This window comes from Platalea leucorodia (assembly GCF_965183815.1).
Source record: "Platalea leucorodia genome assembly, chromosome: 6".
Classification (NCBI taxonomy): Eukaryota; Metazoa; Chordata; class Aves; order Pelecaniformes; family Threskiornithidae; genus Platalea; species Platalea leucorodia.
Window position 1 is genome coordinate 31935112 of NC_138828.1, and position 70926 is coordinate 32006037.

Below are 70926 nucleotides of genomic sequence, written 5' to 3' on the forward strand. Positions count from 1 at the left end.
CAGCCCCTCAAGCGGCGCCTCTTCGACCCCGAGACCGGGCAGTACGTGGAGGTGCCGGTGCCCCAGCAGCCGGCCGTCGCCCCCGTCCCGCTGCCCCTCTCGCCTCTGGCCCTCAACGCCGGGGCCTATGGCACCACGTACATGCTCTACCCCGGCCTCCTGCCCGCCGCCGCCATGCTGCCTGCCGGCGCCCTGCCGCGCCCGCTGTCCCACCCGGGCAGCGATGCCAGCGCCCCGGCCGAGCCCGGCAGCCCGGCGGCGGCAGAGGCGGCTTTCACCGAGAGCCCCTACTACGTGGCTACCGGCAAGGGCCTGCCACCGCCGCGGCGCGGGGCAGCCGAGGCGAAGCCGGTCATCAGCATCACAGCGCCAGCCACCGGCCCGCGGATCGTCGCGCCGCCTTCCTTCGATGGCACCACCATGCGCTTCGTGGTGGAGCACCGGTGAAGAGCGCGGGTGAGTGGGTGCAGGCCGTTAGGCATGGCGGTCCCCAGTGATGGTTAAGGGCTGACCGGGTTACCTGCCAAATGAGAGCTGTGCCACAGCTTCTCCTCGAGGCAGGTAATGGGCCTGGGGTCTGCAGGTGGGCCCTCACCAGGGCTTAAAATACAGGCATAAGATAGAAGCGCAAAGGTTACGTATGCCCGTCAGTGCAGTTCGGTATCCCTCGGAGCAGGTCAATACCCCCTTTTTTTTGGCCCGGAGGCAGTTTCTGTAGAAGCACACCATAGCTGCTCGTCACGCTGCCCGTATTTGCGCAGCCCCGTGCCTGGGGGGCCCCGTCTCAGTGGGGTCCCCTTGCTCCCGGTGAGGGGAGTGCTGCTGGGCACCTCCTCTGGACCCACCTTGCAAGCCATGAAACGACCCCTCTGCCTCGGCAGCGCATCCCCAATTCCTCACCTCTCGCCTCTTCCTCCCAAGCGGAGGAGAGCGCCCGTCTCTCTGCCCTGCCCCCCTGCTTCTCCCCATCCTCGGGAAGAGCAGGAGAGGGGTCTGATGGAGGCAAACCCTTATTTCGGGTCCTTCTTGTTAGCGTGACGAGGGAGCGGGATACGTGGGGTAGACCATGCTGTGCTCCCCCGGTGCCATGGGGCTGCCGGCAGGGGCAGGCGCGCCCGCAGCTGCCTGCGCTGCAGGAGGGCTCCGGCGGAGCCCGCGGGCACCGCTACAAATCACGATTTCACACGGCTACTCCAAGCTTGGCCCACCACAGTCCCACCAGTGTCTGGTTACCTAGGGCTGTAACCCAGGGCCGGCCTCCAAATTCGGGGATGCGCATGTGGGAGCGCTGAGTGTCTGGTCTGGAGCAAGGAGGAGGGCACGGGACTGCGCGTACAGCATGCGTCGAAACCAGGGTGCAGGATGTCTTGCGCAAAATAACCAAGGAACGATGCCGTTTCCTTTTAAAATACCTGAAACGTTAAGAAAGTGCCTTCAGGATGGGTGTCGCTCTTCCTTTTGCCTCTTGCATTAAAACACACGGCTCATCTTTATCAAGCGCAGCATTGGGCAGAGCTACCAAAGTTTTTTCATGGCTTACCGAAGACTCACAGAGTTTGTTCTTGGTGTATATCAGGAGGCGAAGAGAAACGGCGGCGGCAGTTGGAGGTTTGGGTTTTTCATCAGTTTGCACTGAGTTTTGTTTGGCCACGTGCTAGAGGGTAAATTTTTTCTTCCAGTGTTTGCGTTATCTTTTTTTGCTTCCGTAGTTCTTTTAATTTGCATAATCTACTACAATATAGTAGATTATTTGTTGAATGAAAGCTGACTGAAATGCTTTATACGTTTACTTCTTATCTGCTTGTAAATATTTTGTCTCTGAAATACCATTCTTTTATCCTGGATATAAATTAAGTTGTTTTCGTTGCCTTTTTGGGGTCACTCAGGACAGGCAAAGTACCAATTTAAGTTGAGCTCTGCCATGCTACTTGAGTTGATCTTGTCAGTAAAGTCTTGATAGAGTATCTAGATAAAATGGCAAAAGCTATTTCATTTTCCCATTTGGTCTATAGGCCAGATTCAGCCTGCTAGCACAAGGAATCAGTTATTTGTGAGACTTCAGTTTAGACACTCGCTGTTTTTTGAAAGGGTATTTCTATCTTAGAGCAACTATTTACGTGAAAAGCCCCAGCTTCTCGATCTTATTTCACTCTTTAAAAGTGAAACCCATCGTAAGTCCTGGTGTGATTCGCCCCTCGTTTTGCGGGGGGTTATCCTGCCAGGTCACGCAGCTAGCTTGCCTACAGTGCCTGGCGTGTCACTGCCGTGGATGACGCTCTCGGCAAATTGCTCTTTCTTACTGGTGACATTAATAACTGCATCGATGGTCTGCTTTTTTGCATTATGTTGGAGCTCTACTGTTGCGAGGCAGGTGTGCAAGCTGCCGCAAAAGGCTGGTGATGCAGCAACTTTTGTACTCATTACAGGAGGTCATTCAGCAGTTTGAAGACCTCATTTCATCGTTTACCATTGACGATACCAAGATGCGTGTTGCCTAATACAGACAGGGGTGCCTCGTCCCTGCCCTCTCAGACCTGCTGCGATGTCCTGCTGGCGTGTAATGGATGCAGCGTGGTTTTTTTTTTTCTTTACCTGTTCTGAAAGTCAGTAAAACAAATCATTTTGACTGTATGCTGCGGGATGCGTTTAGCTCGTCATCAGACTTTGGTTATTCATATAGCTCTCAGTGGAATATAAGGTATATGCTAGAGGGGAATTGCACCTATAGTCCTCTTCTTCTTTCCTGTTATTCTGTTCTGTCCTTGTACCTACTCAGCATTTTCATTTACCTACATAACTTTAACGTCCCTGTGGATAATCTTTTCTCCTCTTCTCTCTTTTATTATCTGCTTTTTTTTGTTTTCCCTCTTTTCCTCTATCTCTTTTGTCTTTCTCTTCCTAATTAAATTCATTCATTTGCTTGGGGTAGTTTTTTCCCTTTAACAAGAACAGGAGTGTAATTTCATATGAATCAGAGGGTGGACTGTTGATCATTTTTTCATTCCAATTGCTTTCATATCAGATCAGGGTTTTTTCATTGCAGCAATGCTGTGTAGATCCTAAAATGGATTTTAAACCAGCCAGATTTCATCACGTGAGCATGGGGTTTGAATAAAATACTGTCCCTTCAGGTCCTTTTTCACTAAGCAAAATCAGCTGAATGAATGCTCTTTCTTTCCACTCCTGTATTTCTGCACTGCACGTAGCATCTTCCTCCCTTCTTTACTCTCTTTTTTTCACATCTTCATTCACAAACTGTGTCACCGTGTCAGCCTGTTGGAGATCAGCGTGATGGAGCTGACTTGAAGCTTTGGTGGTGGTGCGATGCCTGTGTTGCTGCTGGCACCAGATCCTCCGCACATCTGCTGCTTTTCCAGCACTTCTTTCTGTGGCTGGTCCTCTTTTCTGCATAATCAGTGCAATAAAGTGGATGCTATCGATTTGGATTCTGGCAAAATCCAAGATGAAATTCTGAACAATTCTTAAATTTTTCATATACAGCAAATATTAGAGAATACGTACATGTTTCTGAGAGGTACCACAAGGTCATTTTTCTCCCTCCTCTTCTTCGTTCACAGTAGTTGGTGAGCTTTTAGCAACGGAATTCTTGCCTGCTGCACTTCTTCCTTCAAACAGAAAAAAAATGATGCTAATTTTCAGTTCTAGTAAACTCGCCGTATCTGCCTGCATCCGAACCTAGACAGTGCTGACCTGTAGTGAGCGCACTGCCTGAAGGGAGCTCATTCCCAGCCTGAATGACTGAAAATGTGTTTTTAACTTTTGTATCTATTCCCACATTATGCTCTGGCGAGTTTCTGCCTTGTGTTAGGTAAATAAAAGAAAATAACATGTAGCCAAGTAGAAAGTAACTGTAGTAAATTGTACTGCTAATATCAGAGGATGAATATCAGCTCTGCTCAAACATGTGCCTAAACTGAAGCTGCCTCATAGTTACAGGAATACATGGGACATTTATTTTTGTGGTAAAAGTAGGCTAAGTCAAATGTGAGCAGTTCTGTCAGCAAAGTATGCAAATATACTTACCAGTCGTGTTTTTTCCTACCTCCCATCAGACAATCTATGTCTGCCTTTAAAAAGTATTTTTGTGTGGATAGCATATACGAATTATTTTTTAAAGGCTCATAAACTGATATTTGTAAACTCTCTTTTAGTTGTGCCCTATTCAGCAAAATGTATACTCTACACGATTAAGTCAAAAAGTCAGCTTACAGTGAAATACACAGCACGTAGGATTTACTTATGCTGATGCCTTCGCTGAGAATTTAGTAAAGCACCAGTCCAATTTTAGTGGGAAATACAGGAATATTCCAAGAACTAAAAGGGCTTCAGCATTTGATCTAGTAAATCAGTCTACAAATGGAAATAAGCGTGAGCTTGTGTTCAAATCCGCAGCTACCGAGGAAACATTTAAATAGTGCTTAACTTTGATACCAATGACAGGTAAGCGTGAGCTTAATGACTCTTCTTGCCCGGGATGCTTTCCCGGGCCAGTATGTAAGTCTTACCTCCACAAATCTTGGAGCACATGATTACAGGTTGTTTCCCTTTTGCTTACGTATGCCATGCTGGATGCTGTGTTTGTAACTAAAGTGCTCAGGTCTTTAACGTAGCGGATGGATCGCTTAAATCCCGGATGGATCACTTTGCCCTCTTTCTACCTGTGTGCATGGGGTTCCCCAGGACCAGTCTGCGGGGAACCATGGGGTTGTAAGGCAGCGCACGTTTCACACCTCGAGCAGCAAGGGTCGGTTCTGCTCAAAAAATAAGGCTGCCCGACCACTGACTTGGTTTAAAAAGTCGGGTGCTATTGTCTGATTCTTGGCGGTAGCTTACGAAATTAGTAGCAAGAATAGTGTGACAATGAAGGAGATACTATGCACTTCCCTGGAGTAGTAAAGATTGCTCTCTAAGAATTGGTTGTGGCAGGTCTCTAAGAATCTACTTTTTATTAATGATGCTTTTATGTTTGGTTTTTTTTTACAGGGATAAGGAAGAAGAATCACGTTCCTTTAATCTGAAATACACTTGGTAACTCTAAACATACATCCTAAAAACTGCTTCTACAGTTTTCTCATTTTTTTGCTTCATCATACAAAACAAGTATGTAAGTTTCTTGTTTTCTCCTCAATACCCCCCAGTTTTGGAGTATGCGTACATCTAATTATGCGAGTAACACTAAATTACTGCATTATTTTCTGCAAAGTTGTTTTTATATTGAAGCCACTGTGCAGGCTTTAGGCGTTGCCTCTGTGCTGGTGGCTAGCGGTAGTAGTGCCACTACAGCTGTTTGTAAAACGCAGGGTATAAATGCAGCAGTGTTCCAGTGTGGATCAATGCACAGCTTCGTCCAGGTCCCTGGAAGGTGGTGTGATGATCCAGTGCAGCCCTGCAACTCTGCAAAAAAATGAAAGCCCTCAGCTCTCTCCCATTGCAGTAAATGAGGGTCTTCCCCATAGGTTTTGGTGACGATTTGTGATCAGATGTCTATTTCGTACTCTTTACTTCTGCACTCGGAATTGCAAATGGAGAGATCTGTAGTATTTAGATTCTCTTTAGTGGTTTTTTTTTGGCATGGTTCAAAATGGATTGTGTAAATTTCAGAAAACACATTTGATTGCTTTCGTTTTTCATTTGCTCCTCTGTACTGAGTTACACATCACAAGTTGCCTTAAACATCACAAGTTGCCTTAATTATGACAGTGTTTAAATACTGGAATGCCAGAAACTGAATGTAATATTTTTAGACCCCAGTTCTAAAGGAGAGGACAGCATTTATTTTTCTTTAAGACTGCAGTCTTTTCTTCCTTAAATTGCAACATTACTGAAAACACAGTCCTAGTGATTCCCCTGTGAGAGGAGTTTTTTAACGTTACAGTCCCAATAATATGTAGTCATTTCCTTAGTTTGACAGGTTTATCCGAGGGCTGCATCCACGCTATCTGTATTTGCTAAAAAAAAAAAAATATTTCTCCTTTGAACAAGAAAATATAAAATAAGATCACTCAAAATACAGTGATACGTATGTCAAACTTTGCTTAAACTGATGATTTTGTTGCCAGCAACCAGTTTGTCTCAGTAAAAGAGAATTGTTATCGTGACAGTAAAACTAAACTACAATAGTGTGTTCCCTGCCCAAAATTTCACTTCAGTGAAGACCTTTGGGAAGCCAATAAATGTAAGATCAAGCCTAAATTATTTAGCACAAAGCTTTCTCAAGGTAAAAGGTTGGAAATCTAAAATCTAAACGCAAAACCCAGAAGTCTGTACTTAAGCACTTACCCACAGGCAGGATTTTCCTGCACCTGTTCTCAAGGTTTCCTGCTGCTAAGGAAGTTTCAGGGTTGCCCATTCTTAAAGAAAGCCCCAGGTTTTCATTTCCATGAGTAACTCTCAAGATAGGGAAAAGTCAGCTACAACTGTCTTTAACCATACATGTGAGATTGTATTTCAATGCAATTTATTTGTTTACAGGCACAAATTGAAATTGCCCTCAGGATGAAATGCACTGCAAGTATACACATAGTGAGTGATTTAACATATATCTCCTCATTTATCTTCATCGTTGTGGAAATCCAATGAAAATATACTATTCTAACCCTTTTTAAAGAGCTTGGCATGCCCAGCTAAGGCATATAGCGTGTAAGCTTAATCCCTGTGCTCTTCGGTTGTACAGTCTACAGTTACAAGCTTTAACTTCCTACTGGGATTCGGGCTGAATGCCTCTTAAAGAAAATGAATGCTTCTTCACCGTTTTCAGGACTGGTAAGTCCGTAGACATTACGACTAGAGTATCGGTGTTAAATGAAACAGTACTTCGGACTGCAGGACAGTGCAGGTACCAGAGTAGATCGTCCACTGTGACATACACGCGTATGGTACGTACATTATAATACTAGCATCCGTGTTTAAAAATGTTTTGTCCTATCTTTTCCTATATCGGTGCTCAGAGCGAAGTTTCACGTTGCAGTTTACAAGATACAGGTTTGCACACACAAACTCAGGGTTTACAGTTTCACCCGGTGTACTTGAAAGGAAAAAAATGAAAAGAAAACAAAGTGCCCAGGGTTTCAACATGTATTTGTTGGAGAAAAATTTTGCAATTTTTTTTTTTTTAACTGCCTGTGGAGACGAAAGCAATGAAATGAGGCAAAACCAACAGCTATTTATTTTCTCAGGGGAGATTTCTTCAGTGGAACGTGTCAATTCCAATGTCAAACAGTGTTTGCTTAATTTTGTCTACTACTAAAGAGACTCCATGTTTGCATCAAGGGGTCACTTTTGCAAGGAGCTGAGCTTCACAGACCCAGTCCAGCAAAGCCTTCACATGCATCTCTAACTTTAAATATCTAAGCAGATTCCTGGGGACTTCAGTGGAAGTGCAGTCTCTTTTTTTTTTTTTTTTTTTGCCCATCAACACAGCGCTTTGCTTAACTTGGCCCAGAGCGCTGAGTGCCTTGCAGACCCGAGTCTCAGGTTTTTCACTTTATACGTATAAAACCGGAGCTCTGGGCTTGAGTATAGCCGGACCCAGCAGATAGTGCCATGAGAGGCTGCCAGAAAAAAAATCCGGTAATATGGTGCTCCTCCATGTATACCCAGTGGTGGATTTCTCCAGCTGATGGGGTGATGTGTAACCACATATCTTGGATTAGAGTCAAGCCCTCTGTGTCAGGGTTCACAAGCTGCTAGTATTATATGTTTCACAGTGCAGTCATAGTACATTACAGCTGAAATTCACCCCGTCTGCAAAGCAGGGCAAAATCCTGTGCACCACTCGAGTTGCCCCCCAGCCCTGCCCTCGGGGTTCGGGCTCTGCAACAGCCGGCCAGCCGCTTCTGCGCGTTTTAGGTCAGGGTCCGATTAAAAGTTTGAGCGGGCCTGGAGTGATGCACGAATGTCGTTCTGGTCTTTTGCAGCAGGGTCAGTTTCCCTCGGTTAAATTCAATCCTTGATGAATCACTTGATGAATGATTTAAAATGTATTTATGGGTTGTGTGGTTGTTTGTTTTTTTTTTTTTTTTTTTTTCTTGTCTGCATTCAAAGCTGCCTTTACTCTGTAGTGTTGATGGCCAAAGTGTCATTCCTTCTGCTTATAAATTACCATTAACTTGTGGCTACCTGAGAACACATACACTACTTTAAAAATGCTTGTGTTTTTTTCCCCTTTTTCTGTTTTTTTTTTCCTTCTTTTTTTCCCTCTTTTCTTTCCCCCCCCCCTCTTTTAAGGGGGTGGGTTATCAGTGTAAAGATATTTAAAAGTGCAAATGTGAAGTAAGGATAATGATTGTTAAGAGGATGTGGGTGACATGTCTGATGAGAGAGCGGTGGGCTATAAGGCAAAGGGGAAAATGCCGTGAACACATTGTGTTGATGATTGTTGCCTATGGGGGAGAAAAATAAATAAAAGAAGATATATTACTGGAGAAAAATGGACTCTTTGAGCTGCTCTCAACATAGATGACACTGTGGCAAGTGCGTAGCCGAAGCCTGAAGTGATCCCGCTGCAGGATGCCGTGAGCCTGGGATTGAAGGACAGCGGAGTCGCTCTGAGAATTGCACTAGCAGCGTGTTGCACATCAGGAACGCTTCGGTACGTCACGTCCATGTGAGAACGGACTGTCTGAAACGGCCGAGTACCAAAGTTTGTAACTGAATGAGTTAGCATTTGTATTATGTTGGGGTTTTTTTGGATGTTACGATAAATAAAATGTATTTTTCAGTAAAAGACACACTGCAAGTAAGCCTGCAGTTCCCTGCTTGGTCGTATTTTTGTGAGGCTACCTTTGCTGTTGTGCAGAACAAGTCATAACAGAGGCATTACTTGGTTCAACGTGTAAACAGTAACAGAAGAAAAGATATCACCGAGAGCAGATCCAAAACCCTGCACTCAGAGTCTCCCCAAGTTTGTCCCAGCGTTGTAAGTCTCTTTCTGACCTGATCTCACTGTTCATTCTGCCCTCTTAGGACAAAGGGAAGTTGGGGGCATTGCTTCGTTTGACTCTCTTTGATTATTTTTTTTCCCCAGATACAACTTAAATGAAAAAAGAACTCCCCAGTTTCCATGGACCAACTTTGACTGGTATATGGGTTTGGGTATCTAAAGAACTGCATTTTTGTCTGTTGTAATGTGTTCAGAGAGAGCAATTGGTGGGGGGAATAACTTTTTTCTGCTCATTCCCTATGTTATTTTCATTGTCTGATATTGTGATATGATAAAAAAATGGGATCACTTTATTAGTGGATAGCAGTATTGCTTGAATTATTGCTAGGAAAAACCTTTCGCCGCTTTCATGCGTTCCTTCTACCCTAATGGAGATTGAGTAGCTTTCTGATGTTAAGTCCAAATGTTTAAAAAAGCACAAGTCAAATACTGAAAAAATCACAAAATGGACTTGAAAACTAAAAGCTTAGTTCTACGGTTTAGAAGAACACTTTCACTTCTCAGTTTTCAGTATGTAAGGGGCACATTATAATGATCTTCCTTTTAATCACGCGCCCTAGATGCTTAAAGGAAAAGAGATTCCCACCTCATTATTTATTTGCAAGTAATATCGTATGAAGATACCTACTGTGAATTTGCCTTATCATTCCAAGGCATGGCTACATGGTCTTCCTACCTTGCGGGAAGCACAGGTTTACTGGTAAAACAGTGGTTTGGTGTTTGTCTCATTCTCTCTCTCTCTCTTTCTGGATTCTTTCAAATTTGTACGTTAGCGTTGCATTTAGGGTAGATGTCATCAGTGATTTCACTGCTAATGTATAGTTAGTGATTCCTATACAGAGATACAGCTGGATTAATTGGCAGACCCACAAGACTTGAGAGGAATGAGAATAGATGTTGAAAAGAAGAATTGGGAAGAGGGGGGAATGAACTGGGGAGAGCGCAGCCACGCAGGCTTAGCTCAACAGCAGCAAGCTGGGTGACTGCAGGAGATTGAAGGATGACCAAAACAGAACCAAATTAATAGTGGGTGTGTGGAGTGGAGAGAAAGGCCTTAGATCACTTTGTTCAAACTAGAGGAGTCTGAAATTGCAAAGGGACCTGGGGTCGTCAACAGGAAAATTTGGGAACTGCCCCTTTACTTTTCTCCGAGAAGAGCTGCTGGGGTCTGATTTCAGCGGGCCTCTGTAACGAGCTCTTCACAGCACTGCTGGCTTCTCACGATAGATGGGCATTTTAAGTCGAAACCTCTAAAAAAGAGAGGTCAAAAGTAGATATGCTGAGAGACATGAACTCTAACCTTTCCCTCAGGGGCCCAGTCTTGCAGCTAGCGTTTGTCCAACAGCAATGTGCCTTACGCTATAAAACTCCACTGAAACTAAAGTGAGAGAGTTTCTTATGATACCTTAAAGTAATCTGAAAAGTCAAGTGAACTATTTCTGGGATTCTCAAGGATTGGTGGATAAAATTGTAAGAGTTTCTAAATAGTCTTTAAAACATCACTGGTAGGAATGATGAGACCAAAAGGTAGAAACGCAACACTTTTTGCCAGGAGGAGCAAGAACGAGGCAAAATGAGCAGCAGATAATTCCCTGATGTCAGATCTAAGCAATCTATCCAGGATAAAACAAGGCACTTAATTCTTATTATTACTATAATTAATAATATATATTCTTAATCACAATATAATTAATAATATAGATAAATTATTTATTATTATTATTATTATTATTATTATTATTATTATTATTATTATTATTATTATTAAAGTATTTTTATTTTTAAAGCACCTATTTTACAATTGCTATCATCTTGGATTGTCAGTATTGAGAACAAGTAATTTGCTTGCCAAACCCAATCTGTGTCCGTTGTCTATCCAGCTGTTTTGTTTTTGAGGTACCTGTTATCTAGTTACCAAATTCGAACCTGATGCTGCAGAATAGTGCCTGCCAGCCCAGCTCTGCCACTGCCCTGCTTTCCATTGACCTCTGCTGGACAAGGCACACAGTTCAAGTTGAAAATGTGGTTAAAAACCTTGCTCAACCAGGACTTCTGTTTATTTTGCTATTTTTAACAAATCCTCCTGTGTTCTAAGGTACAATTGCAGCATGCATTATATGGGCTGGTAACTCCTAAAACATATCCGTACTTAAGGACTGCAGTTTCTTCTGTGCTATGTAACCAGACAAATTCTCTACCAGATGCTCTCTGTAAGTTAGAGTTGACTTTTTAAGTAATGCGTATTCATTGGAAATCTGGGATAAGTATTTTACAAGTTGTTGCACGTGTGTTAACCCTAGCACCTTTCACCAAGTATCAATTAATTTCACTAAAAGTAAAATAATTAAAATTATGATCTTGTTCCCACTAGCAAAAGGAAAGGAAGATGCTGTCAGCATGATTGCAGGCTGTTCTGAGATCATGCTGGTTCACACCCATGCAGCTCTGGTTGGTATCCATTATTGGTAGGAAAGAATGTATTTTACCAGTAGTTATCTGTGGTCAGGTGTTACAAAAATAATGATGTTTAGTCCCCATATTTGTTAACCTGTACCGCACTGATGGCTTAATTCATAACCTCATGAGGAGGTCTGCCTTCCAAACCATTGATCTTTATATTCCCTGTGCTTTCTGCACCAGAATATGCTTAGGAGTCGAGTGAGAAACTGAATCCTGGAATTTGAAGAGTATATGAAAAATACTCTTTAAAAATTAGCACTCCTTGGAAGTTTAAGGGGAAGGTTTCAAAATCTCTTTTGCAAGTGGGTTGCTTTTTGGACTTAGCTGGATTATCGTTGCACTGTTCTTTCTGTGGCTTCCGGTTAGAAAGGACCGAGTATTTGTTTGCTTCTCTAAACTTCTCATATGAAATATCATTTAGTTGCTACCATTGCTGATTATTTTAAGGACGTGTAATAGCCGTTATTAAAGAAGTGTGTTGTGTTTTTGTGATTAACCCTCACTGATTTGATAAACGCTCATAGTGTTTGCTTTGGTTGTAACCTGAAGTGTGTTTTCACTTCAAATGCAGGCTTAAGCAATGTATTAATTTCACCTTATTTTTAGAAGATTGTCAGTTTTGTTGTTTCCGTAGCTATGGAGCCCACGTAGGGAAGCCGTGGCCTTCCCTTACCCAGCTGTTGGACTAAACCCCTTCTGGAATCCCCATTATGTCCAGCTGTTAGGGTCAGATAGCTTCAAAAGCAGGTGTATCGCTGCGATACCAGGGGGTGTCCATGAGGACACATATCACTTCTGAAGGAGCAACGTGGGCCTCAGAGGCTCTGATTTAGTTTCAAGGGATGTTGTCAAAGCTGTGGAAGCCCCAGAATTGCCCTTAGAGGCTGGTTGTCCCATTCTGAAAGACCGGTTTTCAGTAGAGCAGATGGGCAGATGATTTTCTTCAACAAGCTGTGCCAGGGCTTGATGAGTAAATAAAAAAGCCCACAGGTCAGTATCTCTGGGAGACTTGATGTATTTATGTTAAACAGGCCTGTGCATTTCATGTCAAAGAGAAGCAAACCTGGTGTCGTTGGCCAGATACTTGGCAATAGCAGGATTATCTTTCATAATTGGAAAATACTTTATGTTACGCTATTTTAGAAGTGAGTACTGATGTTACATTATTTTTACGTGCCAAAGGGCCCCGTTTTACAGGCACGCATTCAGAAGGTTCTTAGATTTGATAAATTTGAGAGGGGGTAAGCCTTCCAGTGGGATTGCTGATATCAGACACAGATCATACAGATATGAATTGCGTTATCTAGAACCTTTTTATTCTGATTTTGGGCTGTGATGTCATGGGCGAGCCTGGCAGACTGTTGATGCAAATTAGGATGTGGGGTTGAGGTCGTCATCTGTTGATATCTCAATTCTCTAAAAGTGAAATAGTGACGATAGCTATTTCTTTGTGCCACTCTTTGTCCACCTTCTATATTTAGGGTGTCAGATCACTGCAGGAGGAGACTGCCTCTTTCTAGGTGTGTGAATACTTAGCTCTGATCTTATTTTTGTTTTATATGACACAAATAGCAAGTAGTAACAACAAATGTGAAAGCTTGCCTTCAGTTTCAGTTCCTAAAACAGCAGTGGAGGTATCAAACAGTGTCTACAAAATCGAGGATGCAGACTTTGAGCGTGGATATTGAGGGGAGGAGACAGCTTTGTGGGAGCCTTGCTGAAAGAAGGAGGACTGTGTTTGGGGAGAAGGAGGGGAGGTTTCAAAGGGAGGAAGGAGGAACTGCCCCTTGTTGACGAGGGAGGAATGCCTGGGGATGGGGTGTTGCAGAAAATCTTCCGCAGAGGAGTGAAGGAGGGCGTTTAAGGCTGAGGAGCAGGAGCAGGTTTGCTGGCAGTGCTGGCCATGTTACTTTACAGGGTGGTGTCACTGCCAGCAGTGGTGGTGTTGCTTTGGCCTTAACTCATTTCTGGTAAGCGTCGGCAGCGAAGAGGAGCACCTAGGTCTTAGCTCTCCCCTGGGCAGAGGATTTGGGCAGGCACCTCCAGCACCTGGCGCATCTTGCCTGGGGCCTACACCACCCCCTGACTAGAGGGGGAGCCCAGGACAAGTGGGTGTCCAACTTACTTTATTGGTTCCTATGTGGTGGTGAATTAAATGATTCCTCTTGCCCCTGTCAACATCGTTCCTTCCCCAGTAAGAGGCTTTCCCAGCCCAGGAGGTAACGGACAAAAACCAAGACTCAAAACAAAACAATTTTTTCACACTGTATTTTTACCTGTTTTATTTGTGCTTTGACTAGAAGTGTGTCAGCATTTTCAGGAAAGACAACAAGCAGACTGTTTCATCCCATTGACAGTTTGATTTTTGCAGATTTCTGCACTCTTGGTTTTTTACAACACAAAAGAATTTGGAAATTTTTTTTATTCTTGTAATATATTTTTTTACATTATAATCTATGAGGTTTTCCTGCCTGGTTTTGGTTTTTTTGAAAAACAATTGTTCCTGGCTTTTTATTTTACTTTTTTGTGACCAGCACTCACCCACCTTGTCCTATAAAAATTAAATCAGATGGATCATGTCAGAGATCAGCTGAGCTGGGATGAGGTATATTCTTTCTTAATCTGCAATGCTGGTATAAATGTAAAATTTTTTTTTTTTTTTTTTTTACACAGTTCCTATGAAGACACTGCTTGAAAGAGCAAAAAGGTGTAAGTCATTTTAGTCTGAGGACTTGTATGAGTAGTGATTACTTTTTTGCATTGAAATATGAGCCTAACTTACCTAGAAGAAAATGCTCTGGCTCTGCACAGGCTTTGCTAGACTGTGCATTCAAAATGGATTTCTTTCAGGACCTTTTCCTTCATCATAGTTCAGAATTGCCTTAGTGGGTGCTCATTTTTTGAAACACACCTGCCTTAATTACACACAGGGACGCAAATTTTCAGGAGGCAACCTTGAAGAGCAACCAGCGTTGGCTTAACTCTGCTCCTGGTGATAACTACAGAAATTATACCATTGATTTCAATGGGAACAGAATTAAGGCAACGGTAAGTAATTCTGGAAATGTTACCTCACATTTTTAATCAGCTGTATTTAACTATAGCAGTTAATAAAAAACCAAAAAGATAAATAATAATAATAATCAAACTCTGACTGCTTAAAAAAAGGGAAAATCCTTTAAAATCATGTAAAATAAAACCTGCTTTTTTGTAAACAGGCAATACTGAGTAAGCAGGAATTCATGGTCCCATTTAGATGTTAATCGTACTTGAATATTTGAATGAGGATTGGTCATAGGCCTAAAACACCTAAATACTTTAAGATACATTCATAAATAATCATTCTTTATACATCATAATTGTTCTTACTGCATATCAAAAACATGGACTTCTGTATTCCCCAAGAAAGAAAAATGAGGGATTATTTTTGCTTTTGGCACAAAAAAGTAAAAATAAAGAACTAGCACCACCCTTAAGGGAGTGCATGGAATACTACCAAATTGGTCTTTATTTGCCTTAGCTTTTCTTTTTTTACAAAAGTCTTAAATATAGGTTAATATGTAAACACTGTGCACGCACTGGGAGTTTGATCCTGGCCTGTTGAAATCAATGGCAAATTTCCCACTGACTGCAGTAGTGCAAGATCAAGCCCCACGTTCGTACGGTACGTACAAGCCTAAGTCATCGAGGGAGCCATGGATTCAGGAAAGCAAAAGCTTAGGTGCTCGTTTCAAAACCAGTTGCTAGAGGACTCAGACTTTGTGCCGAAAACCTTCCTGCACATGTTGGAGTTTTCTTGATGGAGAGGGTATTCATTACCCGCCAACAGTTCTGCTTTCCCTCTCCTTGCAGTGTAGCGTCTGCCAGATGGTAGACTCTCATACTTAGTCACGTAACGCCTGTAAAGACACAACATGGTGGTCTGGTGTTAGCAAATTTATGCAAAATCTGTGCCCTGTAGGTGAGGCTAGAGATAAACACTTTACATACAGACCAGATTACACTTCCACAGTGTGTAGGTATAATCAGAAGATGTTTTAGTATCTACAGAATAACAGATACTGTTTTCTTAGGATTTCCTGGAGATCCTCGAGTTCTTTAATTCCTCTCAGGCTTACCATCTTTTGGATCAGAAAAGCCTGAATGGAAATCTGGCACAGGCTCTGCAAATGTTATGGCCCTTAGGTCTTAGCAAATAGGGATTAGGAGGGAGTAGTTAAACCAGCTTCTCACATGGCAATGCAACTACTACTCTCTGGCTACTGGAAAGCATCTTTTTTGCGCAGTTGTTTAGCTTTCAGGTAAGTTGGTGCCTTAATAAAATACGATAGAACATGACGGTTGCAAGAGCTTAACACACCAGGTGCTTTTGTTGACACTAGTAAATAGCAAATGATGAAGAAAACTTGCCACTCCAGCTGGTTTCTGGCTATGCACTTCCTCTCTCAACAGCGTAACAGAGAACTACTGCTAGCAAAGTTTCAGGTCACCATCAGAACGGATCATACACGAGGGGACCAGTGTCCTGCCGCTTCAGTTAGTTTACTTGCAAAACCAAATTAGAAAATTGGAGTAAAGTGCACATTCAGAGCAAGTTGTGATCTTCATAGAATCATAGAATCATAGAATCATAGAATCATTAAGGTTGGAAAAGACCCTTAAGATCACTGAGTCCAACCGTTAACCTATCACTGCCGAGTCCATCACTATACCATGTCCTCGAGCACCACGTCTATCCGTTCTTTAAATACCTCCAGGGATGGAGACTCAACCACTTCCCTGCGCAGCCTGTTCCAATGCTTGACCACCCTTTTGGTGAAGAAGTTTTTCCTAATATCTAACCTAAACCTCCCCTGGCGCAGCTTGAGGCCGTTTCCTCTCATCCTATCGCTTGTTACTTGGCAGAAGAGACCAACCCCCACCTTGCTACAACCTCCTTTCAGGTAGTTGTAGAGAGCAATTAGGGTCTCCCCTCAGCCTCCTCCTCTCCAGGCTAAACAACCCCAGTTCCCTCAGCTGCTCCTCATAAGACTTGTGCTCTAGGCCCTTCACCTTCAAAAAGGTCCTCAGGGGTGAGGGACAGGGAAGAATGGGTTAGCAGAGAGGCTGGTGTGTGTAACAGCCCATGCTGCACCTGATTGTGTTAGGCTGAAATTTGGCCTCTGTTGTTAATCTCTCGTGGCTGTGAACACCAAAAGTTCCAGATTCAGGAGCTGGCTGGAAAGACGCCTCAGAAATTGCGTGCTCTTAGTTCTTACCTGAATGGAGACTCGGCTTTGTCCATCTGCATACAGACTAAAAATGGGTACTGTGAAAACTGCACCGTGGAGATGAAGTCTAATGTTGTTTCTACTTCCAAAGTGGTTTCCATACCAGTTTTTACAAAGAAGGAATCCACCTCGGTGTTACCAGCTATAAACATGGCTACCCTGCAAATAAATTCAAGTATTACAATTAATTCAAAACGCATTAAGAAAGAAGAAATTAAATTGGAAACAGTCCTACATAAATCCATACATAAAAACTGCCCTCAGAGGAGCCTGTTCTTCAGGTAAAGGTATATAAATTCAGATGAAACCAGTGGGAACTGGTATTACCTAGATGGAAAGGAAAAGAAAAGTACAAATGTTTTTCCATAAACATAACTGTTATTTAATTTTAACTTATCTGCAAGGTCTTTTGTATTTAAATTCTTCTGATTTGGACTACCAGGGCTGAGGAACCTGAGCTCTCTACAGCTATAGCGCGCGCTGGGAGTATCTCACCGGTTCTTGATGCTGGTTTTGGATTCCCTGTACCACAGGCTGAACTCCATCCCTCCCGAGATGTCGATGGCCAGGCCGCCTAGGAACTCCGTGCTGGCCCTCGGCCCGGACTGCAGCTGAATCTCCTAGAGCCATCAGAAAGCACAGGTAAACCCCCGTTACTGACTGCAGACCTCAGTGGTTTCCTTCCTCCCTTTTGCACTGCGATCACGCCACTTGTCATTTTGCAGGAACAAAAAGGAATAGAGGGCTTTTCTGAAAGGGTGGGCAGAACACCCCTGATGTACCTCGCTCCCTAGAAAACGGGATGAAGCTAATGCCTTGCATCCTTCCCCTCTCCCCAATGTGCCAGCTGGCATAATTTCTGCACGGAGTATCACTGCAAGGAATATTATGGTCTCTGTCTCCAAGAGCTGCCACGCAAGCCTCACGGAGGCTCTGCTGGCGGTCCAGCTAAGTCAAATTAAACTCCTCGCTGGAGCCCCAGCAATGGTGAGTGCAGCGTGACTTCTTCAGCACACCCGAAGGCAGCCCCATACTGGCAGTAGGGTGCAAAGTGCTGCAAGCAGTTGTGCAGTGCGTAGTGGCTCCGAACCCGCCGTATGGCAGGAATTGAGTCTTCAGTGGCTGGGTGGCCAAACCCATAAGCTAATGCGCCTTAATTGCCACTGTGAATTTGCTTTCAATGCATTTTCCATCAAGTGTGCTCATGGCTTCTTGAAACCTCTACGGCTGGACTGGAAACGCATCACATGGAGTCCATTTCGGAAGTGATAATATAGCTCAGGGTCATGGCAGCTCATTACTTTTAAGTTTTGATACACAGCCAAGATTTTAAGGTTCACTCAGCTTGGCAATCTAACTCACTTTATATAGTTGTCTTGCTTCCCTAAGAACTAGTGGATTAATTCACTGTTTTAAAAGAACCATTAATTTGGGAAAAGTTTATTTTGCTCATGTCCCTTGCATACAGGACACTTCCTCCTCTCTCACAGCTGGTTTTCTCCCTCCTCCCGGGTTTCTGTGCCTGTGGTATTCTCAGCACCTGTAATGCTGAGGCATTTGTAGGATGTGTGAATACCCAATTTCCTCCCCCTTTTTGATGTCCAGGCACCTTAAAAGTCTCTCTTCTCCTCTTAGCTATTCGGTAGCCCAGTGGTTCCAGCTAGTGCTGTCCCAAGGTTTAAGAAAGAAGCAAGCAGAGAGAGTTTGGCTTCCTAATCCCTATAGCAAGGAGCTACATTTGGGGAGGTTTTTATTCAGAGCATTAAAATTTTCCTGCCATAATCGAGGACTTGGATAGTGGCTGTATATCGTTACTTCACTTTTTTGGATAAATAAACAATCCCTGAAACAATCTCCTTGGCAGAACCAACTTGGCAGTCAGTTGCTGCTGAAGTGGGCTTGAGATTTAATGTAAGAATGCAGTGGGCTGGCTGTAGCTTATAAATCCAGCACGCCCCCAGCAAGTGTGGTCATATTGTGCTCTGATTTCATATTTTCACCCAAGTAAAAATCATGGGTTGGAATTGTGGTCTTTCTGAAATCAAAGGGAGTTTTTCTACTAGCTGCAATGGGGCAAGGAATACCTCCCTTGTCAGTCTGTTTAGGTCTGGAGATAAAGCTTGTTTTACTTTATTTTACTTTGCTTTTAATTGGGACTGAATTGGTGGGTAGCTGTTAATGAGCGAGGAGGTAACAGTATACATTCTGGCAGAGACGTGTACACACAACCAGAGGAGCAGATATTTTTAGATGCATTGTGAAATTGCACCTAATAATATTAGAGTAGGCTTGGATTGCAATGGCTGCACAGTTTAAGGCTTTAAAGGCTACCTAGAATTAAGTCAGGTTTGTCACTGAAACCAGCGGAGAAGCTAAGGAGCACTTGTCTTGTGTTTTCCTAGCTCATCTATTTCCTTATTTAGAGCTCAGTCCTGTCCTTCGCCTCATGTGCAAATCCAATCCAGGCTGATGGGAGGTGTAAATCACAGGGACCCAGCCTCCTCAGGAGCAGTATTTTCCTTTCCTTTTCTATTTTAAGCTTTGCAGTGGAAAATGTGATCCAAAAGATCAGAATAGTTTGTTACTGCTTAAAATGCTGAAACTTGCTATGTTTCAATTAAAAAAAAGTTTCTTTATGTACTGCACTGACAGTGCTACTGTAATGCAATGTAGAGACGGCTGAAGCAGGCACTTCTTTGGGAACTGGCTATCTTCCACTAGGGTCTGGCTTTCATACAGTTTCTCTGAACTATTAATACAGTATTTAATTTATCTGTGCTTCTGGCAGGTGCGTTGCCTAGGAGAAATATTAACACTACTGAACTTTAATGCAGGTGACTTTGGAGTCTCAAAAACAGTTTTATGAGAGCTGTTTATGTTACAGAGGGAATTATAACTTCTGGACGGTTATTCTTAGCCCTCAGACAACACTGTGAGAACTGGCAATGGCTGTAAAATACACTCTGATTTCAGTTTGACAGCACTTTGAGTACAACTCAGTTTTGGTCTTTCTGTGCAAAATGATCCTTATAAACAGCAATAGGGAGCGGAGCTTTTCTAATATTTAAAAATCACTTTTCTCACTATCAGTCTGCACCAATGCAAAAATTGCAACCCAAATATTAGATAAGTTCTTTTCTGACAATTCCCATGCCCCCTTTTGAAGTTTCAGTCTTGGCTTCCAAGCCATCCTGTTCATGTTTGATCTCAACTGTGCTGTCTGTATCTTATGTTTGGTTTTCGCCTGTTCTCAAATCACACTGTGACCAGCTGTGGCACACGGAGCTTTGGTGTCATAGAGTGAGCACTGTTTCCCATGCCTGGCTTTCTTCTTTGAAAGAAGATAAATCCACGTTTGTCTTGGTTGTCTACAGTATGACTTTGTAAAGGGGCTTATGTTCGGGGCAAGCTCTGTCCTTGCTGGCCAGGGAAAGTGGAGGGTAGTACTCAACTATCAGGCAGCTAGATTAATTATGGCTCTCTTGCACTGTTTTTCCCCAGTTGCAGAGTTACGCCATTCACACTTCCATTCTGACAGTGTTTTCTGGTACAGTCGTAATTGCAGTTCAAGAACTTGACAGGTGAAAGCATTTCTAATGAAACTTAACTGGGTTATGTGGAAGTCCCCAAACCATGTTGGTGTTGCTGTTGATCTGGAACATAGCTGTACAACCATTCTTAGAAAGATGTGTTGTGTTTAAAACACAGCTCAGCCTGAAGCTGTGTTCAACAGCGCTTTAAAGAATTTTTGTCTTTGCGAGGTGTAGAGGCAAGCACAAGTGCTTTTCTCGTTGTGAACACACATTTTTGGTTGTGTCCACTACCTGAGTCGCAAAGAGCTTAGGCAGCAACTGTGCTACTGGCTGTCCTGGTTTCAGATGGGATAGAGTTGATTTTTTTCTTCCTAGTAGCTGGTATAGTGCTGTGTTTTGGATTTAGTATGAGAATAATGTTGATAACACACTGATGTTTTAGTTGTTGCTAAGTAGTGCTTACACCAGTCAAGGACTTTTCAGCTTCCCATGCTCTGCCCAGTGCACAAGAGGCTGGGAGGGGGCACAGCCAGGGCAGCTGCCCCAGACTGGCCAAAGGGGCTATTCCATACCATATGGTGTCATGCTCAGTACATAAACTGGGGGGAGTTGGCTGGGGGGCAGTGATCGCTGCTCGGGGACGTGCTGGGCATCAGTCAGCGGGTGGTGAGCAATTGTATCGTGTATCACTTGCTTTGTGTATTATTATTATTATTATTACTACTACTACTATTCTATTTCATTTTACTTCAATTATTAAACTGTTCTTATCTCAACCCACGAGTTTTTCTGACTTTCACCCTTGCAATTCTCTCCCCCATCCCACTGGGGTGGGGGGAGTGAGCAAGCGGCTGTGTGGGGCTTAGTTGCCAGCTGGGGTTAAACCACGACACTGGCAACCTAAGAGAGAAAGCAGGGTGGGATCCCATCTCATCACACTGCTGCCCAGGCTTACAGAGAGTCAGTGACTGACCAAAAATGTTACGCCCTGATATTGTTAAAAATGGCACACAGTCCCAGCCCTGGTGTGCCCCAGACTTTTGTGAGGTTCTCCAAAGATGAGGAGTGGAGAATCTGCTGGCTGGCAGGGATCTCAGGGTGCCCAGCCAGCTGATTCAGCCAGGGTATGTATGGAGCTTGGTGCATGCAGAGCAGTTGGAAATATTTAGTTCTGTAAACACCATGCTCGTATGCTCAGGACTGGACATGATTATCTTTCTCACCTCTGCAGTCTGTTTGTTAAATAGGTCATGGTAAAGTTTTTGCCCATAATCTGCGTGTGAACTGTAAAGCATTGCTGGAATGAGCTTTAGTTTGCCAATTTGTGCACTACATGGGAAGCCCTCTAGATTTATAATACCATTATAAAGGGGCTGAGCTGGGTTCAGGATGGGGACAGCTGTCATATGCAGAGGGTGTTTCTGTGTAATTTTGATCAGAGTGGATTTTCTCATCATCTGCTTTTGGCATTTTCTTTTGCCAAGAATTAAAGGGGAAAAGTAAAAAGTAAAGTTCAAGCCTGCAGATGTTTCATAAGCTGAGTGCTGCTGTTAAATCCACAAGTTCTAAGGAGATCCCTGCTTGGGAAGAACAAAAATACCAAACCAAATGCTGGCCCTCCACTTTCAGAGCGATGTCGAGATTTTTAGTCCTCCAATAACACATTATGTAGCTGGTTATATTTGTATATAAGTCTATATTTAAGCATAAAATTAACAGACCATTTGGGGTGACAGTTGCATAAAAACTGTGTAACCCTCGTTTTAACCCCTGGTTTTGCCTAGCAATAAGCATTTGAAATTTGGATGTCTTAGCATTGTTCTTTGAAGGCTAGTTTTCTGGGAAAGTTTGAGTACCAGTGACTCATTCATCCAGTACCTGACAGTTATTGCCTAATTGGACGTAAGGTCTCTGGACAGCTTGTGAGGAGGAAAACATAGGTGGTCAAATGGGACAATACTGTATTACAAGAGACTGTGGGAGGGGAGGCCATAGCTGACAGCAATATGAGTTTACTGCAGGAAACTCAGTTGGATTTGCCTTTATTCAGTGTTACTTTGTTTTCTAGAATGATACGTACTCTCGCCTTTGTTCTAGATTGCTTTTCATGTAATTTCATTCTGTGGTTTAATACCTGTGACTTTTCTGTTGCTCCCATAGCAAAAGAAGCCTATGTAACATTGACCAGGTTTATCAGCATTGAAAAGAGAGAAAATAAGATGTCCTACAATAACGGCATGGGGGAGGGAGCATCTGTGCTTAAGAGACAGAAAAAGAAGCAAACAGTGTGCTATTAGTACCTGTGAGTAATCTGTCAAGAGGATCAGTCCTTTCACCACACTAATGGGATCTCCAGTTGCTGAGAACATTTTAGACATTAAATCACTGTACCCTTGGAAAAATGTAACTGGCCTGAGTTGGACATCGAACAGAATGGCTGACATGCCAGCAAAGGAGTCCAGGTTTTCCTCGCCTTCATCAGGAGTTGCAGCTATTATGGACTCTAGACCTTGAGCTTCAATCACCACCTAGAAGCAACAGTGATACAGAATCAATGAAAAAACTCTGCCTGACCGAGGCTGTTAACAACCCTACACATTTTCTTAATGTCTAAGAGCCTAACTGATTTATGTAGTTGTAGATGAAAAAGTATGAGGTTAACACTTAAGGGAACTAGGTAGAGCAGCTTGAAAAATGGAAAATAAAATAATCTCACAGCATGTTTTTTCCCTTCAGATGCAGGCAGAATTTGCCCACTTGCAGCTCACAATCCCGAGCCTACTTTTCTTTCAAACAAATTTTCCTTTATTTATATGACTATTTTCCACAGACATTCGGGAAGAAAACCCAAAGATGTTCCACTGCACAATTTTTGTCCTGCAGAAATTTAGGAGCATTGTAATATTGAAGGTAGTTGCCAACATTAAGAAAAGGCCAAAACAGAGGCATCTCATTTAAATCTCTTTGGTTCGTACATTTGATCTACTCCTTATATTTCCATTCTGTGTTATACCTGAAACACGGGACTTGATTTTACAAACTCGCAAAGCTTTTACTGATTGCATCAGATAAACAGTATAGGCTTTAACCAGAGACAGAACCTGATATATGACACAGAACAAAACACCTATCTTTTGGTTAGGGCAAACATGTGCCTCATTGGCTGTGGTGGGTTTCTTTTTCCCGTGTTACTGGCTTGTTCTCTGCCCAGTGCAGCAAACCTTATGGTCTTAAGCATTAGCTGAATTGGTTTAGAAGCTATAAGAAGAGGACCACATACTGGCTTAGTTTTTATGTACAGTATGGCAGTTACCTGGCTGGCATGAAGTTCAGCATTTCTATCAAATATACGGATATTCATGTTACTTCTCCTTAAAATGCCAGAGCCTGAATAGAGGATGTCAAGGCTGTATGTAGATGATATATCAGGACCACCTTAATTAAAAAAGAAAGAAGGTACCTGTGACTAAACTAGTGGATTAACCAAATGTTTGGGAATACAAACAGGGTTAAAAGGCAGTTTCATTATTACATACGTGTAACATAGCCAGAGTAGGCAGAGGAAGAGCCCGTCTTGGAGAAGCGATCATAGTTATGAGCACGCATGTCCTTCAGAACTTGCCGAACTGTTTTGCTGTGGTATATCCAAACAAACAAACAAACAAAAACATAGAGACACAAAAATGTTACTGTACCAAATGTATTACTGTTCTGTAGAAATATCAAATTTGAGACAGGGTGAATTTCTCGATAGGAAAGAAGGTCTTCAAAACCCTCACATTTTCCCATTAAAAATCTGCCCTAACCCAGAGTCTCTTTTCCAATTTCAGCTACTCCCTGCAGTCATAGGCAGAAGGGCAAGCAAAGGTCTTGCTTGAAAATTAATGGTGTTGAGAAGAAGAGATATTTTGATTATTTTCATTCTATTGCTGTGGTGTTTAAAATTTTTCTGGTTCGTTAGTTCTTAAAATATAAAAGCAAGGGCCCCACTGAGACAATTAAGACCAACAGATGACATTTCTTACAGTAATGCAAGTTAGATGCCTAATTCTTATTTGTACCTCTGAAAATGTGAATAGGTATTAAATGAATGTCACTGAAATGTAGAGGTTTATTCTGAAATATCAACACTTAAAAGTGGCACAAAAATCAGGCCTCCTTTTATACTGTCCTTAAATTTTACAGTAGTAAGTCATGAGAACCTGTGTGTTCTTTGGGTTTCTGCAAAGCAGCAAGGATGAGCTGTATTTCTTTATACTGAACTTAATGTACCTTGAAGGCATTTCAAAGTGAAGTATATCTTGGATCATGGAGAGCATGTACTTGTTCATTTCCAGAGGCAGTTCACCAATGGAGAGCAGGATGTTTTTCACTTCCATGTAGGATGGGTTACTGTTTAAGATGATAGCAGCTGCAGTGGTTCGCAGTGTCTTTTCGTGGACTTTACGATTCTGGTGGTATATCCTGTTCATTGTTGCCTTCACCTGGTCAGGAAACAGATTATTCAGTCAGTGCTCACACAGATGACTGGGCAAAGTACAGATTGGAATCTCGTTTATAATATCAGCTTAAGCTAGCTCCATAGCTAAGGCTAATACATAAGGATATATTTTCAGCACCCTGTTTTTCATGGTCCTTTTGGAATGTATGAGACATGTATAGCTCAGTGACCACATGGGCAAGTGGGGCATCTGTTATGTTCTCTCAGCCACAGTCCAAATACAGCCTTCCACACTGATTTTCACAGCGGGGCTGTAAATAAGCAGGAGCACTAAGATCAAAATACTGTGGCAGTGGTAAGATCAAGAGAGAAATTTCCTTGGCTCTTAAGGGAATATGTCCTTCAAAAAAATCAAGAATCTTGCGATTTTAATTTTCTAGATAGTGCCTGTGGTGGCCTCATATCCCTGAGAAGGTTGTGACACATCTTTGTTACAGATCAGTCCATGGAGAGCCATGTAACCCCACTGACAGAACGGCCTCCGCCATGTTCGTTGCAGAGCAGCACCCTGACAACCTCAGTCACAGCTGCCAGCAGCAGGTACAAAATGGGATGCAGGGTAATGCAGCAGAGGCAGGACCTCATGTTCCGCCATTTTGTATGTCTTCTCTTACGCTTGGAAGCTGCAAGGTAAGATGCAGCTATTTTACCTTTCTCTTACTTCATGCATTCTCCCTGGCTGTGTGAAAGCACAAGAAAGATCAGGGGTTACGCAGGTGCCCGAGTGTTCCTAACGTCCCCTGTACATCACAGAGAAGGCAATGCTCTCGTGAAGGGAGCCCAGTTTTCCCAGCAGACTGCCTGCCACCTTTGATGGCTCTGTGTGACTCTGGAGCCAAAGGCTGACTAGCACTGGCAGACTGGGAGCTGGGATTTGGCAAGCAAGAATGTATAGAGTTTTCTGGCTGGAACTGAAGTGTGTATAATAATTTCCTGGAGGTAAAAAAACATACGTGGGCCATCTTTAAAAAGAGCAGGACTGAGAAATGAACTCTGTTGACTTATACTTTATGTTTAATACAGTCTCTTGCACTTCTTTTCTTGGGCAGTGCATTTTCTTACCTCTTTGGTGAGAAAAGAAGGATCATATCTCTGTAAGACAGTGGCAGCAACATTGCTGACGGGCCCTTCTTCTGACTCGGCATACTTCAGAAGCAGGGGAATTGCTTCGGGAAGGAGTGCATTCTTCAGTGCCAGCAGGTACATCTTCACATTGTCATCTTTCTTAGCCTTCTCCAGTCTACTTAAAATCAGCCTTTTGGCTTCCACAACACCCTAAAGAAAATCAGTAGCATGTTTAAATGGTGATCATAAACCTACCTTTTTCCCTTGCAGAAGTAGGAGGGGCAGGTCTGGGTTCTAGCATGTTTTTGTTTCAAAACCTCATTGCACAGGGTTAGCAAAGGTGTCATTTTTAAACTGTATGTTGATGGCTTCCTTCAAGCATAACCAAAGCGGCTACAGCCACAGGGACACCTGCTCCACAGATTTAGCATTTGCTAGCTGCTCCTGCCCTGCTTCAGGGACTTCCCAGGTCTTACCTGTGGGGCCAACATGTCCCCGCAAAAAAAGGCAAGGGAAGTGTTCTTTAGTGCTTCATAACATAATGTTGTACAAGTGCTTGGCAATTAACAGGGGAAGGAAAAAAGGATTCCTAAGGGCCATTCAGGTGCTCTCTGTCTTTTCAGCAGTGTGCTGCAATCCCAAACAGCACAGATCCAGCAGGCTGCAGGATCATCCTCATCCTCTGATCATCCTCATCCTCTATCACCAGCACGTACTCAGTCCATGGTCAAGGTGATAGCCTTCCTCCTGGGTTGTTCTATGCATGTTTGGGGCAGGGTTGAGTACTTGAACCAATGAATTTTCTTCACAGAGCTGAAATAACTTAAGGTGATTGCAGATACTAAATGGATCCTGAGTTCGCCAGTGTTTCTCTGAGGACATGCAAAGCTTTTGGACAAGCGAGCAAAAGTACTGCTTCTGCTGGCAGACCAGGCAGTGAGAAAAAGTTCTGTCAAGCAAGGACAAACTGGGAGAAATCCACAGAAATGGGAAGAGACCAGATTAAAGCCTAAAGCTGACAAAGTAGATGTCATTATTAAAAAAAAATCCTCTCTCTATCAAACATAGGAGTTGATGGGCTTATTTTAAAACAGGGGGGAATATGCTTCCCGTGTCTCTCATGCTCTCCCAGTGACATCAGCAGGGATCATTCACATGTGTTGCAGACCAGAATGTGGCCAGCAGTGAACAGCAGGTACTTACTGGAAGCTTGCAGCCTTCTCTGTCACACAGCTTTCTGATGAGCGCTCCCATGACAATGACAAGAGTTTCTCTGATTTCTTCATTTGCGATATCACCCTTGAACGTAGCCTGTTATGCAAAAGCAATGCTGTTAGTCTCTCTGTCTAAATACGACGAACCACAGTCTGTAGTGGGCTGAATGCCCTCCCTCATTTCCTGTGAACATTAGTGCAATGCAAAGGCAGTGATGACCACAACGGCCTGAGCTGAGGCTAAGCAGAGCGTTGCTCTATCATTACATATGATAACTGACTGCCATTTTCCCCTTACGTTACATTCAGTGTCTCAAATAGTAGATTCATTCTGAAGCTACATTCAAAAAAAAAAAAAGAGTATTAAATGCTACTGGTGCACTTAAAGGAATCCCTGGAAGGGACAAAGAAAGGAAGATTGGAAACAGCAACAGTCGTTTCTTCTTCCCTTCCCCTTTGACAGGAATGAGGCTCAAGAGTATTAACTCCATTGTATTTGTTTTGTCCTTTGACTTACAGTTAAAGATTTCAGGAGCGTTTCACTGGGGTGAGAAGCAAATCCACAGGCATACAGGAATCGCTCCTGCAGGGTAGAAGTGCTTGCATCCTTAAAGTCAAGAAACTCCAGTAGGGCCTCCAGCGATGCTGGGGTCTGAGCAGAGGTTACCGCATCCACTACCTGCGGACTACAAAGAAGTGGAAATTAACATATCGTTGTAATCAGCTAGAAAATACAGAAAAGACTTTGCTGCATATAGAAAGAAAGAAGCTAAGGAGATGAAAGATCTCTTCATTGCAGGTAAGAGACAGAATTTTTTACTTTTGTTGGAAAAAACTGAATTCTTCTGCCTCAAAATGGTAGATGAACTCTAGAAATTATTCACATCCATGGATAATAGTATTTGAATTTATGCAAATACAGGATGAAAAAAGTATTAAAAAAACAGAACTATCCAGACTGTCTTAAAGTTTACAGGACAAGGTTGTAAATGGAAAAAAGTATTTTATTTCTACATACACAATGGCAACTAGACAACAGGCTTCTACGCTACCTGAGTTACTCTCAGGTTTATCTCTATTAACAACTGCTATAATTTGTTTGAAAGATCCTGACTGTATGGTGGGACTTGGAAATGCTTTCCAGCTCCCAGGTCTAGGTGGACATGCTGTTCATGCCCAAAATCTAATATTAGGACAATATTCAGGGATGAACCATCCCCTTTCTTTGCCGTATTTCCATTTGAAGGAAAATGGGCAAGCCAAGAACAAGTTACAGAGTGTTTCAAAACAAGCAATCGGGATGCAAACCTTTGGGTAAGCTACAAGGCATGTTTGCCTGGCATTGTAGATATAATCTTGGTGGCTGAACAGTGTGCTGCAAATATATTATACTACAAAAACAAACACAGCTTTACAAAAAAAAATCCTTTTCCTGTAGATAGTACTGAATACTGGTTTTGCATTGCTAGGACATCACCAGTAGAACTGAATCTGTTTGCGTGCAATTTACCCTTCTCCAGTTTTAAGTAACTTAAACCTTTTGAAAGCTTGTTCATGGTGACTTACAGAAGTTCTTTATTTTCACGTCTAATAATCTGCAGTATCTCCTCCTTCGTAGCTTTTCTGATGTTCTGAATGAAGGACAAAAAGCTTCTTGCTGCTTCAGCTTTGGAAAGTTTTTCAGGATACATATGTTCTTTGATGCTCTGCCAGTGTTCAGAAAGCTGTAAAATAATTCACATTATGTCAAATCTCTCAGATTGTAGTTTCGGTTCTCAAAATCAGGCTTACTAAATGCAGATATGTGGGTCAGTTATTGCTCAAATTAGCTGAAATCCAATAGATTGCCGATTCTTTAGTTAAGTATTATTTAATTTATGATACCCTAGCACAAATATCTTTGAAACCTTTCTATAGCTGTCTCTCTTCCAGCACTTTAGTACTTTCCTAATAATATACATTGCCTTAAATGCAATATATTTTGGAATAAAACATGATTATTTAGACTGTAACTGGAATAAGGCGAATTCTCTCTCTTGCAAATTTATTGCACTTTCAGGTGAATGCAGTATTTGCCTTCTGTTCACATTTTCTCCAAAGTAATTTTTTTTTTTTTAAGTGGAAAGTGCACAATCCCCAGTTCACAAGTTAATAAAAGTGGCTTGTGTAGAACAGGAGTAAATGTCCCATAAGTAATTCCCATTTCTTATTCATAAACCTGCATAAGATGGGGAGGGATTTGTGGTTATTGTACAAAATGATAGGTAAGAATGTATTAGAACAGGTATCGGCTTCTTCATATGTTGTTGTATTTATTCCACACACCACGTTTTTGACCTGAATGAGCCAACATGGTACCAAAGCACCTATATCTGTCCTTCCAGATATGCTCCCATAAAAAACTGGTGCAGGTATTTTGACCTTTCCTCTCTCATTTGCCTTTGCCTCTGTTATCTCAAATTATCGAGAACATTCCTTGGTGAAAACTCAGCTGTTCTTCACAGCAGCATTTACTGCAGTTTTCCTGAGTGGGAAATAACACTAGCACCCATTTGACCTTTACTAATATACTTCCCCTGTTCATGGGTTTTGTATTAGGCAATAACACTTGAACCTGCCGGCAAATAGAAGTGTCATCCAGCAGTACAGAGTGCAACTTCCATCAACTGTAACAAACAATAATTAGGCAACAATGATTGAGACATAGGATATTTCCTGGGGATTAATGACCAGCTGGGAGGAGCTCATGTTCTGAGGCACAGATGGGTCTGTTAACCTCAACTGGTGATTAGTGCTTAGCACCAAGGTCAGTATGGCTATTATAAGCTGAAATTGGATAAACATATGGGGCACTTTCTATTCCCCCTGTTGAAGTTGCACAATAGCCAGGCAAAAACTCTCTAACCTCATTAATCCTGTATTTTCTCCTGTGCAGAGCCCAGCTGTATGAGCTGCTCTTAGTCAGCTTAGCCCATACCCTATAGACGAGCAAGGTGGGAGACGCAGGCTGGAGCCATCTCAAGCAAAAGATAGTGGCGACCAAGTCTTCCTCTTTGGGGGGGTGCTCTAACCATTCAACTGCCACAAGGAGCAGCTGCCACCTCCTGCAGTGACCATCACTTTAAAAAACAGCATTCACAGTTGACTTTTGTGAGGGGCCTTGTTCTCCCGATGTGAATGTCAGGCAGTTTGGATTGAACACCCCAAGGATTCAGGCGCAGATGCATGCACTTCCACATGGCAACTCAGCTGAGCTTGGACATGAATCTCTGTCTCTCTGACAGAGAGATCAGACCAGAGCTCTTGTGGGCACTCTAGGAGAACTCAAGCTAAACTAAGAGGTCCTAAACTGAGCAGGAGTTGGTTTTGAATGTCAGTGCCTGACAGCCACTTTACCAACCTACAAAGGTTGGCTGTACCAGACAGAACAAAATCACCTCAATTTCAGAAGGGGCAAGCATTCATTCCCATAGGAGCGAGGAGCATAAAAAAAATGTAAGAACCATGAGCTCTTCTGAAAAAAACCATGCTTTTTGATGTCTAAATACAGAAATCTAGGCCTAAATTTAAATGTAAGTGTCGGCCATAACCTCACAGAAGGTAGTGCTGCTATCTGTGAAGTGGGGATAGTAATGGTTATTTTACCAAATTAATAAAAAGGGTTTTGAAAACATAAAACTGTAGGGCATACCATGTCAGCATGGCATTAATGTATACTATGATATATAAGTACCAAATGTTATGTTGCTGCTTTGGATACAGTGTTCTGTTTATAGACCCCATCTTTTCAGAGCAGTTACTGTAAAATACAGTGAGAAAGCAGGACTTCATTCTCATCGTGCCATTAGGTTTATAATGACATAGCTCAGTCCCCAGGCAGTGCTCTGGAATTATACCCTATGTTTGTTATCTTGGTCTGGAAATTATCTCTATAACCATTATTACAAACTCGGTTCCAAGTGACGAACTGGTCAGCACAAACCCCGATGGGCAGAGTCAGGGAAAAAGCACCTGTCCCTGCTCTGTTTAAGATCCCTTGATGTCCCCTGCTCAGACCTGCTCCAGCACGCATGCAGCATCATTTCTATTTCATTTCCCCCAACATATTTTTTTATCTTCTCCGCAGCTCAACAAGCATTAGACAAGATGAAGTATTACAGTGCAACGCTACTTCCAAATAACTAGCACAAGTTCCAATGTAGTAAGGTATTTGTGCTCATAAGGAGCATCTCTGGAGGATTAAAATTATGTGTGCTGAATAGAAGCCTTATCTTGCTTATCCAAAACTGACAGAGAATAATAACCTTTAAATTAATGTTCCCATTCACTGCTAAATTCATTTCACGATGGTAATAGCATTAAAACTGTTTGCTAACAATCACTGTAGCAATTTATATTCGTTTATGATGAATAGCATCAGTAAAACAAAAGATGATGCATTTACAGTAGCAAGCTCTTGGTAGTCTTTAGATGTCTTAAATATAAAAAAACCAAGATAATTTTTTTCCCAGGGGAAAAATGAGGACAGTATTGGACTTGCTAAGAATACTAAAGCCCCATTTTATACTTATAAAATACCTACAAAGTCTTTTAAATAATAGACTTCCTTCAGGGTCAGGCCATAAGAAGAGGCTAGATATATTACCAACAAATGTTTAGCCTACCTAAGGAATGGCTAAACTACCTTTAATATCTAGGAGCAGTTCAGCTCCTCCATGACAGAATTGTTTATAAACACTGTCCAGCCATCTTAAAAGTCCTTTCCCACTCCATTACCCAGAGGAAATAAGCTCCTGCCAACTCAAGGTTGGCAAAGATGAGATAAAACAAAAGGGTGTTGTATTTTCTAGTGGTCTTGAGAAATGCTGCACTTAGTTTTTGAAAGAGAGCAAAAAGGTTGGTACTTTTAGAGGTAGATCTTAAAACACTCTTGTGTGGTGGAGCACCATTGCATCACTACTGTGCTCCCCACTCCAGGGTGTATTTTATATTGCTACGTTAGACCTCTCCTAGTGGGCTGCTTGGGCAGAAACTTCTTTCACACTTGTTCTGCTCAGCTAAACGACCTGATGTCCAATGAGCCTGGGCTTACTTACTGAAGGACACTTTTTGCATTCGGATTTGACTGTCTCTGCTACTAGTGACACGGCAACGTAACTGGAGTCCAACTTCTTGATAACACTGGCGACTTGCTTCTCAGCGATCAGTCCAGGGCCAGCTTGTACTGACTTCAGTTCCAGCCTCTGCCTGTGCATCCATACAGTGAAGACACCGTTAGAGCTCAATGGTTAGAGCAGAAATGCAGAAATCACAGCAAGAGGAAACAAAAAACCCCTCCACAGACCAAAAATATAGAACACAGACTTACTGAAGTCTCATTTTAAAATGTTCAGAAAATGGAAAGTCTATGGGTTTTTTAAAGTAACGGAAGTATCTGATAGCAGCAGGATTACTGCTAGAGGTATGTGGCATAAAATACCTAAATAATAGACTTTCTAAAGTATGGATTTATAGCACCTGGTAAACAGCCTTCAGTAACCATATACATTCTCAAATGTTTCATATATTCGTTCATAAGAAGATCTGGAAAGTCAGATTTTTGGAATGTACATTTTTTTAATATCATAATACTAAGGAGATGCCTGAATCATTTATCTTGTATGAGTATCTCCAAACTTTCAGTGTTTTGGAGTCTGGAGTCTAACACAGATCTAGGTTTCACTGTTGTTTCCTTTCTATGCAGCAGATTTTGTTTTCCATACTTCTGAACTTTCACATACTAGAAATGGAGACCCATTTGAAGTATTTCTTAAGAAATGAGAGGACACAGAAACGGAACACCTACAGAAGTAATGTGTTGCTTAAAATGTTTTGGCCAATTCCAGCTGTTTCCATTTCATTTCTTATGAATGTCATTATTTATTATTTGCAGTATGGTAGAGCCCTTAATCAAAGTTGGACTACATACCATACGGATACAAAAGAGACCTAAATCCTTACCTTTGGAGTTTAGAGCCTTAGATCTTGATGCTATAAGACATACACGTATAACCTGTCTTGAACCACTAGTCCTGCTACTATCAATGACAGTCAAATTGCCCAACTTACTTTGAAACTATTTTGGCACCTGTTTTTCGTCGGGAATTCAGAAGCAAAACATAATTTTCCTCTGCCTTAATGGATTTAATGAAACCATCTTCCAGCACATAAATTGTGGCAGATGTGGCTTTTGTACTGGCATCTAAAATCTGGAAATAATTAAAAAATAAACCAGAAAAAGGGCTGATCAATAAATAACAGAATAGGAAAAGAGCTTACAGTTCCACATCAGGGCAAAACTCATATGAGCAAAATGACAACGATGCATGTGGCTTGACAACATCTCAAGCTAAGCCTACAAACCAGGATCTTCCAGGTTCTCAAGAATTCCTTCTGCAACAAGAAGTCACTGATTTCTGCACCATGTGTTTCAAATTCAATACATACCAGAAAAAAAAGAGGAGGGAAGATGGGACAAAGTTATGAGCAAGCTGTAACTGAGAAAATGCCCAGTACTACACTTAGTTAAAAACACACTTTAAATAAGACGAGAAGCTTTTCCAGGGAAATGCTTGTAAATAAGATTGTCATGTTCACACCTGGGAAGCAAAGCCAGCCACCTTGCTTGATCTGTTTGTAAACAAGATGGAAGTCTTTGTGGCAAGCGTGAAAATCAGGAACTCGGTCATAGTGTTAAGGTGGTTAATTAACAGAGCGTGTGCTACCTTTGTACTTCTCTGAGCTGAGAAAAGGTCCGTTTCTGATGCAGAGAATCCCAGTGCTTTCAGCACGTGTCCAGGCTGCACTCAGCAGTAACCACTTAGAAGAGCATTTACTAGCAGTGAGGGAGCACTAAGGGCTTCAGTTACCTCTACAGCACATCTCCTACATTACACCTCTGCATTAGGGAAGCCTGTGACCTTTCAGGCAAGCCTGACAGGGCTCTATCCAGGAGTCAGCATCTTGCCCAGCATTTATTGTGTACACTAAATACTGTGACTTAGCAGCCGGGGAAAAGGTTACAATTGTCACTATGACTGTGATTGTATATAGTGTTTTCCTCCAAAGAAAAAGAAGCCTCACATTGATTAAAAATTCAGTACAGCCAGGACTAAAGTGCTGTAAATCTGCATAGAAACTAAAATGTATTATGGATGAGATTCAAAAATTGAGAACTGGTGTGCTGCACTTAATGTCAGCTGAGCCAAGGTGGTTTGCACAAGAGGAGAATTCATTCCCTGTTCTCCCTATGGGTACTACATATGAAATTTCTGCTAGTAATACTACAAAATGTACATGTAGAATTTGCTTTCTGTAATGCAAGAAAGGACTTTTGAGAAGATGAGTAATAGCTATTAAGGATATATTTTTAAATAGGCAGAACAGATTTTATTTCGTTAAAGAAATCATACCTGGTTATGGCTGGTAAATCCTTGTTTTTCTATTTCACAGGAGTCCAGGGCTTTTATTTTAGTCACTTGATCTTGCCGCACATGGTAAGTAGTATTGCATTTGCCAGATATGTCCACCTTGGAAAAAAGAGTTAGATTAGGACAATTGCTTGTATTTATCTTTGTGACCCTCAACACCTTCCAAAGATGAACCATTTTCTCCACTGTTGGAATCTTTTACATGAGATGCTGCAGTGTTTGGGTTTATTTACCAGTTTTGAAGGTATCAGTGTTTCTAACTACCTGCTTTGGATAGGTGGGGGTACTTTCCATTAGCTGGCTATGAAGGAAAGTGTTTGTTTAAACAAAAAAAGTTAGGAAACACCTAGCAGTTGGCACTATACTTATGAATTGGAGTTAAACGCCAGCTTTGTTTATGCGGACAGATGTAAAAATTTAACAATGTAACACAGGTTAAATGGATGCAGCTAAACCATTGCTAGCTTTCTGTGGATACTCTGATTTAAAATGCCCTAATCCATTGAATTGAGTTTAGGAATCAACCTATTTTAAACATCAGTATAATCTCTCTTACAGTGGCCAGGTTTAAGTTGGTATATTACCAAATTCTGCTAAATTGCTAAAAGCATTTTAAATCAAATGGACTTCACCAACTCTTTACATTAATTGCAGCAACTTGACTTGTGTCCCCAAATATTCAGAAGGCTGTCTTTACGTTCCCAATGTCAAATGTGATTAAAGGGCTGATTTCTGCCACACTTCATTCCTTCTGAAGTCAGCAGGAGCCACAGGTCTACCTTTCAGGGCAGACCAGGCTCTGCGTGTTTCTCTGATGATGATGATCTTGCCAGTAGAGCACCATACCTCATGGGTAGCACCAGAGTGCAGCTGTAGCTGGAAAAGGCTAGCCAGACCTCTCTTAATGTTCTGAGTAAAACCAGGTTCATTTTGATACGAATAGAAGTTTTTGACCTGCAGGAATAAAAACCACGTATATAATAAATCTGGTTAAGTGAGAAAGGAATAGTGAGGATCCCCTCTAGAAAAACTCCCTTTATTTTTTCCTGATTGGGAAGCTGAATTTGGACCTGTTGTCCTTATTTAAGCAAACTTCAGAGCCTGCAGGGCCTGCTAATAACATTACAAACATGTTTCAGGCTTTAGCTGTACCTAAATACTGTTTCAGTGCAGTGAGCATCTTTCCTACCTGTTAATCAGACAGAATTTAGAAGGGAAATGGGAAACTACATAATTCACAAGTCACTCATTTTTCTGCATAATCCTCAGAGAATCCCTCCCCACACGCACATAATATCTGTTGCACTTTAATCACAGATTATAAAAACCCAGAATGAATCATAGATAAATCACAGTTAGAACGACTTAAATGACGTGTCAAACACATCACAACCTTTGCACTTCATGGGCCAACTGTGGTGCTTGAGCCTCTCCTCTGGTAACAAGACTTTGCACCTCCACTTTGCATTCAAGGTGCTTTAAAAGTGCACTTTTTTCAGGAACTGTAGGTACAATCAGCGTGTTATCTCGGGGCAACCCTGGAAAGTGAAATCACTGTGCCAGGGATGAAAGTATCACACCACAGAGAAATCATAAAAAGAGTGTACAGACCCTATTACCCGAGAAAAAGCCCAAGTTTTTAATACTACATCTCAATCTTAGCCTGTGAACTGCTTAATGTACTGGGAGCAGATGTATTTTGACTGTGTTCTTCCGATACCTCTGTCCTCATTTAGGGATGTGTACAGTTGGGAGCTAGTGCTGTCCTGTTTCTTTTTATGTTGTGTAAAACTGATGACAAGGCTGAGTCTGAAAGTTACTGAGCAGTCCTGATAGCAGCTGCAATTCAGCAGGCTGAGCTGGCAGCCAGGGTATGTGCTCAGTGCCTATTTACAGCAGGAGGTAAAGATCCTGCTGGGATAGGGTGTCAGAGCCCTCACTCCGCTCTGCAGAAGAGAAAAGGGAGTGTGACCTTCAACCTTCCTCCTTTCTCACTGCCCCTCTGCCCGCGTCCCACCTGCCCACTTGCTTGGGCTGTGGAGGGGAGAGCGAGGCTCTTGGCCTAATGCTCCCGGCCACAAGCAATGAGAGGGTGAAGAAGCGTGGAGAGGAGGCAGGAGCAGCCATGGCTCAAGCCTTGCCACTCCCTGGCCAGAGCAGTAGGCCGAGTACAAGCGGACAAGTGAGCAGCTCCTCAGCAAAAAAGAGGAGGAGATGGATTTACTTGATTCCCTTCCTAAGCACGACTGGGACTCTGAGAGCTACAATTGGACATGGGTGCTCCTGCAGTGGGACAGTGCTTTGTTGATCTCTCAGGGCAAGCTATAAAACCCAGGCACACACCAAGACACATCTGCTCATTATCCTTTCTCTTCTGATTTTTGGAGACAGTTCCCAGTAACTGAACAACATGAAAGGCTCTTTAGTATCAAGCTCATTAACTTGGGACCACTGAAACTGCAGGTGACACTGAAGTAAATCAGCAAGCCAGAGAGGTGGGAAAGGCAGTCAAGCTAAAGTATTTGCTAAGGGTTTAAAGTGATTAACACTGCTCCTCACAGACTTCGTATAACCTCCCTCATGACAAACCCTATCTCCTTTTCTGCCTTCAGACCTTGGATAAAATCCTGGCCTCACTGAAGTCAACAGCAGAAATCTTACACAGCAATTGTGCATATATCTACATCTACTCAGGAAGACTACAAGGATGTGGTGAGGTTATGCAGGGAGAAAATTAGAAGGGCCAAAGCCCAACTAGGACTTAATCTGGCTACTGTCGTAAAAGACAATAAAAGTGTTTCTGTAAATACATTACCAAAAAAAGGAGGGCTAAGGAGAATCTCCATCCTTTATTGGATGCAGGGGACAACATAGCAACAAAGGCTGAGAAAAAGGCTGAGGTATTCAATGCCTTCTTTGTGTCGGTCTTTAATAGTCAGACCAGTTGTTCTCGGGGTACCCAGCCCCCTGAGCTGAAGACAGGGATGGGGAGCAGAATGAAGCCCCCATAATCCAAGGGGAAATGGTTAGTGACCTGCTACACCACACAGACACACACAAGTCTATGGGGCCAGATAGGATCCACCCAAGGGTACTGAGGGAGCTGGAGGAGGTGCTGACCAAGCCACTTCCCATCATCTATCAGCAATCCTGGCTAACCAGGGAGGTCCCAGTTGACTGGAGGTTAGCAAATGTGATGCCCATCTACAAGAAGGGCCAGAAGGAGGATCCGGGGAACTACAGGCCTGTCAGCCTGACCTCAGTGCCAGGGAAGGTTATGGAGCAGATCATCCTGAGTGCCATCACGTGGCATGTATGGCACAACCAGGGCATCAGGTCCCGTCAGCACAGGTTTATGAAAGGCAGGTCCTGCTTGACTAACCTGATATCCTTCTAGGACAAGGTGACCCACTTAGTGGATAAGGGAAAGGCTGTGGATGTTGTCTAGCTGGACTTTAGTAAAGCCTTTGACACCGTTTCCCACAGCATTCTCCTGGAGAAACTGGCTGCTCATGGCTTGGGACGGTGTACGCTTCACTGGGTAAAAAACTGCCTGGATGGCCGGGCCCAAAGAGTTGTGGTGAATGGAGTCAAATCCAGTTGGTGGCCGGTCACAAGTGGTGTTCCCCAGGGCTCAGTATTGGGGCCAGTCCTGTTTAATATCTTTATCAATGATCTGGATGAGGGGATCGAGTGCACCCTCAGTAAGTTTGCAGATGACACCAAGTTGGGCGGGAGTGTTGATCTGCTGGAGGGTAGGAAGGCCCTACAGAGGGGCCTGGACAGGCTGGATCGATGGGCTGAGGCCAATTGTATGAGGTTCAACAAGGCCAAGTGCCGGGTCCTGCACTTGGGTCACAACAACCCCATGCAGCGCTACAGGCTTGGGGAAGAGTGGCTGGAGAGCTGCCTGGCGGAAAAGGACCTGGGGGTGCTGGTCGACAGCCGGCTGAATGTGAGCCAGCAGTGTGCCCAGGTGGCCAAGAAGGCCAATGGCATCCTGGCTTGTATCAGAAATAGTGTGGCCAGCAGAACTAGGGAAACGATCATCCCTGTGTACTCGGCACTGGTGAGACCACACCTCGAATCCTGTGTTCAGTTTTGGGCCCCTCACTACAAGAAGGACATTGAGGTGCTGGAGCGTGTCCAGAGAACGGCAACAAAGCTGGTAGTGGGTCTAGAGCATGAGTCTTATGAGGAGCGGCTGAGGGAACTGGGGTTGTTTAGCCTGGAGAGAAGGAGGTTCACAGGAGACCTTATTGCTCCCTACAGCTACCTGAAAGGAGGCTGTAGCGAGGTGGGGGTTGGTCTCTTCTCCCAAGTAACAAGCCACAGGACAAGAGGAAATGGCCTCAAGTTGCGCCAGGGGAGGTTTAGGTTGGATATTAGGAAAAACTTCTTCACCAAAAGCGTAGTCAGGCATTGGAACAGGCTGCCCAGGGAAGTGGTTGAGCCCCCATCCCTGGTGGTATTTAAAAGACGGGTAGATGTGGTGCTTAGGGACGTGGTTTAGTGGTGGACTTGGCAGTGCTAGGTTAACAGTTGGACTTGATGATCTTAGATTCTATGATTCTATAAACGATTCTATGATTCTATGATACATATGTACCCGTATATTTGTGGCCAATCTGCTGTTTAGTTTCATACTGTATGGTGTTCTCAGTGCACAAGAAGCTTGGGCTGGAAGGGCCCCTTGTACAGGTAAATTACAGTCTGTTCTAAATTATTGTGTTTCATACAGAAAGATAGAACATGATGGCATGTTAATAACACTGAGAGGATAGCGAATTGGTAAATTCTCCAAGCCTGTAAGAAAAGATTTGTCTCAAGTTTCCTCAGGGATTGAATTTTAAAAGACAGGGTCTTACTTTTCCACGGACTAGCTCAAGAACTATGGGCCTCTGTAAAGCTTCCAGATATTCTTTCCCGATGATCTTCTCTGTGCTCTTTCCTTTGAAGATGTTTTTAGCAGCTGGACGTTCATTCACATTTTCAACTTGAACATCTCTTATCTAGCAAAGTAAAAGCAGAGAAAATTCATGTAGAGAGAAGTCTAGCATTGGCCTGGGGCAGGCTGGATAGACTAAATCACCTAATGCATCTTTTTTATTTCTTAATTTTTGGTTCTGATCATTAGTCTTCCATGATTACTATGTCTATGTATTCAAAAGAAACCAGCACTCACCACTGGGGAAATATGTGGCAGAAAAACTCACCACAAAGCTAAGTACTAAACCCAGTTTGTATTTAGCAAATGTCATGATTTGCAGCTAGAACCGAGGACTTCAGACAACATACTGCCCCTCAGGTATGTGCTTGCACACCAGTTGTTTGAAGCTATAGAAGCTGTATGAAGCAATTTCAAAATATAGGAGACATTCGGAAGTTCTGGCTTATGATGTTAGATATATTCTTGTGAAGTCTTATTCTGTAGGAATCAGCTTATTGAAGAAGCTGGCTTTAGTTGATGAGACTAGAGAAGAATAAAAGACTTAGCTCATCTTCTGAAAATGAGTTCTTCAAGATTAGATTAGCAGTTAGATAAATGCAGAAAAGATTGGACATGTTTTAAATTGTCTGATGGCATTAATTACCGTAATTTTGATCAACTGGTCATCATCATTGTCAGGATTTCTCCATAAGAGGTTGACATCCACACCAGAAGAAATCCGGTAGCCTGCACTTTTCTGCAGTGACGCTTTCACCCGATCAACATACACTTCAGCTGAGTAAGCAAATTTATATAGCTTGTCATTATTTAAGCTTGGTCCAGTAGTGTGCCCTGTTTGGAAAGCAAAAACAAACAGTGTTTTAGAATTGACTGACTGACATAATCTGTCATTTTCTCTAAAAAATGCCCTTAGAAAAATTAAAAATGTAACTGCCAAGAAAAGATTTATGGGACTGATCCTGCTACTCTTGATTAGAGGCTGTCCCACTGGAGCAGATGGGTTTTTTTGTGATTAAGTTGACACTAATCTGATATATTTAAGATAAGAATGCCCACAAAATCCTTTCTTCTAGCTCTACACTTAAATAAATAAAAGAGAGTCCAATTCTTTACTTTGGATATGTTAGCATTAGAAATTAATCCAAAATTATTTGCAACTCAAATTACTGTAATTAATCATGCAATTTGTGTGTTTAACAACTTGAAATGGACTGACGTAATTTGTTGGAGCCAACAGAAATTGTTCTCTGCATCTCTTGCACGTTTATTAGGAAGCTTTCCGTTGAGAGCTTTGCCCAGGGGTGACATGAATGTAATGAAGACATTGGGAAAATATTTTTTAGATTATATAATTAAGCCCTCATTCTTTAAACTAAATAATTATCCTCGTAGCTGTGCATCTGCTGTTAACTGACCTATCTTTAAGAGATATAAAAGCCAAATGCTATCATAAATGCAACTTGCATACCCAATTTATGGTGCCATTTCCATCAGCATTAACAATAACTCAGGTAGACTGTTCCCTAGGGATTCAATTGCATTCTTGTTAGTGTAAATGAAATCTGTAGTATACAAATGACTTTTATTTTTCCTTTATAAAACTACTTACTGCCACATCCCTTCCTATCTTCTTTTTCTCTTCTGTTGTGCACAGCCATGTGGCGAATGTGTAGCACTAGTGTCACAACTCTTTACCCAGCCTCAGGCACAGAAATTAAGACCGAGCCCCTAAAATCTGTGGCTAAGGAAAATCAGTTTCTTCGAATACCCTTTAAATATTTTGTCATGAAGGGTATACATAATATCCCTTTTCACTGCTTTCAGGGGCTTCCCTCTCTGGTGTGGATGGCTACAAAGGTCTCTTCCACACAAGAAAAACTGATGAAGTCAGTTTGTAGAGGGAAGGGAAGGGAGGAGAAGCTGGCTGTACACAAAGTGCTGTTACATCTGCAAAGTAAATACACATACAGTGACCTTAAGTGCTATCTGTAAGCAGCACAGCACTAGCCTCTCGGACCTGAATGCTGCACCACTGAATCCATTGGGAATTTCTTCATGGAGTTCAGGAGGTGCAGAGCAGAAACAAAAAACTTCAGAGTTAATCTAAGAAAAGCAAAGTGATGTCCTCAGGGAGATGCATCTCAGTCTTATGACAAATGCGGGGGGGCATGGGGAAGAAGAAAAATCTATCAAAACATCTCAGACAAATTCTTAAGCATGTTATAATGTAATCAGCGTGTTCAAAGTCCCTTGCAGAGAATCAACAGGCTACCTTGATCTATGTCATGTCCCTCAGGGTTTTATTTGAGTCTGCTACATAAATTTCAAATCACTGCATTGGTAAAAAGGAAACCCAAAGTATTTTCTTATTTCATTCTCAGATTTTAAATCCCAATTAGGTAGGTGCACAGTGTAGTTCCAATACAGCTGTACGAATATATTCTGTAGTGCTCAAAGAGTCCAAAACTCCCTTTTTTAAGGTTTTGCTTGCTTCCTTCCCCTGTTCACTCAAATGTCGTAGCAGTAGGTTAAGGCCAGCTTCAAAGAGCCTTCCCTGAGGAAAACAGCGACCCCACCAAGTTCCGTCTGCAAGTTGCATAAATTGGCAAACCTACAGAGAACTAAACTGACTTATGCTTTATGCCAGCTGCAGATGTGGTGCAGCAAGTTTGGTAATCCCGGGGGAGCAGCCTGTTTGCATGTGAGAGCTCAAAGCTGTGACTATTGATTTTTTTGCAGGGAGGCCGAAGCATTAATGTTGGCACGACAGGGCTCTTCTGGTTTTGCATGTCTTGTGTGTCTGCTTCAAAACGAAGTCACCAAGAGGCGTACAACCCTTCCTTCAGGTTTACTGTGAATTTCCCAGCCAGTTCCCCAATTGCCCTCACTCCTATCAGCTTTCAAGCTACATTGCCCTTGGGAGCAGAGGGTGCTCAGTGCCTGCCCAGAGATGGCTGCGCCTTTCAGGGACACCCCTGCTTCCTTGCAGTACCTTGGAGCTGGTTGCTTCTGGCTTCAAAATGTCCTTCATTTGCAGCAGAAACGGCAGTGCTAATGATTTCGTATCAGCTGAGATTTTACGAATGCCACCCACTAGGTGCTTTCTAAACACAGCAGGTAACACAGTCTCATCTAAAGATGCAAGGTGGGGAAAAAGCAGGTCCAATAAAAATTATCTGGGTGCTGAGAGACATGTGTCTCATTAGTTAAGGTGGATGTTTGTGGTTTTGCTCCCTCTCTCTTTTCAGTTAAAAGCACCTTTCACCTGTCCTCTTCCTTTTCCCACAGCTCAACCCACAGATTTTTTTTTCCTTTTGCAAGAGTTCCTTCCCTCTTCCTCCCTTTTAGCATTTGTTTGTCCCAACATACAAAAGAGCTGTTCCCCCCTGAAGGAAACAGATGGGCAAATGACGCAGCAGCTTCTTGCAAGTGTCATGGAAGAGATGAATTGCAAAGTATTTCTGGGAGCTAGAGGAATATTGGGTTCCAAAAGCTTTCACCATTTCATACATGGAAAACACTGCAGGAGCCAGGGCAGAAGACGCCTTTAGTTGCAAGACTGGCGTCACTGATGGAAAAGGGTAAGCCAGTGGTGGATCAAGATAAGTGAAGCAGCAGGAATGAGGCAGTATTGAAGGCAGTCCCAAGGAGTTAGCACTTACCCCGGTGGAAATGGGGAAGCCAAGAGAGACAATTGGATAGCGCGGTCAGTTTGAGAGGCAAAGGGGATATTGGTGGCCGAGGGACACAGTGTCACTGCCCAGAACCAGTATTCAAAACAGCATAACTAAATTTTCAAGCCATCTTTCATGAAGAAAACGCCAGTACTATTTTAAAAGGAATATTCCTACACCTTTCTGTTAGAAACTTTTCTTAACCCCCCCCCCTGCCTTTAGAAGCTCTTTCCTTTGTATTCGGCACAGCACTGGGATCCTTGCTGCCTGTATAGCCATTGCCATTTCAGCTGATGGCAAATGTCCCACTGACTGAGAAGGGGGGAGAGATGGACATAAAGACTGCAATCGGCCATGCTCTCTTGGGGTCAGAAGTGCCTGCTTTCAAGGTGGAGTGCATAACACATAGTTTGACTAGTAATGTTAAGTGTCTGTCATTAAGGGTAACATGCCAAGTCTATAATTAAATCATGATACTGTATAATACAGAAGGTTACACTGCATGAGTAGAGACAGCTGTCAAGTCCTGTGCCTTTTATTAATACATATGGCATGCACAGCATGTGCGCCTCTAACTACTTGCTGGCTCTACCTTCATAAATTATATTTGCCACTGTTTCTGATACCGGATAGCTTTAAAAAGCAAAACCTATCCGCTTCTTTGAAAACATTTTTCAAGTGGAACTGCAGTAGGAAACTTTCACGTGTGCTGATCTAGCTGGCTTAAAAGAAAAGAATATTCCTTCAATATTTCCAAAAGGCAGCATGGCCTGGTGGAAAGGTAAAACTCTCATCCTAATCCCAGCTCTGTCACTGAGGCACTAAGTGGCCTTTGGGCCAGTAATTTAGATCTCAATCTCTCTGCATAAGAGTGAGATGAGACCTGGCAGTGCTGAAGGGAGGACTAATTAATGAGAAAATGCTTGCTCAGCACCCAGGGGATGTAAAGTGACATGCAAATATTACTTCACATCAAGAAGGAGCTCTGCTTAATTGATATTAAGGAGAAGCTGGGAAGAGCAGACATCAGAGATGTGGCACGCCGGTATCTAGCCCTAAACGTTACTTGGCAGTCTTGTGAAATACACTCATGGGTAGAGGAACTGCCTGCAAACTGCTCTGCTTTGTAACTCCTGTTGTAAGGGGGTATGGAGGTAGGGAGGAAGGCTGCTGCTCTGTGCTTATACAGATACAGTGTCCTGGATCCCCTGCAGGGAGCAGGAGGAGGCACGCATGAGAGCACCTCTACAGCCTTTCTAATAGTTTACCCTAGCATGGCGTGCCCCACCCCCCACCCCCCCCCCGCCAGCCCGGCTCATCATCACGATGAGGACATCCTCATTAAACTAAAAACTAGGTGTTGGCTTATGTTTTAAGGTTGCTGCTCCTCTAAATTTAATGTCAAGTTGTACATGAAGGGCCACTACTAAAGACACATTTCCTTGCTTCATACACTGGCACTGCTGAAGCAGGCAGTCCCCAGATTTCATACCCTTGACCTTTGTCAGGACACCTGAGTCAAGCCCTGCTCCCAGGGCTTGTGCAGACATCCAGGTTTCCATGACTTATTGCAGAGCAAGCTCCCCATGAAATTAATGGGATGCTTGGTACCGACTTCAGTGGTAGCTGAGTCAACTGCTCAGAAGCTGGAACCTGGAGAGCCCCGAGCACTTCCTGGCTCTGCTCCACCAGAGCACTGCTGTGTGTTTAGCTTCTGAGCGTGTGAATAGTCCCTCTCAAGTCTGTGCCCCCACAGCATGTCCTGACTAAGCAAGGTCAAGATCCCCGGTCTCCCGGCTCACACCGCTGGCCCCGTGCACCTGAAAGCATCGTCTCCTCCATCCCCTCTGCTGACATGCATGCGACAAGCACTTGAGCTTTGTAATTACTAAATGCATTTTGCATTACTCAAGGACGGATGAGTAAAGATGGTCATTTTTGATGCAAAACAGATCTGCATACACGCACTGGTTATGCCTTTGCTGAGCCACAAGCTGAACCAAGCCCAGTACAGACCTACCTTTAACAGAGGCCGAGTAGGTGGAAATGATGCAAAGGAACAGCACGGTGAGAAGAATCATGCTGGACTCCCCCGAGCTCCTGACTGCAGCATGAAGGGTGAGAGCCTCCGAGAAGTGAGCTGCTGAGAGTGGAGGGGCACTTGCGGAGGGAGCTGCCGGGTCGGCCACACTGTTTATCTACATGTAGTAAAGGTCAGATTCCAAATTCCACACTCAGGTACTAAGTTCATCAAAGGACTTCCAGTTAATTATTAAGAACTAAGGTAACTGGTGGTTTCTACCCCACTCTATCGATTGCCTCAGCTTTCATTTCTGAATACCGAGCCCACACAGCCACGTTTCTGAGCGGGGGAGCCCACCTCCAGCCCCGGCAGAACCAGGAGTTCCTGCCAGTCCTCCTCTGTCTGAAGGAAAGGGCAGATCCTGACCACTGCCTCCACTGTCTTGTATCAACTCCGTGAGCAGCCCCAGAGGCAGATGCTTTTTAATGGTCTTCCTGGAAGCAGAAGTATATAGGATTTATCAATGCCATCCCCAAAAGTGATGCTACTTTGTTACGGAGACTCAGATGCAATGTCAGTTCCTGCTATATTGTATTGTATCATGCCAAATAAATTCTCTTTCTTTCAGCAGCCCCAGCCTATGTATCACATCGTTGCAGCGGCAGAGGTTAGAGACTGAAAAGATGAGATAAATCAGCCATTCCGTCCCACCTCAGTGAAGAGTACCTGCTTTAACAAGACTGCGAGCCACAAACACCCTGACCGAACCAACGCCGCCACAGGCTGTGTTTAGCTGCTCCCAACAGGCCATTTCTGCCACCAGCTTCTCTGTATTAGTAAGGGATTGTAAGGTGAGAACAGCCTTCGCCTTGGGTGGTATAAATGCCTCCTTCGTTGCCTTGTGGTAAAAGAGAGGCCGAGCGCTGTGGATGTCAAACATCGCCCAGCAGTGGGAAACAACAGGTCCACGCCAACGCCCCACACTCACGCTCATCTCCCTGCACCTTGTGGAAGTCCCCCTGGAGCTCTTCGTGCGGGGGGCGTGTGTGTGTGTGTGTGTGAGTGTGTGGACGTGGGAGGGAGGAGATCAGTAGGAAACCCTGGGGACTGCTACTTCTTCTCCCCCGTTTGTTGTTATTTATGCTGCTTCCCCAGTGCAGGCTGTGACATGCTCCTGAATTCAAGGGACTGAGGCAGAGGACTCCAGCTGATCCTTTTGCTGCGTTTGGTAAGCAAGGACCTCGCCAGGATTTCTGTGCTTTTTTGAAAAAAATAAGGACACTATCTGTGTGCAAAACCATCTCTGGCTAGAGAGAGACCAGAGGCATGGATCCTGCTTTGGAAATGCAACCTTCACACTTCACTCACGGGGAGGAGTTGATGCTGGTCTGAAATCTGGAGAAGAGCAATTGTCCTCTTCTTATGCTCTTGGGACACAGGAAGTGCATTTCTTCCTTGAAATAAAATTATTTTTAAAAAGGCCTCTCTTAGACACTAGAGTATCAGAGGCCAGATCCCCTGCTGAGTTAAATCAGTGTATCTCTTTGGACACCAGTATAGTAGTGCCAATTATAGAACTAAGGATGTAGCCATGATGTAGAGAAATAGTGTACAAATATTTCCACGTGCATATACATACATACACCTATATACATACCTATAATGTATACTTGGTATACTCTTCAAACATCTTAAAAACAGGAGGCCTGAGCCTCACCTCAGTTATGCCCAGAGTAAATCAGCAGCGATTTCCTTGAAGTCAAATTACACCAATGAAAGAAGCGTTGCGCCCACCAAAGTCCATTACATGCAGAGGTTGCCGGATCAGCCCCTAATGTACGCTTCGTGCCATGCTGGCACATGTGCTAGGGTCAAAGTATTACTGTTGCTGCACATTTTCCAGAGTCCAAACTATAAGTCTCATATCTTTATACGACCTAATAAAACTAATGAGATTTCCTCACATCTTCTGAGGTCAACGAAATGTGTTTGTCTTCTCTTCACAAGCGACAGCGTGAAGATCTTGGTTTTCAACTCAAACTTCCAGCTATGCACATCGAAGTACCCAAGTCCCTCTTTGCCCTTCAGCTGGTGCCTGCGTGCCCCAGCTCCTGCTGTTTCGGTGAATAACACCCCCCCGTTTCTGCCACGGGGGGGCAGGGGGATGCAGAGCCAAGCCACTGGCTAAAGGTGAATTCTGCGCGTCACTCGCATCCTAAGCCTCGCCTCAAGGGCCCTGCAATCAGACCTGGCCCACAGCGAGCGATGACTGCGTCCACACCTGAGCCTCCACGGAGTACCTTTTCTCCTCTCGACGTGCAGTGCTGTTTGTACACAATGCTCCGAGAAGCAGTTTTAAACTATGGAGTGTTTAGTTTGTTCTGTTGCTGGGGGGAACTCGCCATTTGAATGAGCATCTTGAAAAGTCATGTTATGGCTCTATCAAAATGATGAAATTCAGTTAGACAGCTCTTTCTCAATATCCGCAACTGCTCGGGTCTTCATTTTGCTTTGTCACCACTTGGCAGACTTCAGAAAAGACTGCATGACCCTGTATCGGTGTTGGAGGACGTAGCGGTATGGATTAGCAATACTGAGGCTTTGGAAAGTGCAATATGAGAAAAACAGATTTATAAATCGAAACGCGTAAGCAGTTTCTTCATTCTAAGAAAAACCACATCTGAATATTATGTGAATTTGTTAGATGCCTTTTTGCTTTTTTGAAAAAGCAAGGAAGCAAATGGGCTTCTAACAGTAACTGATCTGCAGCCTTTTAATGACCAAAGGAAAATGAAGGATTCTTCATAGGGACAGTGGCACATTTGGACTTGTGTGATGCTGGTGTGTAAAGCTAGATATTAATAGTAACACAAGGGAGGTTTTAAATAGATGCTACCAAAAGCAAATGCAAATCTAGCTATTTTTAAGGTAAGGCAGGGAATAGGAATCACAAATGAGATCAAATATTAAAGCAAATATTAAATACAAAGAGCAGTTAAAGGTCAGTGTCTTACTATAGTGACACCATGCAGTTTTGTGACTTTAGCATAGCTGTAGTAAACCTGAAACCAGCACTAAAACTGAGAGAGTGTGTATATCTGGAACCAATGAAACCTGAGATAAACACTGATGCACATGAAAAGGGTATTATGGTAGCACTTGTATGTTTGCTAGCTTTGTGTGCCTCATTAACCAGGGGCGAACAGATATCTACATATTTAGGCTGCTCAAAATAGATTTTTCTCATATATTATAATCCCAGTATCCAGAACTGACTCCTGTACCAGGGCAACATTCTTTCATGAAGTTATCTGAAGGCAAAAGAACGTCGCCCTTCATTGAGTATTGACACTAGAGTTTAAAAAGCTAATTGGTGGCAGCCTTTAAAAATATGAAGCTTGAAGGCACACACCCCTTCTTAGGGGGCAGAGGGAACACAGCATTGCTGGGCTAGAAATCTGCCCTGAGGAATGTCACCACTTAAAAATACTTCACTGGCCCCTGCGTGAACTCAGTGGTGTCATCAAAACCATCAGATAAAAATAAGGTTTTCTTGCTTTTCGCTCCTCTTAATCCCATCGAGCCACCGCCGCCACCAGGGTAGCCTGCCAGCGCGTACTCCGGCCGGCGTCAAAGCCACCAGCCCATCTGCGTACCTGCCTGCAAAGCCGGGCCCTAAAGGCCCCTAAAGCCCGGCCGCGGCACCCACGTCCACCCGCGCTCGCTCTGCCGCCACGGCAGGGCCACGGCAGGGCGGGCGGCAGTGCCCACCGGCAGCCAGCCTCTGCTTCTCAGCCTCTGTTGTAAGCGAGGATGCAAAAAGGAGAAGCCCGCCCAAACCACGGCTGATCTTCGAGTGCATCTGTCACGGCTGAAGCTTTTCCTTTTTTTATTTGACTGGAAGCCGTTCCAGCTGAAGCCAGAGCGGGCCCAGGCCGCAGCGGTCAGGGCCAACCCCCGCTGCCGAGCCGGACCGGGGCGAGGGCGGCTCCCCCGCGGCCCGCACCGGCTACAGGCCGCTCCTCGGGCAGGCGCGGGGCCCCGCGCCGTCATGCCGTCACTCAACACTTCCGTTGTCCCTCAGCGCCGGGGCCGCGCCCGTCAGCGGGACGTCACCGCCGCCCGTTGCTCGCCGGGACTTGAAGTCACGGAGGGCGAGGAGGCGCGCGCGCGTGCGCCGGGGGGGGCGGAGGGGGACGGACGGTTGCTCCTCCTCCTCCTCCATCACCCGCCCCCTCCCCAGCCCGGCCCTTGCGCGTGGGGCGGCTCGCGGGTACGTTGCGGCCCCCACCCCGCGCGGCGTCCGTTACCCGTTGGTGTAGGGGGGTGGGGGAGCTGGGGTTCGGGCTGGGGGTTCCTCAGAGGGAAGGAGGGGAAAATGGCCGCCTCCCAGCGGCCTGGGGAGCGTGACCCCCTCTCCACGCCGCCGCCCGTAACGCCCGGCTGTCGCTGCCGCCTTGGGGGGGTGTGCGGGGGGTGTGTGTGTCGCGGCCTCCCCCGGGCCCTGGTGGGCGGCGGTGGCCGGTCCTCTTGAGCTATGAGGTACTTCGGCGCGTGAGCAGAAATAACGCGTGTGTTTCTATATATATAATGTGTGTATACATAGATGGATGCGTATATATAGCTGTACGTGTGTATATGTATACGTGTCTATATATAGGCACACAGATGTATGTATAGAACTGAGTGCCTGTGGTGGCTGCAGGCGCACCTGTGCCAGGCGCGGCCCGGCCCTTTGGCGCCCATGAGCATCTCGGCTCCCTGGGCCTTGTGTCTTAACGCCCCCAGACAGGGAAATCGGGGTGCGTTAGCTGAAACACCTCTGGTTTTCTGGTGTTTCGTGTGTTTTCTGACTCAGAAGCCCGGGGATTGTTTTTTTTCTGCATGTTCGCTCTGTAGATGCAGTGTCCTCCGGTGAAGTAGTTATCTTTGGAAAACTATGCGGCTTTTGAGCACAGGGGAGCTACTAGTATGAAAACCTAATACTTGCCATTGAAAAGGAGAGGATATAATTGTAATTTACTTGAACGCAGAACATTTTGCTGAGTAACAGTTTAGTCTGTTCATCCCCTTACTTGCTGTGTTTTGTCCACTGACAGTGGCCAGTGTCAGTGGTTGGCCAGTGTCTCTGGTTCTCAGAAGAAATAAAAATTAATTTTGAAGGGGTGCATCGTGTTCGTGCTTTTTTTTTTTGCTCCCAAAATGGCTTTAGGCTCTTTAAAATTATATTTCTCTAACATGCTGCCATAGTTATATCGCAAGATACCTCTTTAATTTTTTCTGTTTGTGTATTTGAGAATAGTTTGTGTACGCATAATAGTACTGCTAATGCTTTTTCTTTTACATTTAATCCAGTGTGATTCCCTACTTTTATGCAGTTGTGTTTTCACAAAGTTATTAACTGGAAACTGAATAGCTGCAGATGTAGCAGGCAGCATTTTAGACATGATCTGAATACAGGTTATAATCTCTTTAGTATTTTACATGTTACTGTTTGCAGAGGCACTAACCTGGCTTTACAGAGAAAAAGACCATCTCTTACTTATTGTTTCTTTATTCAGGTTTATGGTAGGTGTAGAGTGATATTTGTGCTTCTTGTTAATAATACTCATACTATTGTTTTGTTTCTTACAGAACTGGTGAGGAAAAAGCTTGCTTTTAATGAATGTGTTGAGAAACAAGTCAGTAAACCGGCCAAAAGCTGATGTCATCAGAAACACCAACAGAAAGTCCAGCGGTGCCAACGGAAAATACCATGTCTCCGGAAATTCCTGATGTGGAAGGAAAGGTGCAGTCCAGTGACAACCCAGTAGAGAGACGGGAGGCAGGCTCCGACAAGGAAGAATGCCTTGAGCCCATGTCCAAGAGGCAAAGGAAGAAGCTATTGAAGCAGAAACAGTGGGAAGAACAGAAAGACCTACGGAGGTATGGCTTGCAAAATAGCTTTCCTGGGATCACGTGTAGTATTTAGTGCTAATAACAACGATGCGTCAGCAGAGTTTGAGTGTAGGTTGCTTTAGCAAATCAAGGCAGTTGAACCAGTTTTCTCCCACACCAGGTTTAAAGCAGTAGTCGCAGGCCACTCCATTTGCATATGAAGAAGCTATAAAGGTAAGCATCCTCTCTTCATACTAGAAGTGTTCCTCAGCTTGAAGAGGATATCAGGAGGGATTCAAACTTGCATGGTTTTGGTTTGTCAGAAGGGAGAAGTAACGTGTGGCCTTGTTCCTTTCTGAATAGGCTGTGCCCTCTTTCCCTGGTGCTGTCAGACTTGGTGAATCTTACGACAGTGAATAAAAAAAATTTCTTTTGACACATGAAATGCTGTGCTATAAGTTATGTTGACTTGTAATCTGTTAAAATAGTTTTGGAAGATGATGAGCTTCTGTATTATTCTGCTGTTGAGAGAAAGCGTATCTGCAAATGGGCTGATTGTGCTTTATCTTTGTCCTGCTGAATGCGAAGTGTTCCTTCCCCAGACAGTGGCTGTTAAATTTGCTGTCTCTGAAATCTGATCTCCCAACTGCCTGCTGCCATCGGGGGAGCAGGGGGAAGAAACAATTCCTTCAGAAGCCTTTTGAAAAACTGTTCAGTGGAACGGGAGGCAAATTGCCTGCCACATTCTGATTCTGGTACTGCAATTTTGGCAATCTTTTTGGTTGTTTCTGTTATGAGACCTGATTTGGAGCACCCTTAAATCCATGAGACTCCCACTATTGACTGCACTGAATTTGTGTCAGCTGTCTGTCTTTGTAGGTACACATAGAACTCCACGAAGATGGGGTATGTGTTTCGTGCTGGTATCAGCCTAGCACAAACGCAGGCAACAGGAAAAGTTTAAACTACCACAGTCATGGGGCAACCACCTTGATCGTAGAGGTGTGCATTTATGTGCATAACACCTACCTCAGCAGATTTGGCAGCGCCTTTTGAGGATTTATTTGTTTGTTTGTTTGTTTAGGCAAAAACGAAAAGAAAAACGCCAGAAGAGAAAACTAGAACGTCAGTCAAAATTGGACTCCAATAACGAAGGGAATGACAGAAAGCGTATGCGAAGGGAAGTTGTTCCTAGTACGCTTCGCCTCATTGTGGACTGCAGCTTTGATGACTTGATGGTGCTAAAGGTAAAAGAAAACTTACCCATCACATACAAATGTTGAAAGGTTCTCCAGTGACAGCATTGATGCAATGTCAGAGCACAAAAACCGGAGAGCAGCTTTCAGAGGACAGTTAGCGTATTTAAGATTGTGATGACTTCCAGACCTCCTTACGTCAGTTGCTGAATTTTTTAGGGTTTGGAATGTACCTTTATATAAGCTTGCCAAAGATTTTGTTCACCTTCATGAAGATGTGGTAAGTTGGTTTGATTCCAAAACCAGGAATATAGAAACAGTTTGTGCCTCGTGTTCACCATGAAGCTAGGTGCAGTTCTGCCTCAAAATAGTTTTGCTAGAGGGGCTGCAAATGCCACATCCCGTTACTTTCTCTTTCAAAGTGGACCTGAGGCTTCCAGCCGTGTTAGTGTATTTGTGGAAATGAGAATTTTGAGCATTATGCGGATACTGAGCTTTTTCTCTCAGTCACACGAGAGGCAGTTGGGACAGGAGGACCCTGTCCAGCCCATCTCTAAAATTTTAGAATGGATGAAAGAACGGGCAAGATCTTAGCAGGATGGGGAAATATGAGAAAGATCAGCATGCTACCCAACCACTGGTCAAGATGCTTGGTGTGGTGTTTTGAGATCAAAACAGCTTTAACTCTACAAGGAAAGTATGTTAATCTGCAGCCTCCTGGAAGACTGTGGCCTTTGGTTTCTCAGGCAGGCCTCTCCCTTCCCTGGTACCCTGAGCTGTTCTGCTCTGCCAGGGACTTCACTGCCCAGCAAGACTGCTTGAATTCAAGCTTTCGCAAAGCCTGTCTGGCTGCTCCTTGAATGTAATGCAAAGCATGTATAGCACTAATAGAGGCTAGTGCTGCTCACCGCAAAACTCTGGGGAAGCTCCAGTTGGTGTTTTGGAGCTTGGTTCCCTGAGGAGCCCTTCAGCAGTGCCCCAGAAGAGACCAGAGGACCTCCTTGATAGTTTCAGAGATGCTGGCTGGGCATTTCCTGCTGAGCTTCGTCCTTCGTAAAGCGTTTCCTTCCTCGGTCAGGCAGAGCCCCTGTTAGGCCTGATACAAAACCTGGCACTTCTGCAGGTGTTTAGGAAGGGTGAAGTGTTGTAAGTGAAGATGGTTATGACCTTTAGCAACGGGATTAATTAGACACTTTCTCTCGTGTCTAAAAACTTGCATCGCAATACTGCAGTGGTAAAGTGTAGTTTACTTGAAATCCTTTGGAAATATCAAAACATTCTCAAAGCACTACATGAATCAAAGCAATATAATGATGTTTCATTTTAAAATGGGAATCAGTTGTATTTACGAAACACTGCTTTTGGGGCACTGAGAATAGTATGTAATAATATGTAATATACCTTACAAAAAACGTAATTGACTAAAAATTAAGTCTGCTGCATTTTAAGTAATACTAGTTAACTAGTTAACCAAACTAGTTAACCAAATTGTCAGGTCAAAATGCCAGCCTCTAAATTATTTGCATTGTTCTGAGGTTCTTTAGGTTAATTATGCTTATTTAATTTTCTTAAATATAAACTGTATACTCTCAGGGTTTTCCCATGGGTGAAAGACTGAGTATTGTCACAGTGATAAATCTGCTAGATTCCTCAGATTAATTTGGAGTAGGTTATTGCATATAATTAAATCTCAGTGATTGTTGTTTGTTTTGTTTGTTTCCTAGAATAATGCAAATCAAGCACATGCATAGAGGTGTCTAAATTCACTTTTGTGGAAGACGCATGTGTTTCCTTGTCAGCATAATCCCTTCACAGTGGCTGTTTTTTCTCTCGGGGTCTGATGTCCACACTCTCTCAGTGGTCCCTTTGGCCAGTTAAAAGCTTCCTTTTTTCTCTCTTTAACTTCGACTGGCTCATGGTAAAGCATTTTGTGGTGGTCTCTCTGAAGGACTATGTAAAAACAAATTGTGTTGTATACAGGATGTTAAGAAGCTTCACAAGCAAATTCAGAGATGTTATGCAGAAAACCGCAAAGCATTTCATCCCGTGCAGGTACGTTTAAACAACCTGAGCACTGACCATGTTGCCATGTGCAAAGCATATGAGAAGGGCAGCTGTGACCCAAGTGGTGAGAACTGTAGTAGAAAAAAAACACTTAAGCTGCCTCTTTTTAAGATGAAAATTACTTCTATTGTAATAGATTAATTTTCAACCCACATGTTATAAAAATCCCCGTATATGTGAAAAAGTATGTGCATGCAGATGAAGAGTGCCAGATACTGGTGTGCAACGAAAATACTGTTGATACTCGGTTTTATCTGACAAATTAAAAAAAAAAAAAAAAAGTGACTGTCAGTGCGTATTTGTCTTTTAAATGTGTCACTGACTGTATGAATATGGTCTTGGTACCACTTTCAGCTCAAAAATAATCAAGAGTTTTAGCTAATAGTTAAGGGTAGAAAAAGTCTTGTACAGAGAGGAAACAGAGAGGCATATTAACTTTTCAGTATTTTGTACCTCTTGTTTGTTCTTTTTGAAGTTTTACTTGACCAGCCATGGGGGACAGTTGAAGAGCAACATGAATGAAAATGACAAAGGATGGGTGAACTGGAAGGTGAATAATTGATTATTTCTGTTAAAAAAAGAAAAAGAAATCTTGATTATAGTGGCTAACTAGGTTGTTAGTTGTGAAGGACCTGTGCTTTTTCCACATGAGTTTTTCTCAGACATCAGAGCAATAGCTTATTAGAAATAGCGTGGCTCTTTGTGCTTATAATTAATTTAACTTACATAAGCCAAAGACTGCTTGTCTTGAATCTAGATTTGATTTTTGCTTGAAAAACTCCACACATATCCGTTTTCACCTGGTTTTATTGAACAGATTCCATTGCCTGACAGACTAAGCAAGACTACTTGATTTAGGCAGTTCTGACAGTCGTCTCTCTTGACAGCGCTCTTTGTTTCTTGGCGAAAAAGACACTTTTGAAGTCCTGATGTGATTCTCTTGTGTGCACCTGCACTTCCATTATGTTGCCTCTCAACACTGAAGTGTTCCTTAGAGAAGTAGCTTGTCTTATGGTCGATCTCACGTGGTTTTCCTTGCGACTCCCTGTTAAACCAATATTCCAACAATTTCAAATGAAGAGCACTTAGCGTAAATAAAAACAGTTCTACTTTCAGCACGTCTTGTGCGATAGCTGCTTTGCAAAAGCAAAGCATAAACCTCTCTTATCAAACAAGTAATGTTAACTAAGCATTTACTTCTCATTTTGCTTCTTTTAGAAAGGTGGACTTGAAAATTATTTGCATAGCTAGGAGAAATACGGTAACATTTGAAGGGAATCACAAGAACTTAAGGATTCGTAAAGTTCTTCTGGGGTTTCAGAAAATTCCCTGATCATTTTTACAAGTCAGCGTAGGGACTGTGCATTATTTATGCAGCAGTCAGTCTGCACTGTGCTACATAATTGAACATGAATGAGGGATGTGGAATGACTGCATACTATTGGATTTATTCTTGCTGGTTCCATCTTGGGTCTGTAAAGCTTGCCCAGCAATTCATCGGTTGAATGTAACTTCTTTTAACTACTTTTTTTTGAGGATATCCAAATTAGAACAGAGCACTATAGTGAGCTAATAAAGAAAGAAGACCTAGTATATCTTACCTCAGATTCCCCAGACGTTCTCAGTGAGCTTGATGAGAAGAAAGCCTACGTGATTGGAGGACTGGTGGATCACAATCACCACAAGGTAAACTGTGGGTCCGTTTCTTTACAGCTTTTTTTTTTTTTGGCACCTTATTTGACATTAATGCTGTTCACGTGTAAACTAACAAAAATAAATAACAAGAAAATTTCTTCAAAAAAAACTAACTTAAAAAAAAATTTGAAGAAATGCAAAAAAAAAAAACCTTGCGGTGGTAGCAGTGGCTTGTGTTCCAGAGTGCAGACATGCTGAGCTTTTTAGGATTTTATCTTTTCATTTTAAATATAGGAATGGAATTAATAACACTGCTCAGCTTACTGAGGGACGTATTTTCAGACAGAAGGGTTTGGTTTCTGTTCATGCACTTGTGTGTATGTGCACGCGCTTGTATGTGCACGTGCCCAAATATAGATGAAGAACAGCACTTGAATCTTGGATGCCCTTTTTTAATAAGTTTGCTTGTCAGGACAGCTTGGCTAAGTAACACACATGCCTCAGGGATCTGGTTCCATACCTGTACATGGGATCGTGCTGTGTGGACCTGGAATGTTATAGAGAATTCAGCTGGGAAATTAAAGCACTGTTACTGCTTTTCTTCGAAGACACTCCTCTGTAATTTCTGGTGACATGTTTAATATTTCAATGTGATGCTAAAAAAGGGATGGATCTTAAGCCTTACCAAATGATACTTCAGCAGTCAATCCACAGTTAAAGGCTAGGAGGGAGCTAAAGCAGATTCTTTATATAGTCATTATGGTATAAAGTGTTTACACAATTTTAAAGTTGGTTTTTTTTTTGCCCATCTTGGGCACAGGAGTTGCCAGGTTTAAAAAAGCAAATAAAATTTCTTTATCCTTTATTCTTCCTCTCAAAAAATACCCAGTTACTGCAATCTGAGTAACTTTGTACTTAAGCATAAACTCGCCTTTAAAACAACCTATGGCTGATGACACGTTTTAGAGCTGCAGCTGCATGAACAAGTTTTATTTATGATCCTTTTGACCATACATCACAGCATGACATATATTCAAAGTAATAAGTTTTCCAAAGGTATCCCTCGAAGCAGGTACTGTTAAACTGGGATAAGTTTATTTTTGTAAATATCTTCTAAAGCAAGATCATGGCAGCACTGGCAAAACTCTTGCTAGAAATTGATACTTGTAGTAATCTGATCTGAAATGGTGATTCTCAGTCCAGTTGTTTTGGTGTCTTTCCCACAGGGAATTACTTACAAAAAAGCTGTAGAGCAGGGAATTGGTCATGCACAGCTCCCACTTGGAAACTTTGTCAAGATGAACAGTCGGAAAGTGTTAGCTGTCAATCATGGTAAGTTTTAAATCACAAAATAGTGACATTATTATAGAATATACCTGTGATATTCACAATTTGAACCCTCAAAATGTGCACTGCAGTGCAGATACCCAGTTCTTATTTTATTGATATTTCTTGAATCTGGTTGCCTTTGGGATACAGTGACTGCCCTGACCTTTAAATATTTTAGTTAAATAGTTAAATGTAAAGGATGGTGTCTTAGCAACTTAAAAGTGCACTTCCTATTCTGTTGACTTGTCCCCATGAGTAATTTTGGCATTCTTACCATCCTGGTCTTGTTTCCAGGCTTCATGTTTACGTGAGTAAAATCTTGGAAACTATCCCATATATTTTATCCCAGGGGAAAATAAATGCATGTGATGTGTTCACCTCTTCAGATGGCTTTGTTCAGCAGTAACTGCTTAGGTACCTGTAGACTTGTCTCATTTGCTATCAGCAGTACTCCATCTGCTGAGCTTTCTTAACGGTATTTTTACCTGTTTTCCTGGTTCTGACTGAAGTATACAATTGCTTCACCAAGTTTTGAATCCCACTCCTTTTAAACTTTCAGTTTTATTACTAGGTTATCTTTCAGTGTCATTAAACAAAAATATATGCAAAACGGAGCCTACTCAGACCTTTATGGAAATTTGTGATGTGGTGTCCAAGTCTTTATTTTGCCCCACTTCAGGTTCTTTTATCTTACCTTGTTTTCTTTCAAGTTTATTTTATTATGTAACACATTGTTTGATGATAACTTTATTTTCCTAAAATGCCATTGATTGATGAGGTGTGTATTTGCACGATAGTAAAGATTATTTAAACGTGGAGGAGAATATAATATATCACCGGAATTAAAAATTATCAAACCCCATGTATTTGTAAGATTTTACATGTTTCTAAAACGTGATCTTTAAATGTTGCTTTATATAGGCAAGAATAGGACTTTATGTGTTAGTCATCAAAAGTTATGATAGCTGTAGCTTTCTACTGGAGTTTTTCTGCAATAATCTTATACTGACCTCTAGTGTCAGCATTTCTGGAGGCTGTCTTCTACATGTTTGAGCACTGGGTATAAATTGGATCGCTTACATTGAGGCTTTCATTTATCTGCTTTATGGTCTTGTGCATGTTTCTTGTGCCAGACTTTTAGGCACTGATTCTACTGCAATTTAGTTGCCGAGCTTTCATTTTGTGTGAGCTTGTCTTTCTTTGCCCTTCTAAAGCATTTTCAAATTGCAGCTGAAAGGCTCTTAACACATAGATCCTTTTTAAGGTAAAGCTTATACTATAGCAGTATTTTGCTTAAGGATTTGGGCATGAAAATAAACACAACCCTACCATCACCAAAAGCAGAGGTACCTTTAACAGTTGTAATTAAGGTTCTGGTGTATATTCGAACCCTAATGGCTTACAACCTAAATCCAAAAAGACATCTTTCACAGGAGATGCTTGGCATGAGTAAGGTGGACAGAATCAAGCTGCCTCTCAAATCTCTTTTGTGTAGGTGAGAAGGATATTTGCACTGAGGATTTTGTATTTTGCTGAGAATACATCCACTTCACTGCTTTGTGTAACTGTAATTGCTCACCCTTTCTGTTTTCATTTGGTTGTTCTGGCCTTTGGGTTCCCGCCCTCGGTGCAGAAGCTGAAGCTAGCAGAGTACAGTATGGGGCTCGCCAGATGAGACCGTGGGACCTGTCTGGTCCCTGTGGAACTACTTGTGATAGGTGTGAATTTGGAAAGTCCTGTAGAAGAAGAAACTCTCTGAACTGTGTTGTCAGTCTTTGAAGCACTTTAATTAAATGGGCCCTCTGGTGGTAGGAGATTGAGGGCATTGTAAAGAGTGGAATTTGCTTGTTGCTTTTTACTTTATTTATGTATTTATTTATAATCCTTCTCTCTTGGGATTGAGTCTCCATATATTCCCACAGGCAGTTCAGTGCCTGCATTGCCATGTTAAAGCAGCATGAGGAACACACATATGTGCAAAATATTTGATGCTAGAAAACTGACAAGGTGTAAGATGGGGCTTTTTTTTTTTTAACTCGATCTAGAATTTTAAAACTTGGAAGATTTGCGATCTGTGTAAAACACTGTATTGCAAAACAGAACTGCAAGTGTAGCTGAGAGAGTTTGTTCCCTTCTGTTCAGGTTTGTATCCCAAGGCTAATATTTTGTAGTGTATATTACAGGGACCATATTGCTCCATTCCAGTCTACTATGATGTCTACCAACTGTTCCCACTGCCTTTTTCTGTCCTTTCATAATGTTTTTGTTGCTATTGCAGCCCATCATAGAAGCCCCTGTTCTCCTGTGGAAGCCACTCTTTTTCCATTGTTTTACTATGCAGATAAAGGAAGTTCCAAAACAAAGGAGAAGAAACACGCTCCTTGTCCTCTTCTTGTCTCTTAGCCAGCATTTTTGCCACAGATGCTTTCTGCAGTAACTTACAGTGATATTAATATAGTCCTTTGAGAGCTCATACCTTCACAGCACGTTTCAGGTGAATAACCTGCTTAGTAAAATGGCCAACTCTTCAATATCAGTGTCACGGAGAGCAGCTGGCTGTCCAGTAAACCTGGATCCAGGAAACCTCTAGTAAACGTGACACTTTTCTGTAACTTGACTCTCAGTGAGTATGAGATCCATGCTGCTCCTCCTTTTCTGAACGCCTGCCTAACTCTCTCTAAGGGTTTTTTTCCCTCCACAGCTCCTTTGATCCTTTCTCATATGCTGTTGCTTGGCATCGAGAACGCTTGTGCTGGGTGCATTCTTTGAAGTCAGCATTCTCCAGTGGTGTTAGCACTATTCCTGTAGCCCCAAGCTTGAGGAGCCACCCCTCTGTCCCAGATTTGTCATCCAAGTCTGGCTTACTCAGCAGCCATAGGGCCTCCTCCTGCCCTCCCTGCTGCTGCCGAGCCCCGGTCTGTGTTGAGAGGTTTTTTGGATAGCCTGGGATTTTTCTAAATAAGAGTTTGCCTATGAATTCTGCATATAAGGCAATTTGGAGCTGTTGTCCATCAGGGAAAGTTTGGGGAGCTGAAGCAGGAGGAGTGGGGTGACTCTATGGTTAACGTAATAGAAACAGCAAGAAAGAATCACCGAATTGGAGACTAATAAGGATTTTTGCCATAAGCTCAGATGGAAATGAAAGAGAAAGCTAATTATAGCAGGTTTTAGGAAGACTTTGGACTGTCCATATGTTAGGGAGAGGGGACAAAGTCACTGTTAACGTGCATCCGCAGCAGTATTCCTGTCAAACATGGGAAAGCATTAGTGCCTGTATGGAAGGCACAGGGGAGACCTGAAGTACTGGGGCGACATTTCTCCCTGTCCCTGAGAAAAATTGGTTCAAACTGGAGCTGCTGTATAAAAGCACTGCTGTAGTAACTGTCTTACAACCGGAGACTCAGAGTGTGCTTGGCTTCAGACTGCAGCAGTAGCAGAATTGCCTTATCTGCTTCTGCCTGTACTTCACCACAACCAAATGCATGTAAACCCCTGTAAAGATGGATTTGAGGGGGTGTTCCTATCAGCAGTTCACTTACCTCCCTGTAAGAGAGCTGATGGTCTTTCTTGACATTGCAGTGTTTGAGATCATCCTTGCATACCTGGAGAAGAGAGACTGGAAGGAGGCCTTTTTCAGTGTCTTGCCACAGCGGAAAGGGGCTGTTCCTTTGGGAGAAGCCAATGATCCGTCCAAACACACTCTGTCTGGAAAAGAAGATGAAGATGATGACTCGGATGGCAACTAGGCTTCAGAATGAGATGATGATGATGATGATGGGAAAGATGAGGCATGCAATTTGTGGGATAAAACTGGGACATGAAGCAGTTACACTCCAAAGACATCTGCTGCCCTTGTGATACTGAACTGTCTCAATGCTCAGTAGTTCCATAGTTGGCCCGGAGCTGTTTCTGGACATGAAGCGTAAAGATAAATTTCCATATTAATAGCTTTTTTAAAAAAATAAATTAATGGCAAATGCAGAATTTATTTTGTTTCCCAAGGAAGCTATTTAATTTTTTTTTTTAAATATTATTTTTATACATACCAAGTTGGGTGTATTACCCAAGAGCATTAGTAGTTACTATTTTAATGTATGCATTCTTCTCCATTTCTGCTCTAAGTTTTCTTAAAAGCAGTGAATGACAAGCGTTCCTGTGACCTCAAAACCTGTACCACTAGTGCCTGTTGCAAAGTGTGCAAGAACACTCAAAACAAACAAATGAAAATTCTAATTTTCCTGAGCATCCCAACAGACAATCACAAGCAACTGAACTGCCTTTATCAGCTGAGCCACGCTGATTTATATACCATGTTTAGTTAGCTGGGGTCAGTAGGTGAAGTACGAGCGTTGGGTTAAGCCAGCGCTTTATACTTCAGTTTGAGTGGGATGGATGTCTGCACAAGGGCAAATTGTGTGCCTTGGTTGGTACATGGTGCACGTTGAGGTGACACAATCACTTTTGATTACTTCTTGATCCTCTTAGGAAAATTTATCACTCGGTATCAGGACAATAGCAGGAGATAGGAACTCTTTCTTGCAAGTCACTCAGTTTCAGTATACCTGTTTTATCACAGGGTCCTGTGTATTGTATTGTCTGTCAAATAGTTTTCTGTTAAAAAAAATAGAGTCATACTCTCAGTCTTGGCTGGAAGTTCTGATTCACCTTATTTCTAACTGACTTAAGTGCTTTTGCAGAGTACTGAAACGGAGACCTTGGAACTGTGGCTTCACCCCTGTGAGCCTGCCCTGTCCCTTTCTTCTGTAGGCACTAGCCAGGTAGCTGCAGCTTCTGACCAAGTGCAGCTTTCACATAGGTCAAGTGAAGAGCATAAGAATACGTCATCGTAACTGTTCATCTTTGCTGAGCTGGAGTCAGAGGCCTGATCCAAGTATGACTTAGCTTGTATCCATTGGTATTCCTCCCTCTGTTCTTATGGCTTTCAAATGGCGACTAGTCCCTATGGTCTGTGAAGGGTTGGCAGCCAACTGGTCGTGACTTTACAAACTCAGTGCACTTCTCTCTATACTTTTTAAATAACCGTAGAAAAGTTTCTTCTGTTAAAAGTATGGATTGTGGTCTGTTGCTCAAGTAATGTGGGATTTTTTGTCAGGCTTTACAAAAATGTGATTGCTTTTGTTCCAGAAACCACATCAGCTTTTTCATAAAAGCATTGCTGTTTTTATTTCTGTAACAAAAAGTGCAGCAGAAGTATACCGACCATGTATTGCACTGATTCTCCGATATAAGTGTGTAAAGCAGTAAAATTACAAGGAGTTATGTCTTTACAGCTGAGGTTCCATGTGTTAATGCACATAGCACCTATTAAACCTGATCTAAGACTCTTCAGTCTCTCTAAGGTTTTGTTAAGACCATTTCATACATGTGCCTCATTTACTCAGGCTTGAGAGTGCAAGAGCAGGTCACATAGACAAACCGGGGACTTTGGAGACATTTGGAAAGGGTTCAAAAGCGTCTTACGGCATTGTTTTGCTGACAAAGCATTTTTGTGGTGTGAAGAAAGTGTGTTGCGGCTTAAAACACAGCCTGTCTTACATCTTCACCAGTGAAATTAGATAAACACACACAGCTATTCACATGCGTATGTTTTTAAATCAAGGGGTTGCAAATCTGAAGCTTACCTGTCTATGGACAAATAGAAGAAAAAGATGGTCTGGCATGCTGCTCTTGGAAGGCTCCCGGTGCTAACTCCACAACGTCCCAGCAGCTTGGTGACCAGCTGTTGCCTGTTCATGTGCGTTGCTCGTCTCCATCACCTGGTCTTCCTGCCCTCACTGGTGCCTTAGCCAGTAATTGCCATTTCTGCCGTTCACCTTTTCTCTGTTTGTGCTAACTTAATCAGGTCATGCTAGGCTTGAAGTCCATGCCTCTTGTCGTGAGCTGTTCCTACAGGATGCTGTCCTCCGGATGTATTAACTGGTGAGATGGAGCGGTAAGCGGGAGTAGACTGGGGTTTTGATGGGCACAGACCTCTGACTACTGCTGCCGTCCTCAGCCTTTCAGTACCCTACACTTCTGCAGCCGTCTAGAATAAAGGCTGTTCTTGGTGGACCTGGACTCGCACCGATGAGACTTCTGACCCTTTTCTAAATGCTTTAGATGCTTGGCTGTTCATTGGTGGAATCGCCAGCACCAGACACGATCACACTAGTGATAAAGTGGTGATTCACTTTCAGGCAGGAGGCTGCAGCTATGCAGAAGTCCTCAGGGAGAAGTGACGGTTCAAGCAGCCCTGAAGGGCCATTCTCGCAGTGGGTTCAAGGTAAAGTTATTGATGAAAACAGTTCCATTGATTGGAGCACATGAAAATCACCCAGCATCAGATCGAGTGTGAGAAACTGAAACCTGTTTGTGAGAGCTTCTGAGAGAGTAGCTTGTAAAAGCAAGAGGGCTTGTGCTATTTGTGACACCTCCAGTCCCTGCCATGATGCGACAACTCCTCGTGACAGGCGAGGAAGGTAGTCCTCCTGTCTTTCCAGCGTCTTTTTGCAGTGTGAAAATGGAGGCTGGTAGGATGGCCATTTGCTGGCATCCCTGGGAAGAGCGTCCCAAGTGGTCTTGGTCTTGTGCTGTATTTCACTCTCATCCTGAAATACATACTCTGATGTATTTCACGTGCTGTGTCCTTTTTTTTTTTAACGCCCGAGTGTCCCTGGCTGCCTCTGTGAAGAAGGGCACAGGCTTCCCATGTGGTACCTCCTACCTCTGCAGCAATGGGCAACTCTTTGAAAACAGTCAAGTGACCAGAAATCTGTGTCCTGGGATTTGTGAGAAATCGTGTGACTCTGAGTGTGGCTTTCAAGTTCATTACATGTTCGTTTCAACTTCGTGAGGGGCCTCTAGGCATCCTAGGCTTTTCAGTATTTTTAATCTTCTTATCTTGATGCAGGGAATATCTGTTATGTATTTTTTCCTGTTGTTTAATATAAAACTGGTGGGGGGTGGGTTGGGGAAGACAGATCACCTGATTAAATTGTGCAGTCCAGGTGTGTGACAGGATTTATTTTCTCTGGAGGACGCTGTTAGTGTGTTTCTCCTGGCTTCCTGCTGTTGTCAGATAGAACTAAAGTGTTACTTTACTTATCTACAATGAATAAGTTATAGAGTGATAATTGTCAATGTTTTTCTAATGCATTTTATTCTTTTTTGTAACTGCTTAATGAAATTGTTTTAAATGGCAGCACAGCTACCTGAGCTCAGCTCTTTGTTTTTTTCTGAAAGCTCTGAAAACTTGCCCATATTCAGTTATCATGATAAAGTGTGTAACTAACTCATACTTATTTCTGCGTTCACTGCACAATGCAAAGATTTTACATATTTATTGAATGGGCCAGATCTTCAGTGACAGGATAACCTCTCTGAAGAAGGACAGCAATAAATACTTGCAGAAGAATATTGGTTTGCAACCTGAGCACTTCACAAAGCGTTCAGAAATACTTGACAGGGATGCATGACGATTTAGACTGGCGTACTAGCTGAACCTTCTCAGTAACAGCAGACAGATCCTAAAGACTGCAGACTTCCAGCTGTTGGGGGTAGGGACAAGCGATAGTTCAGAAGATAGGGCATCTAATTTTATTAGAGGACATACATAGAAATGCAGCTGCCTCGCTAGAGCAGTCTTAGGAGTTTCTCCATCCCTGCTGCACCCTGATGTGATTCTAAGAATCTGCTTCAGCTTCTCCTGCTAGAGAATGCAGGTCACTGATAAAGCAGGCAGGTGGGATCAAGGAAGGCGTCAGAGGACACGCGCGCAATTTAAGCTCAGGATGAAAACTTGACCAGGCAACATTTGTATTGGGGAATCGCGAAGTTCCGGCTGGATCGACAGGTTACTATGTATCTGAGACGCTTCCCAACATAAACAACTTTAATTCTGATTTTGATATTCACACGTTGAACATAACTTTGTTCTTCCTTTACTACTAGGATGGGTCAGCTGCCCTCGAGGGAGCTGTATTTTCAGACATCTAGCAAATACAGTAACAGATGCTTTGGGAAGGGAAATGACTGAGAAGATGCAGTTGATTGTAACTGTCCTTGCGAGCTATCACCCTTCTGGCTCTAACATGTCTGCTCAGTAACCTGTCAGCTCCATGGGGGAAGTGTAACCATGCTGTTGAAAGACATGTTAGCATGGCTGCTTTCATTTTGATTCTCTTCGGTAGTGAGCCTCTGACATGTAATTAAGTTTTTCAGGCTCAGCTAACGCAGCATGATGCCGAGAGACAGCTGATAAGAAACACTCAGGACAGAGATTTATATAGTATTAAGGCAATCTGAGTATGGCCCAAAAGCATTTGGTCAAGTATCTGGCCCATTCAATAAATCATTACCACAGCTTAGTCAGTGTGTGTGGTCACTCAACCCTGCTACTCGGTTTCCAGTTTGATTTCCAGCTGACTTTGTAGTGTTTACACCTAAGGCACAGGGGAAGTTTCAAAGCACTGCCAGCTCCTCTCCCGCTCGAAGCTCCGCTCCCACTTACCGCGGCCTGCAGGCTCATACGTTTGCACAGCTGTATAGAAATTACATCTCTGGGAAACTGATACCCACTTAAATCATTTTGTACAAATGAGTTTCTGCATCTGTGGTCTGAGTTGGCAAGCGGACCTGTGTCATGACCGCTCTGGGTGACCGGCCTTCTGCCGGCCATTCACAAATACTCTGTTCATGGATCTGCAGCGACAGGTTACTTCGTGCCCACCAGCCTGCTTCCTCTGGCGCTCGGCCACGGCTGGGCCTGTGCAGCAGCGAGTGAGCACCAAGAGAAAGCAGAGCTGAGATTGTTCCCCCAGGTGCTGGCATACGCCTCTTCTGCAGCGGGAAATGGGAAGGGATGCGGTAGTTGTTACTACAGTAGACGTGATTTGAAGTGAAGGCAGGGGCTCTTGGAAAGAGTACACTGAGCTCTGCTCTGAGCTAAGCTGCTCTCTCCTTAACACTGTGCTAACAGGATTTTTCTCCTTCCCCCTTGGCCAGATGTTCTGAATGAGCCTGTCTGCACTGAATAATCTTGCTCTGGAAAATAACTGGAAGTAGGGTTGATTTATCACCTTTCTTTGGTTTTGTGAAAATACATTGACAGGGGTATGTTTAAAACAGATAAACCCCAATTGTTCTGCTTTCACAGTTCACTCACAAGGCCTGAGCAAGAGCCAGATACATTTCTGTCATTGTTGGCCTCTATTTCAATGGCTTGAGGTTGGCCTGGTGGTTTTAACGTTTGTTTGGTGTTGTCCCGTCCGTGTCCCCTCACCCCCCCTCTGGATGCTACAATTTGTGATGCTTCTCCGCTAATAATGAGAGCTATGGAAGCAAATTCTAGCTTGCTGTGAGGCAGACATCTGCAGTCACTCTGCAGGCCAGATTTTGAAAATCCAGGGTCTTTTTTTTCCCCGGTGCCCAGGGCTTGACATGTATCTCTGCAGATAATGTGTGTGCCCCTCTTCTTACCCCAGTATGTCTGTGATTGTAGAGTCAAGTCTGCACACAAGAGCTCTTTGTGCAGGCCTGGCTGAGTCACAAAAAAAGATGAATCTGATGCCAAAAAGTGTTGCCTCTGTCCTTTTTTTCATTTAGCTCACTTCTCATGTACCTATGCAGCGTGGTTTAGTTGAATCGCTTGAGGACTATAATGAGCATAAAATTTTAACAGAGTCTGAACAGATATCTTTATAATAGAAGTGCTAAGATTACATATTTCTGTATGTGCAGGTGACTGGGAGACACTTCAGTGGCTCTGAACAGGGGGCCTTCCACTGGAAAGGGGATATCTGTTGTTTGGGGGTGGCTGTGGCACAGGTGAGACAGAGTACGCAGGCAGGATGGCCTCTTGTTTCCGCAGCACTTTCTCAGTTGCAGTTCTTCCATGGGAACAGTGTGTCTGCTTGTGCTGGACCTCTGTTTCTCAGCATTGAGAGCAAAAGACGTTCTTTCTCCCTTTCTGGAAAACATTTTGAAAAAGAAAGCTGTATATTATCAGGCTAGGCTTAGCATTATGTTAGACTGGTTTGGCTTTGTTCCATACATAGCTGAGAGTATAGAAGCACATCCACTCTTTAGCAAAGAAGCCTCCCTGGACACCACTTTGAAAAGCAGAGATTGTTGCTTTGGAGGTTTCTTCTTTTTCCTTCTTGTTCTTATGCAAGATTACTCTTCACTGACTCCTCCAGTAGAGATACAAACAATAGTAAATGCTGGTAGCATTAAAGCTGGCATGAATGGCTTTGTTAAAATGATAACGTACTCTGGGACTGACTTTTGTTGCCTCTGTGTGCTTCAGAAGGGACACAAAGAGGTGATGGTACTGTTTCTTGGGAGTGCCAGTATTGTTGGCTTGCCCTGACTGGGTAGAGGCTGCAAAAGTGGCCTTTGGTAGCTGAAAAAGTCTGAGAAAGCCTAATTTAGCCTGCAAAGAGTGAGTGAGATATGTTACATGAGGGCGAATCCCAAAGTCTGTTGGCAGGAGTTTCAGCTTGTGTATAACGTACAGGAGCAGATTTTAGTGAAGAGATTAAATCAGTACCTCTTGCTGCTATGTTCTTTCTAGCAAGAGGCAGATGCAGTTGTACACATGTCCCTCACCTTGCTGTATTTCTGAGTTGCACTGGTTAGGAGAAGATTTACATGAGTGTCGTATCAAGAGAAACCAACTGAGTGGCTGCAAGTAGAGGGTCTGGGGTATCTAGCTCTTAGAGAAGTTAAATTCAGGTTTTAAATGTCATTTCTCATATCGTCCCTGAATTCTGTGATTCTATGATTCTAATTTGGGTCCTGCTGCGAAGACAAAAGTTAGAGCTTCTGCACATTCACGATCCCTGCGCTGCTTGGTGACTAGCATCCTAGAACCATGGTGTCTTAACATTTATAATTTCCATTACTTACCCTGTTTCAGGTTTCGACTTGCCACTGATTCCGTAGACAAAGACCTGAGTGAAAAAGAAAGAATGTCTCCCTATACAACTGATACAAACTGTGCACTGCAATATATGGGAGATTTTTCTTAAAGGGGTTTCAAGTGCTCCTAAAACTTTATGATGTTCCTGTGATAACTAAATTTGTATCGAGGAGTGTGGGGTTGTTTGTAGTTAGGAGCGTTTTTGATTAAGGCTGTGCATGGTAAACTTCAATCACAAAGTTGCATTTTCCACGGGAGGAGAAAACAAAAATTTCTGGTTATGAGGTTTAGTTTGTCCCTAATCCTAGCAGCCTCACTGGAGATTTTACCTGGACTGATTCATTTCCTGTTCTGGACCTCTTTGAAGAGTAGGGAGAGGCTTTAGCAAACTCAGGCTATTCATGTTCTCTGCTGCACCTTCCTTAGAATTCAGCGCACCTTTGTCAGTCGGTTCTGAATAAATCAGACTGGACACAAAGTCTTTCTCTGAAACGTGAAGGTAGCAGAAATTTTATTAAAGTTCCCATTTGCTGATCTGGATGTTTAGGGGTGAATTCAGGAGCTCCCTTACCTCATTTTCAAAGGGCTTAAGGACATGAGAGACACGTTTCGGTTGCTTTCTGCCTTCCCCCAGCCCACAGCAGCCCAGAGACCCACGTTTTTCCACCTTGCACCAACCCTGAGTGCGCTGAGGTCTGAGTGCCCGATTTCTGTGTATTGTCACCTTACTGCTCAGCACCGCCACAGCCGGGCCAAGCACACTGCACTGGATCCGATTCCTTCTACCTTAGCAACCCCACTCAGTTCAGGTCTAGGAGAATTTCAGGGTTTTACACGAATGTACGAGAGCGTGTACTTTTCAGAAAGGGATGCCTATGTTTCTTACCTTTTTTACCTGCCCTTGCAAACCATTTTTGGATCTCGGTAAGTGAATCTGTCTGCAAAATTTTGCTGAGTTTTTCCAGCACCTGGAAGATGTAGAGGATAGTTACCACGAAGGAAGAGAAGCTGATTCGTGACAGTTTTTGCATGTGTTTTAGTCTAGCTCTAGCTGTGTGTGTGCAGTTTTACAGCTGTGCAAATTGCCTAGCCTGAGATGTCCCATCAGTTTTGCCACAGTGTGAGCTAAGGACACCCGTCTGCAAAAGGTGATGTTGAGCAAGTGCCATGTACGCAGCACTTCAGAGAGGCAGGAAGGAAAACCTAAGCAGTGTTTACTACATATAAAGCCCCTTGCGTGCCACAGTTAATATTTACAGGCTGTTTTTTAGAGAACAAGTTTCAGCCCTTGTGCCAGCTGCATTGCTCCCCCAGTGATTGCCAATAGCAACTTCCAGTTAGGTGAAGGCAATTCAACAGTAAATGCTAAATACAGAAGTCAGTAGACTCCACACTGGGGCAGCAGGGGAAGGGAGATCTAACCACTAAAGTCCCACACCATCCGCAAGAGAAATGAAAATGTGTAACATCACAGGAAGCCATATACTGCCGCACTCACGGCTTACCTTTATTTCCTGATCCAGGTAGCTCAGGTCAGAATTCACATTCTCCCGGCTGCGAGGACTGTAATGCAAGTTGACAAATGGAGAGGAAGGCTGGGTGAGAGGCGCGATGTGGATTCCCTGTCTATTTGCAGGTTGTGCAGAGGCTTGGAATTGTTTTTTCCAAAGCTTATCCAAAATAGAAAACAGTGTGTAAAGGAATGGTTTGACTCCATTTAAGCAGCAATTAAAGGCAATGCGAAGTATATGGCTAACACGAGTCCCCAGCAAGGGTGTGCAGCAGAAGACACATCTAGAACTGTTATTTGGTTGAATATGACCACCTATAGGTTAATTGTTACAGTTCTAATATACAGTCACCAAGAATAATAATGGATATCCATGGCATAATGTGCAACATTGGATGAGAATGGAAGTGATGCCGGGTAACTACTGATGGAAATCAGATCAGGAAGGGATTAAATCTGGACCTCTATGGTCTGTTTGCTTTTCCATCATGGGTTTGTAGTGTGCTGCTGAGCCACTACTCTTCATTTCTCTGTGCGCAGGCTTCACCAGTCTGTTCAAGGCCCAGGAATCAAAATGTGATTGGCAGAAGGTTCTGTTTGTAAGTGCAGAGGAAAAGCAAAAGGCAGCTAACAGCTATTAAGAAATAGTAGTTTACTGAGTGTGGCTATATGGCAGTACCTGTCCATTATGTAGTTATTTTGCAGCCAACCCACAGTAAATACAGTTTGAAGAACTGTGTTCTGCATGTATAAGTGAACCATAAAAATAAAGCATAGTCTTTACTATACCCAGCTCAGGAACCAAAGAGCAACGTTTAGAGAGACCCCCACACCCCAGTTAAAATAGAAAAGTTGGGCGAAAAGTGAGTCCTTATTTTTAGCATCTTGACTGCAAAACATCTTCGTCATGCCCTCTGCTGTCCAGTACCAGTGCAGCGACACTTGCATTCCCTTTTTGTCAAGAGTGTGCAATCCTCCTTGTGATACCGTCTGTAATGGAATACTAACACAGCCCTCAGCTCTCATACAGTCGCAACAGAGGAGACGAGTAATTAGATAGCCTGCAGCTTGAGACTAAAGAGTTATTGCAGAAAGAATCTTTTACTGGAATTTATGAACACAGCTGCAAAGTTGGATCTAAACCCCAGCGTGCTGCTTCTACAAAACAGTGTCAGCAAAAGTAAAACTGTTGGCAGTAAGTAATCTAAAGAATGTTGTGAGAGGAGGAGGCTTTTTCCTGTGCTCGTTTGTTGTACGGTGTGACTTTTTTCC

General features: G+C 43.1%; 4 protein-coding genes across 4 annotated transcripts in view; 2 read left to right on the top strand and 2 right to left on the bottom strand.

Annotated features, from left to right (window-relative positions):
• The window catches only part of LOC309592434 (uncharacterized protein C4orf54), a gene marked incomplete at both ends in the record, with an annotated part of 4419 nt that extends 3972 nt beyond the window's left edge, over positions 1 to 447 (top strand). Inside the window, one exon of the mRNA XM_082315780.1 lies at positions 1 to 447. This exon is cut by the window's left edge and continues 3972 nt beyond it. Coding sequence (XP_082171906.1) covers positions 1 to 447 — 447 coding nt within the window.
• Positions 448 to 15152: 14705 nt separating this feature from the next.
• On the bottom strand, positions 15153 to 45180 carry MTTP (microsomal triglyceride transfer protein; the record flags this gene model as incomplete). The annotated part of the gene is made up of 18 exons (XM_082316584.1): positions 15153 to 15321; positions 16681 to 16851; positions 17188 to 17312; positions 22526 to 22753; positions 23539 to 23660; positions 23762 to 23859; positions 24498 to 24709; positions 25789 to 26001; positions 26995 to 27102; positions 27523 to 27691; positions 28572 to 28729; positions 32102 to 32252; positions 33114 to 33253; positions 34457 to 34573; positions 35321 to 35428; positions 39343 to 39486; positions 40069 to 40256; positions 45120 to 45180. 18 exons carry the CDS (start codon positions 45178 to 45180, stop codon positions 15153 to 15155), a joined length of 2682 nt encoding a protein of 893 aa, XP_082172710.1.
• Positions 45181 to 49274: 4094 nt separating this feature from the next.
• Positions 49275 to 62624, top strand: TRMT10A (tRNA methyltransferase 10A). Its single transcript, XM_082315394.1, has 8 exons — positions 49275 to 49395; positions 50757 to 51047; positions 52084 to 52246; positions 54176 to 54247; positions 54735 to 54809; positions 55796 to 55945; positions 57121 to 57226; positions 60803 to 62624. Exons 2-8 carry the CDS (start codon positions 50827 to 50829, stop codon positions 60967 to 60969), a joined length of 954 nt encoding a protein of 317 aa, XP_082171520.1. The 5' UTR covers positions 49275 to 49395; positions 50757 to 50826; the 3' UTR covers positions 60970 to 62624.
• A 4474-nt stretch (positions 62625 to 67098) lies between these two features.
• LOC309592029 (uncharacterized protein C4orf17) overlaps positions 67099 to 70926 on the bottom strand; it is a gene marked incomplete at its 3' end in the record, with an annotated part of 5733 nt that continues 1905 nt past the window's right edge. The window contains exons 4-8 of the mRNA XM_082315053.1: positions 69650 to 69814; positions 69031 to 69112; positions 68474 to 68630; positions 68132 to 68175; positions 67099 to 67190 (exon numbers count right to left, since the gene is read on the bottom strand). Coding sequence (XP_082171179.1) covers positions 67099 to 67190; positions 68132 to 68175; positions 68474 to 68630; positions 69031 to 69112; positions 69650 to 69814 — 540 coding nt within the window. The remainder of the gene's footprint in view (positions 67191 to 68131; positions 68176 to 68473; positions 68631 to 69030; positions 69113 to 69649; positions 69815 to 70926) is intronic.

Excerpts from the sequence above, each read along its gene's own strand:
- TRMT10A (XM_082315394.1), top strand. The coding sequence starts at position 50,827 with ATGTCATCAGAAACACCAACAGAAAGTCCAGCGGTGCCAACGGAAAAT. Across the intron at positions 55,946-57,120 it reads TGGATCACAATCACCACAAG|GGAATTACTTACAAAAAAGC; the intron begins GTAAACTGTGGG and ends TCTTTCCCACAG. Across the intron at positions 57,227-60,802 it reads AGTGTTAGCTGTCAATCATG|TGTTTGAGATCATCCTTGCA; the intron begins GTAAGTTTTAAA and ends TTGACATTGCAG.